General features: G+C 43.0%; 3 protein-coding genes across 4 annotated transcripts; 2 read left to right on the forward strand and 1 right to left on the reverse strand.

Moving 5' to 3' along the window:
- The first annotated feature begins 24,366 nt into the window (after positions 1-24,366).
- On the forward strand, positions 24,367-31,792 carry e2f8 (E2F transcription factor 8). The gene is made up of 13 exons (XM_079284093.1): positions 24,367-24,522; positions 25,636-25,896; positions 25,973-26,126; positions 26,289-26,603; positions 26,698-26,859; positions 28,091-28,228; positions 28,376-28,570; positions 28,648-28,726; positions 28,953-29,463; positions 29,659-29,907; positions 30,020-30,158; positions 30,337-30,674; positions 31,038-31,792. The coding sequence occupies exons 2-13, from the start codon at positions 25,726-25,728 to the stop codon at positions 31,203-31,205; spliced, it is 2,619 nt and encodes an 872-aa protein (XP_079140219.1). The 5' UTR covers positions 24,367-24,522; positions 25,636-25,725; the 3' UTR covers positions 31,206-31,792.
- A 602-nt stretch (positions 31,793-32,394) lies between these two features.
- On the forward strand, positions 32,395-36,806 carry csrp3 (cysteine and glycine-rich protein 3 (cardiac LIM protein)). The gene is made up of 6 exons (XM_079293704.1): positions 32,395-32,483; positions 32,923-33,034; positions 34,007-34,175; positions 34,899-35,034; positions 36,401-36,494; positions 36,674-36,806. Exons 2-6 carry the CDS (start codon positions 32,923-32,925, stop codon positions 36,736-36,738), a joined length of 576 nt encoding a protein of 191 aa, XP_079149830.1. The 5' UTR covers positions 32,395-32,483; the 3' UTR covers positions 36,739-36,806.
- A 1,104-nt stretch (positions 36,807-37,910) lies between these two features.
- On the reverse strand, positions 37,911-47,740 carry zdhhc13 (zDHHC palmitoyltransferase 13). Of its 2 annotated transcripts, none has more exons than XM_079282618.1 (17): positions 47,688-47,740; positions 45,720-45,910; positions 44,788-44,910; positions 44,120-44,197; positions 43,529-43,673; positions 43,360-43,424; positions 42,855-43,017; positions 42,288-42,413; positions 42,072-42,205; positions 41,872-41,974; positions 41,407-41,529; positions 41,254-41,316; positions 41,072-41,165; positions 40,235-40,318; positions 39,977-40,134; positions 39,598-39,695; positions 37,911-38,498 (listed from the first exon to the last, which is right to left on the reverse strand). In XM_079282618.1, the coding sequence occupies exons 1-17, from the start codon at positions 47,709-47,711 to the stop codon at positions 38,360-38,362; spliced, it is 1,911 nt and encodes a 636-aa protein (XP_079138744.1). In that variant the 5' UTR covers positions 47,712-47,740; the 3' UTR covers positions 37,911-38,359. The 2 variants fall into 2 exon arrangements, with proteins under 2 accessions (XP_079138744.1, XP_079138743.1); XM_079282617.1 differs by having other exon boundaries at positions 41,398-41,529.
- Positions 47,741-71,741: the final 24,001 nt, after the last annotated feature.

The following is a 71,741-nucleotide window of genomic DNA, read 5'->3' on the forward strand; positions in this document are numbered from 1 at the left end:
GACGGGATTATACCGATACTACAGGACCACAATTTAGCACATGAATACCCTCTGCTGTTTGCATCCTAGTTCACAAAATGTTATTACACAAATTACTACCAAAAATAAAACGAATGGACCAGAGAGATTGGACTTCCAGGCCTCATTTGTAGCGCCTGTAAAGCCTTCACAATAAAAGCGCTTGTAAAATGAGGCCAGGTTTCTGTGAGGAAGCAGTTACTGGAGTTTGCTCTCCTGACACACTTTTATTAAAACAAGTCAACAAACCAAAGTCCTTGAGAAGTTATTTACTGTCAGCGAACACCTTTTAACCAGACGAGCAGCATCTTGGCAGGTTGATAAGATAAGAGATGCAACGGTCTAATAAGCCTCGGTCAAAGCCCACCAACCAACAGTCATTTATCATGTCGAAGCACAGCTAAAGAAAACGTTTTAATGTGAAAACGGTCAAAACAAGTCGAGCCCCAGTCATTGTAATTGAAGGAAGGTGGATTTATCTTTATTTTGTTACGCTTTAAGAGCATGAAGAACTCCTGGCTATCAGCTGTCGAGATCATCCTCCTCGTACACGTAAATCTTTGCATTTCTATGTTGTTCCAAGTCAAGTCTATGCCACAATCACAAGCTTTACTATCTGTGTAACATGACACACCCTCTGTCATTGGACCATAGATTGTCATAGGGGAGAAAACACATAAAAAAACTGGGAGAAATACAAGCAGAGCAGAGATTGCTCTTCCAGGATGGTGAGACATGAAACAAAGCTGTGAAGTGAGACAAGCTGGTTTGAGTTTCCCAAATAATATGCAGGTTCTGCAGGTTCATGTTATGGCCATCAGTGTTAATGATCTCTGCTTTGTTTTCTGAAAAATTGTGCTTTTCCAAGAGACTTTTACGTTTGGTGATTAGATGTTTCACACCAAAATGCTTCTTGGAAGTCCTACTTGATTTCTTTTTGGAAGTTGATATTTACAGACTTGCACCTAGTGGACTATCAGAAGCTGTAGTCGACGGTGCGTGGCTGGGTTTAGTCCAATCAGATTGCGGCTCATTTGTAAGCAGCCTCTCAGAGCCTATAGGTGGGTCCTGCCTACATTCGTTTACTCTTTGCTGGTGTTATTTGAGACCTTTTTGACAAGAATTGATGATTGTTATTGAATGAAAAAAAATGATTTATCTCCCACCAATCTTCCCACTGATCCGAAGAGTGGCAGTTTGATCCCCAGCTCCAACCACACATATTGAAGTGTCCTTGGTGCCTTTCATGATCTTGCAACACACTGTGAAAGGGTGAAACTAGCGAATGAGACCATAGACTCATGTTTATAATGTTTACTGAGGTAATAAATCAAGTGACATTTTCTCATATACTTCTATACAATCAGACTTATTTTTGCAACCAAAATAATTGCCGCCTGATGGCCATATAATAGTAGTAATAATAGTCGTAGAGAGTGCAAGTTTAAGGCACTTCCACCTTGGTTTCACTTTTCAGACCTGGATGTTGCTGCCTGTGCACAACCAAGAACGACAAAGTACCAACAACACAAAGAAACCGAGACAAAACAGCAGAGCTAGTGACAGACTTACATTATACCACCAATGTTTCCTCTAACTGGTTTCTGAAAGAGCGTGTAAACTGTATCAAGGCTCTGGCGGGGGAAGACTCAGTTAAACAGTCAATGTGCCCTCAGAGTGAACTGTGGAGCTGAACTCTAATCTGTATTCTGCTCACAGCAGCAGCAGAGGCCCAACGCGACACCTCCAACAAACGATTCAACAAATCGTCTCCGCTGCGCATTCATTGTCCAGCTAAAGAGCAGGACTCAAAAGGTAATATCGCAGACCACTTGTATTCACACGTCATCCCATTTCTATTGCTCTACATTTGCGGCTCTGGAGGCGCTGTATTTCAGACTTCAACGGGTTATTTTCCATTCTCCACTATAGGACTGCTATCACGCATCGGTGAGATATGGTCCAGGCTTTATTGCATTTCCATGGGGCTGAGTGTTCCTCGGCTCCGGCGTTGTGTTATCTCAGGCAGCTTATGGCGATCCTTCACTGGGACTTACTCCTCTCATCAATTCTGCCCGTCGCTCCGCTGAACCTCGTGCGTTTGATTGGCTGGCAGTTGGGACCGCCTCATTAGAAAGAAAGCTCCGATTGGCTCGGCTGTGTTCTTCATTCGAGAAGACTTGGACAGCGGGCTGACCCCTGGAAGGTTCAAGAGCACCTTGTGATAAATTAGGTTTTTTCTTCTCTGTCACACCACCCGTTCATATACACATGCGTGCACACAAAGACAGGCAGGCTCATCTTCCAAATCTGAGTTAACCTGCAGTCAAAAGTGCTTACTGTAGTCTGAATTAAGATATGCAAACACCCAAACAGCCTCATTTGCATTCTGGATGAGGCAAAGTCTTAAATTTTTGTCAGGTGCTGTGGAGCCCGAGCTGACTTTGATAAAAAGATCCAAACAGACAGAAACTCAGTGGCTACCTCCATGAATCTCTGCAGCATATAGATCCATCCTGTTGGAACTGCAGTCAGGATGTAAACAAACAAATGTCTCTGTTGTAGTTGAACACCGCACACATGCTGTGTGGAAAATATACTTCGATAGATGACAGGAATTGTATTTTCAGGCGGTGGCAATAGAAAATGACACAATAAAACACAATAAAACAACATAATCTGGGTTTATACTGGAACATAACTACCGGTAATAAAAAATGGTGGGTTTTATTTACACAAAAAGATTTTTGATAAATAAAAATGAGAAATGTGGATATAATGATTAAGTGGGTAAAGGCAAATAACGCAACAGCTAGAACAGTTAATCACATCACTTTACTGTAAATCAGCCTTTAAAACCAGGCAAAGACAACACCAACATCATATTACGATATCCACAATCTGAGACAATATCTAGTGTCATACCACGTTATTGATATTTTGGCCAGTCCTACTAGAAATAAAAATTGAAGCCACCATCATAAACAACCGCCGAACCGCACCGCGATGGGTGAAACCCTCCATTTAAAACAGAGAGATTTCCAAAGGGAGACACAGAGAGTGAGAGTGAGAGAGAGAGAGAGGGAGGGTTAGAGAGAGAGAGAGAGAGAGAGAGAGAGAGAGAGAGATACAGATTGGGGGTTTTACAGGAGTTACCAGCAGCTCTGCAGTTAAAACCACTGAGGCAAAGAGGACGATGCAGAGAAAAGAGCAGGACGGCAGCAGAGTAAAGAGAGGCAGTGTGTCAGAATGAATACTGAAACAGAAAGGAATCATTCATCAATATCAGCAATGCGCCACAGAGAGACACACAAATGAATACAAAAGCGTCTCATAATCTGTGCTTCAACATTTATTTTGTTCCTTTCGGGCCAGAATCATGACTGACAACACATGTAGAGCTTGACTACTGCTTTTAAGCCAAATGCTGATAACCATATTTGAAATAAACAAATGTTATGTTTTTAGATTTCAGATTATATCGCCAGATATGCAAATTCAGGTATTGGTATCGGGAGGGAAGAAATGACATTGGAACATCTCTAAAAATCGAACATTGGCTGATTGTCTCAAATGTGGTTATTATTTGGTCGGATGTTTTACAGTTAAACAACGAGGTCCATTCAAAGTGACAGTGACAGTAAATACACATGTTGATACATGGAGTTCAGCAACTCTACAAAATGACTAAAAACGTACACAACTAACCATACAATAAAATAGAGAAAACTTGAACCTCATAAAACAATAATCAAATATATATATAAAAAATACAGCCTAGAAAACATGCAATTTCCATATCTGCCAACATACACTGATGCCAATACACCTTCCATAAGCCAATATTATTTAATACCAGCTCAGCAATTAACAGTTGGATTCTTAAACTTATGCTCTTATGTATTTTTAATATTAGCTTTCACGATGATCGTGGCAATTCATTTGCTTCCAGTAAGACTGGGAGGAGGAAGAAAAAGAGGAAAATTTGATTTTAATAAGTGGAGCTGTTGCATGTTGCTTTTTCTGTCCAATGCAATGCTGTTACAGACAGCAGGTTTGAACACTCTCACACACACACACACACACACACACACACACACACACACACACACACACACAAATAAACCCACCAGTCACATCTGCATGTTCCGCTGCAGTCGCACTACTTAATCACTTCAAATGCACACACACACACACACACACACACGTCTCCGAACATGCTGCTTTTATGTGTCAGAGCGAGTGCGTCTTATCTCGTGCTCAACACTGCATCAAGGTATTCGGCTCCTCTGCCTCCGAGTCACACACTATCATTCTGTTATCACTGCAGCTACAGGGGGGTCTCTTTAGCAACAACAACAACAAAAAACCTGCACTTTCTCGCTGCTTCAGCCAACTGGCACCACCTCCCGCTCTCCTGCAGCACCTCCTCCCCTCGCCACTCGCTTTTGCCAGCGCCACAGTTCAGCGAGCCAGGGAGGGCTGATGTAAGAGTGTCAGGAGCTGCCTGTCGGTAGCTGAAACAGCTGGAAGGAGAAGCTCAATGGGAGCGAAAACACAGGCGGCGATTTAACCGGCTGAACTTGACGACTCAAACAGCATTAAAACCTGCTGGATGGTGGAAGAGTGAGCAGAAAAAAACGCACAGATAAACATTAGCCTAATCAGGATAACTCGCCCAAACATTCCAATCCGATTTTGGTGTAATCCTTTTTCCCCCAGCGAGGGATATGAGAGAGAGAGAGAGAGAGAGAGAGAGAGAGAGAGAGAGAGAGAGAGAGAGAGAGAGAGAGAGAGAGAGAGAGAGAGAGAGAGAGAGAGGAGAGAGAGAGAGAGAGAGAGAGAGAGAGAGAGAGAGAGAGAGAGAGAGAGAGAAAAGGCTCCCAACAGCCAATAAATGAACATGTTATCATGTGTGTTTTGGATTGATCTTGTTTGACGAAGCAATGCTGCAGACGGCTGCACAACAAAGCAGAGAAGCTGTACACAGGGACATATAAAATGAGTTAGACTGAAGGTGAAGATGGGCTCTTTAGATCGGTGTTTGACAACGTGTTGTCCAACGCATCAAAGCTCGTTTTTTTATTTAATTTAAATTCTTAAATTTTTTAGGAGCAGATACCTTGTCATCATAATGAAGGGATTATAAAGAGCATGTTTGCTAAATAAAATCGTATTCAATCTTATTAAAAGGTAGCACAAAAGTTGGGCAATAGGAAGACACATAACGTGAAACGATGACAACCACCAGAAAGGTTGTCAATGTTAACTATCATTTAATATGCGTTTTAACGTAATAATACGTTGCCATTGAAAGAGCAGAACTGCTTTACAGGGATATTGAATTTACAGGATTCAATCAACATGATGAGGTAGGATTTGAGAGATGAAGGGTTTTCCATCCAAATTACAGAAAAACATATTTTGCCCTCATCGCTCTCGCGTTATTCACTTTTGCTGATAGCTTTTGTTTTTCAGTCCGTCTGTTTCTGAGATTTTTTCGTCAACCAACAAAGAGAGATTTTGTTCGTGGTGGTCACTTTGAAAATGACACTTAAGAAAACATCTTCTAGAAACAATGTTCCTGTTCTTCTGGATAATCCACAAATATTAATTAATATGAACTGGGGCTGCAAACTACATTTCATGAAAATCACAATATGGATTATACTGCAGTTTTCAAATCGCAGGAGGTGCCATGTTTGTCAAAACACCATTTTATATTAAATGTTGTGCTGCAGAGATGTCCTGGCCTACACATCATATTCTGCAGTTCATAATCATAATGATTTTTACATGTTGTTCATTGAAAATGAGAATAATGATGTTTAAATTATTCCCTGTAACATTACAAATCATTTCGCAATTACAATATCAGCCAAAATAATCATAATTAGATATTTTTTCAGCCCTACTATGAGCAGTTTCCATTCAACAGCTTCTCAATTGAATTTTTAGAAAATGTAATCCATGCAGTTGCAACATTTCTTATTCAACGTCTAAAACACAGCGACGGAGAGAACGAGACAAAGATGGCAGTTGTGAGAGACGGTCGGTGAAAAAGAAGTCGGGAGAACAGATTGTTTTTCCACGATCTCTTTCCAGGATCACTGGTTGCCTGCTGCGGTTTAACAGGCAACCGAGGATGCGTCTCCTCATAAGATGAACTATTTCCAACTTTAGTCACCTCAGTGATATAAAAACCCGGCCGAGTCACAGCGCTGCCCGAACCTCAACATAAGTTTTTGATCAAGATACATGGAGATCAAAAAGCTTCTCCTGAGCGAAGCGTCTCCGTGGCATCAGGCACTTAAAGGTCTTGAGGTCGACTCCTATTACAAAGACGGAGAGGCCAGACGTGTGCAGACAGACTGGGAAAAGAAAACTAGACAGGCAGACAGACAGGGAGTCTATTCTCCCCTCTCTTCCTGGATAAATATTTGATCAGCGGAACTCTGATGGGTAGGTATTGATTAGAACCCTTATCCGCACTTTATCGACCCCTACTGACCGTGATCACTGTTTAGATGAACACACACACACACACACACACACACACACACACACACTCCTGTAACCTCTGAATGTCAAATCAGAAACAAAGGTTAAAGGTTTAAATCATTTGGCTTCACTTGAGTGTTTTCTAATGAGATGACAGTACGGTTGTTCCAAGAACAGCACTGTAAACCACTGATAACACAGATAAAGGAAAAGATGCGTTTCTGTGTGTGTGTGTGTGTGTGTGTGTGTGCGTGTGTGTGTGCGCACGCATGCTCTGTGGTGCACATAAGTAGCCACTATCAGGTTACAATGCTTTCCCACTCTTAGGCTATCACACTCCCCTCAGAGTCCTATTAACAGCTAACATTACTGCGACGTCCTTGAACCCTGTATACTTACACAAGCACCTCTTCCAAGCTGCCTCTTCCTTCAATAACGATGGGCAGTACCACCACAACACAGGTGTGGGTGTGTGTGTGTGTGTGTGTGTGTGTGTGTGTGTGTGTGTGTGTGTGTGTGTGTGTGTGTGTGTGTGTGTGTGTGTGTGTGTGTGTGTGTGTGGGGCTTAAAATGGAAAATAATGAGTGTTGTTTGCCACTTTAATCCGATCGTAGCACTATAGTTACATTGTGGTCGCCTGAAAATGTCTAATTCAGCGTTCAGTTCTTAGCGCCATCCTCTCGTGTCACTTCTGGTTCCAAAAAAAAACCAAGATGGTGACGGCCAACAACCAATATGGCGTCATAACCGCAATCCACAAACCAATGAGTGGCATCACAGTGACTACGTCCACTTCTTGTAGTCTATGGGTTTTAAGGCTTATAAGCTGCCAAAACACTGTTTCTTACACTGTGAGACAAGATGTTACAACTCGGCCAGTATAGTGTGTTGAGCCAGGTTTCAAAATAACACCCTTTTGAATGAATGAGGCCAAATGCCCCATCGGCTGCAATGAAAATACTTGTGTTTCACCACCTCACAAATCAGGAATAAAGTGAACACAAAGCAGGAAAGGTAAGAAAACGAGCATGTGACTGGTTTGCTGGGAGTCGTTCCGATTTATCCTTGAATTTATGCGGTAGCCTTTCAGTGAGGATAATCATTATTCTGAGGCTTCTAATTGCCCTTGAACTTGTTCTTTTTCCTCATGATTCATTTAAGAAAGAAAGTGGAGAGAGATGAAAGTGGGGGAACAGAGAAGCAAAGTGCTGATGTAGATTGAACTCGTCTCTGGGGTTAAACCGTGTGGATGGGAGTCAGTGATGCATCTTTTCCCTACAACACCTCAACCGCATATCTTTACAACGTGAATCCAGGCGCCATTGATCCCCACCAAAACCCCTACAAGACCAAATCATTTTCACTAATCCTGGTGTCATGTCTGATCTGTCAAAAACACGAGGCTCCTTCAACACCTCATCAACTCAGCACCTCTTAACAAATGAATGTCAATAACACATCTCAAATAAGGAGAGTTTACAGTTCTTGCAGGTTATTACAACAATTTAATCACGCCAAGGCAGCTGCGCCCGATCCATGCGTGAAGCAATCAGAGGAAAACACATATTTGATTTCATTTGATTTTACTGATTGGCTCTGACAGAGGGTAATGTGTCCGCGTGGGGAAGGTAAAATTAAAGGTAATTGAATTCCCAGGATGCAGTAACGGTCTGTTGTCATTATGGGCAAAGCTGCCTTCAGATGCTCCAGGCAATATTCACTCCTACCACCAAGCTACACAAGAACCTCCAGGCAACCATCGTTCACAGGGTGAGAAGTCATCACGCCTACAGTTTGATTTCTTCAGACCAAACCTCATTAGAAAAGTTTACTTTCAGGCACTTTATATCTGTCCGAGTAGGGCTGAAATGATTCCTCGATAATACTCGAGTAACTCAGTTAATAAATTTCATCGATGCAAATTCTGCCACCTAAGCGTGGGTTTGATCCGTAATCATCGATGCGCAGATTGAGTTGAATAACAAATGTGTTGAAATCGGCAAAAGGAGAACTAGTTAACGTTTTAGCTTTTAGCAGCCGGCGGCCGACATAATAATGGGAATTATGATCTATTTAACTTCCTAACACTATCTCTAAGCAGTTAATAATGCATAATTAAAACTACTTATTTTATTTCCTAATCATTTGAATTGTGTGTTTCATGCAAATAGCCATTTTAGATGGCAATAACAGTAAAAGGATAACAATTTAAATTTTTGACAGTTAACATCGACTTCAGGACGGTTGAAATAATTTTTCAGAACAGTGGTGAAATATGATTGCAATTAAATTAAGCGATGTTTTGATCGTGTCAGATGAAGTAATGATGTATTCTGCCTCCCCTCAAAGCAACAGGTTAATGTAATTAAATGCTGTAAGATTAAATGGCTCTGAATTGTACAACAAAAGCGTGTGGCCCTCCATGAAAGTTCGACCCTCTAAAAAAAACTCAAATCTTAGACTTAAGTGGTTTATTCTCACCTGAAGAGTAGATGTTGAATCACTCCAAAATCAACAAAACTCACAACTCAATAGTTGCATCACGCCTGACGCACAACAGTACACGTCCTCATAATTGCATAACTTTGGCTTTCACCGGTTTACGTTGGCCCTTCTCTCTATGTTTCCACTATCAAGCAAGAGAAGCGCGAACATTCAGGTCATCCTTAATGCTTTGATAGTCAATAAAAGGTCAGTGCTCTACATAGAGTAGCCTTGCAGTTATTATTCAAGAGCACACTTCATTATATTGTCATTGATCGGCAGCAAACAGTTTTCCCTGATTAATTTTCCTCGTAGAAATCAAAAGCTTTTGATGTCTGTATTCTCCCTTGATCTCCCCCGTGCTCCACACATCTTGGAGATGACTGAGGAGAAACCAGGTGCGGGTGATCAAGTGTCCTATTCTAGATCTTTGATTCCAGGCAGGAGGCCACAGTCTGGGCTCGGCAGCTGTGTATACACCGTACCTGGATCAATAACAGCAGAGAGCCTGTATTGATTATGTGTGTAAGTGATACTAGAATGGGGGTTGTTTTGGAAGCGGAGGATGGGAGGTTGGCAGCTTGGATCAGGGGAAAGCCTCGTGGTGACCCTGGTGAGTTGGTGCGTGTTGCTATTCGGCTTCACTATCCTCTCACGTGTCCTGATCTGTCATAGAGGGCCGGATGTCTAAAACGTGTGCACAGAGATGTCGTATTATTCAACGGAGGTTTACCCTTGAATTCCAAGGTTTGCCGTACCCCTCCTCCCCGTGTCCTGGTCTGACCCGTTGCGACAGACTGGCCTCACTTCACCTCAAACAAGACCTTCGACAAATTAGCAACACAAGCTGCACTTTCATCGAGACGGTTTTGACATTCTGGATTATCTGGACTGTGTCAGGAGAGTTCTTATTGATTCTGTGAAGAAGTGTCCTGGTCTCATCCGTCGAGCTGCTGATCAATGCTGGGATGATCCGCATCAAAGATCATCTTACAAAATCTTAACCAGTGGGGGTGGATTCCCTCATGTCACCCTCTCCTGCTTTCACAATCTATGAACATTTTTGCTTGACTCAATACATTTAAGGCCGTTGCATTTTCAGAAACCCAAATGTTTTTGCAGCCAATTTTGGACTTACTTCAGTAAAACTACTGTATCACAAGCAGCTCCCGCCTCTTAACACTTGAAAAATAGTTTCCAGTAAGGCAAGTTTATAGCTTTTGAACGTTGAAATTCTTTGCTATTCGTCTATTACTCTGCATTTTTTTTTGCAATTTTTGCAAATTATAAAAAGAAATACAATTTTGAGTAAAAGCTAGAAGAAGAAAATACAATTCTCCTTCTGGAAAAAAACAGGCCCCATGTTCCCTTAGTACCATTGTTCATCGTCACAGTGCCAATTGTGTTCCCCACAGCCCCGCAGGCAGACTCTCCAGCAATATTTCATTGAGCAACACATGGCACAAATCTCTATTTCGTGTAACAAAGGAGGCTGATATAGAGAGAGCTTGTTCCAGCATCCCTCGCCACAGACTCCTACAATTTCTCTCCAAATGTGTTGGGTTTACACTACGGGTTCAATGATGGAGGTGTGTGCTGAGGTTAAGAGGCTGTGGATTGAGTGTGTGTGTGTGTGTGTGTGTGTGTGTGTGTGTGTGTATTGGGGGGGGGAAAGGATTGGCTGAAGAACCTCCAGCTCCACACTCAGGGCTACAGATTTAAAAAACCAGCACCTTTTTTACCCCTCATCCCTCCTTATCACTCTGAAAATTCCTGGTGTGTAAAATTGAATTCCGACGGTATTTCCCAGGATGAAGATGAGAGGGCAGGGATTGAAGAAAACATAATGTGGAGGAGCTGGAACGACCACTCTTTAACACACTGCTCACACGCACACACATACTGACTGCAGACACACGATAACGGTGTCTTCCTAGAACAAAGGCAGAAGTGGACTCCCATTAAGCCAATGAGGCAAAGAAGAGACCACTTCCAGTATCAACCATGCAGATCTGGTAGAGCTGGTGTTCACGCCGCAGCATTAACAAACGACAACAAGAATCTTATCTTACTCTTTTATTCCAGTCACATACAACCTGAGCCTGGAGCTGTAGCTAACAGGTGCTGCACAAGGATTTTATATTTCTTATGAGCTCGAAGTGAAAAAAAAAAACAGCATATCTAATAATATGAAATATATCCACTGGCAAGAATCCATCAGAATAAGTGCTCTTCGAGGAAAAATAATTAAACATTGAAAGAGGTTGAAGCATTTATGTCTGGACAGCTGTAAAATAAGCTCCCCCCAGATAAAACGCTGGCGCTCAGCTTCAATTATAACTTCATTATTTAATTAAATTAAACCAAATACAAAAGAGTCCTTAATTTGATTCACAGCTACCTGCTGAATTGAGTAACAATTTAAAAAAATGTGCTGTTCTCCATGTGAATATGGATACTGTGGGCCACAGCACAGAGGAAATCCCGTCGCCACAGGAGCGAGCTGAAGCACCTGTTCGTCATCCGAGCACCTCCCCTGAACCAGACTGAACCAGATCCTGCCCACTGACCCCCGGACAGGGATTACAATGTTGTGCGAGTCAGGACAGCCGGGCCATCACGCACCCTGCTGAGTGTGTCACCGACAACACCATTTATCCGGCCTTGTAGACTCGAGCTGTCACACAGAATAACTCGGATATTTTATTGCTTTATATCGTTCAAACGCAGCTGTATATTGTGCTGTTGCCAATACTGCCGTAATGACACAGAACGCGTTCATCACTAGTCGTTGACAGCACGGTGGAAAATGAATGGAGGCTTTAGGCAAAAAAGCCGAAATAGACAAAAAAAAGGAACTGTCCATGTAATTAAAAAGAGGGGGGAATATGCAGCTTGTATGTCTACACTTGCATCTCAGTTGGTTATTTCATGTTTTATTTTATTTTCATGAAATTACATGAGATAACACTTAGTTTATCTTTTATTTTGTTAAATGTATGCAACTGATGCAACTTAGAGAAGGCTGGGCTATTTTTGCTCAAGAAATAACAGTGAATATGGTCTGAATTAGCAGAATATGTCTTTCTATAATTTATATAGACTATTTATATAATTCCAAATCTGTTTGGTACAAATTTGGTGAACTACCAATATGAATAACACAACCCGTAATTGGTCTGAAAAAGACGATAAAATACAGATTGAAGGCAAAAGATGTCGTTGAGGTCCTTCCTGACCCGAAGCTGAGCAGGCGTTTGGTATCTGATGGGTCCATTTCTTATGGGGGTCAGCTAGCCAATCGTATTGCCCCGTAGCTGAAGTCCACACAGCCCCTGCCACCTGTCCTTCAGCCTCACTCAGGGCACGGGGAGAGGGTGACGGCCAGATGGCTCTTGAGGGCCAAGCAGCATCCTGAGTGCAGCATCCTCCCCCAACCTCAGAGCTGCATGCCTGGTCCCACCTCCATCCTCTGACCCCCCCCCCTCCCCTTCCCATCCCCAATCCAAACCCCTGAGTCCCAGCGCTCGTCAGTGCTGCATGACTGGGCAAACACAGTCTTTCACCAAAGTAAATCCCTCTTCTCTCCTCTGCAGCTGCCTGGTTTGTGAGAACAGCTTAACCGGTGCCTAAAAAAGCTCCACTGGCAAAACAGCATTTATGACATTAAGATTTTCACTGTCACAAAGTGCCAGAACCTGCTCCACATGCTGACTCTTTGTTTGGTTAAGTGGAACTCTTTAAAAGAAAATGGGCCACGTCTGCTTCAGCTAAAGAGCACCTGAGCTAAGTCAGATAATGAGCGGCCACTAGATCACTAAAGATGGTAATCACTTATCTGAGTGATCCAGTCGGGGGCTGGCTGGAGAGGAGCAACTGTTAGAAGGGGGATAACGTCTACAATAGGTCCTAAATAATCTCACAAGGCTGCTCATTTGTCATCACACTGTCCTATCTCTCTGATATTACATCCAATTAGTTTCAGACAGCAGCGGTGCAGGGCGGCTGGCGCACGCAATCAATCAAACTCTGTCAATGACAAATCGTCACCCGTCTAGTCGCCCTCCTTCTCTAGGCAACAGGCCAACGAAACAGCGGAGAGACAATTCGGCGGAGGTGATCACCAAGTCTAATGATTGTCTCAACTTGGGGGTCGGAATCCAGCGTCAGCTCTCGCTGAGAGCGAAGAGATGCGTCATTATTCAAATCTGTATAGCAACAAATGACAACCGCAACTGGTCAAAGACGCACAGCAGACAGAGATATGCCCTTGACTGTTTGTTAGCTTGTTTCAGAGAATAGCGTAAGAGGGCACTGACTGCAGCAATTGGAGCACAGATGTTGTACTCCTAATGAACAGATTGGCAGCTCACGGAGGGTATGGACTCAGTGACCTTGCCCATATGTCCAGCTAAATGTCCACTTTTGGAGGAAACACTGTAGAGAAAGAAGTAAATGCAATTTTTCTGTTGCCGTGATTATATTTAGGAGCAAGCTAGTCATTTGATTTACGCATTAACACCTTAACTGTTTCAGCATGAAAAGATTATCTGAGGAAGAAGGATCAACATGTCTGCTAAATATTTCACTGTCTTTAGCTGAAAATGCCTGTTTTGCTTAAACAACTCCTGTCAGAAGTCACCAGATGCACGGACCTGGATGTAGTAAAGTAGAAACAAATGCCTCTGTGCAGCATGTCAAATTTGGTGAAACAAGGTTCTTTAAAAATCCATATAAAGCAGGTAACTAGCAAATATAGTGTTCAGCTGTTCTACTACTGATCTCATACTTCCAGAAACAGAGGTGTTTCCATGTACCTCAAGTCTTTGCAGGTTGTCTGGGCTCAGCCTCAGGAACATGGTGAGGAGCTCCGACAACCCAGAAGGCGATAAAAGTAGAGATGCTGCAACTTTAGGTGGTTCAGCATCCGATCAGAATGCCTCATTCACGCCTCCCTGTGGAGGTATTCTAGGCTCGTCCAATGGGGGAGGGTGGGGGGGGGGGATTACATATCCAATCGGCCATGGGGTTCCTCGGTTGGAACTCGAGGTCGTAGCAAGGGAGAATGGTGACTGGGCTCATATACCTAGGCTGCAAATGTCCTATGTCTTTTCCGAACCACTTTTTGAGGTTCAGGAAAGATGTGGAGATTTCATAAGGACTAAGGAAAAGATAACCACGGTGCATAGAGAATTCCACTGCTTCCACTACTATTTGAAGCGTCTTCCTTTTTAACTTTTCATAACACATAGAAAATGAGTACAATGACTTTGCTGTTTTCAATTTATCCATAGTGTACAATTAAACAGCAACGCCGGATGTTATTGACGGCCGAACGGTGTGTGGCTTTTAATGTTGCTGTTGCAAGGAAGTCAACATTTCTCTAAAACAGATGCCTGTGCGTACGTGATTAAAAGGCACCAACGCAAGTGCAGCGTTGTAATATGCACTACTGTAACGTGCTGCATTGTCTGGTTCTGACTGTAACAGCAATAGCTAAATATCACCAATGCAACAAATATAAAAAAATGTATTCCAGGGTGCACGTTTTGCTGTGAGAAAGACTGATTCAAACCAGAGGTCATTAGTTGGTTGCCAATTTCTCAAAATGGTTTCCAATGGCAACCCGGCAACCTTTACTGTCAAGCCCTGATTTCACTCAGTTAGGAACCTCTCTCAGCAAAAAAGACTGCAACCGTAGCCTACTGCTAACTGACAATGGATGGATGGATGGATGGATGGATGGATGGATGGATGGATGGATGGGGGTGTTGCTGGTGAGCATGTTAGCGTACTTCAAAAAAAACGTAAGAGCATTCTGAAATTTGATAGCTTGCTGTCTTAAGATCATTTTAAAAATCTGATTTTAGATCACAGTCTGGCTGACCATGATAGGGATAATTTTGTCTTTGCAGTTGTGCAGGGTGACTCTACTACTTCAACAAACAAAAAGAAAGAAAGAAACAAACTAAGCTCTCTAACGGGCCTCTCCTGCCGAATGTGAACTCTACCTTGAGGTTCAGGATGAAGTCCATCTCGTGAAAGAAACAAACAAAGCCATGTAGGATCTCCCACTCATCTGTGTCTCTTAGCTAATTATGAGGCCGTTAGAGAATGACTGCAGCAGAGCACTCGGCGGCACACGTATCCACTGTAAACACCTCATTATCAGACAGAACCGCACCCAGCCGTATCGAACTTAATGAGCAGTCACAAATGACTAGGGAAAATAAAGACCTAAATTCCAATGGTTCTGATGGAGCAATTAGTGTCAAATTCCCTTTCATCCTCAATGTACTGAATCAATAATAGATTCCATTACAGAATGCTCTTTGTCACCTTGTGAATGCCCTTCATCATCTCTATCAGACGCTAGTGGAAGGGGTTGAGATCTACTGTCAGACTCTGTATTTAAAAAAAGCATACACTTTATGTACTGAATCCTAGTGCACTGTTTCAGTCAGTGTTCTCCTAATTGCCTGTTTGAGGCACTTTCTCAGCATAACAAAGTCTGTTTAGTGTTACAACACTCTGGATGATAATAAAGATATCGTGAGCGCTGCTTTCTCACCAAATATGTCTTTAGCTTTGAAACATGACTGAGAGAAACACAAGGTTATGGCAACACTGTCCGCTTCAACATGAATGCTGTAAATCTGTACTGTGTCCACAACAACTCGGTGTGAGGTCAGGACATAAATCACACAGCAGTTTAACAACAGAGTTCAATGTGTTTCATTAGTGCGCGTTCAAGAACCAGGCAGGGTTATGCCAACTGTCCCAATACGCTGCTCAGACATTGTTAATCAAAGATCAGCTCACAGCTCCGTTTCTTTAACTGCGCTCCAATAAATCAAGCATGTCTGTCTGGACCTGCAGTTCAGAGGCATTTAAAGTGCTCCGACATAATTTCACTCGAATCTGTGATACAGAGAGGACACAATGCATGAATCTCAAATGATGAATCTAATGTGGTACATAGTGCCATTGTCAGATGAAATACAACTTTTTAGCCACTAAAAGGGAACCTCTTATTTGAGATTTACAACATTACGTTCTTGAGGTTATCCATTACATGACTATAATGTTGGAAGGAGTTACGGTCCTGTCTCTTTGTACTTCTTTAAGATGTCTTAAGACATTACAGATTTGGTTGAGACCTGTTGGAGAGGTCATTTTCTGCCTAAGGATCTTCTCATTCGCTTGTGAATGTGATCAAATTCACAATAATAAATGGTTTGATTTGAGAGTAACCTTTGTAGTGTATTTATGCTTGTGCTGACAATCTGGGGACCCATCGGCTATCGGTCTGTCGACAGATGAGCCTCTCGAGGCTAGGGGATAAATTTCTGGGCTTCCGGTTTAGTCAGCGGATATACGGACCAAGACTTCCTTTTCCGTGCACTACTTGTTTTTTACAGTCCGTTTAGCAATTTAGGATACAAGACTCGGGTTGGAGTTGAGAGACGACGTCTGCAACCAGATTGTTTCACAAGTAGCCAGTTTACAAATTAACTTCAAACCAATAAAAAGCGAGGAGGAGAAGAAGTTCCAATATTGCTTTCATGCCCATATATTCCGCCTCTTTTCTCCACAAAGCCTGCTTGAACGCGATTGGTCAATACTACTTGGACTACAAACGGAAACCACAACGCTTCCAATATCAAAATCTTGTCCCGTTGCCGACAGATTCTACAAATAAATTCAGAATATTTTTATATGCTGATGGGGCTGTCCCAGTGGCGGGCCGTGCATTTTTTACCTGGGCATGCACTGCTCTCCTGCAGCTGAAATACCACCTTATAACCACATTATGGCACCACAGCTATTATTCATTTTTAAGGCTGTAACTATGTATGAGTCGTTTGAATAACACTAGAGCATTTAGAAAATGCAAAAGCCTAAATTCAGGAAAATATAATGTTCTCAGGTGGTCTGGCTGTGGGATCCACCGTCATTCCTTAATGACAAGCCGGGACCCAAAGAGATTATCATAGGATTTTACTTTCACAACTTGAATGTTGAACGTACTGCTCTGCAGTGTCTTTCCTCCTCTCAACACTATCTGTCATGGTGCAGCTCAACTCAGTCAGAATGCCCATATTTGATTGGCTGAGCTGCATCACGTGATGTGATTCACTACCCATCAGCCTCTGCTGGCTGTTAAGTTTCGTTTCACGATAGTCACGTGCTTGCCCACTGACCAATCACAGCACACTCTGCACCTCGCGGCAAAGCTACACATGGACACTGAGCGGCATGTAATGCTGACGTCATTATAGGCCGGCGCGCAGGCTCTGATAGTCAAAGAATACGCCCAACATGTCAAACTAAAGATCTGATTGGTTGAACACTATGACAATCAACAATATCATCCCCATTTACTTTAATCTGCACTGGATGCACCTGAGACTCTGCAGGCCTCTGGCTCTGTTCTTACATGGAGACACAGAGGTGAGATCTGATTGGATAAAAGCTCTACTTAAAACAAGCTGCACTGGAAGCAGAGCAACTGAGGAAGACAGTAGCTGTGCAATGAGAAAATAAATTATAATACATGTAGTGTATTTAAGAAAAAGTATTAAATTATAAAATAGATATAGGTTTGTGATTCTGTTTAGGCCAGCAGAGAAGGCCTTGCAGGCCCTGACGGCCCGCCACTGGGTTGTCCAGTATCTGAGACTTCATAGTCAGTCGGCTGCTTTTTATTGGACAATAAAAGATGGAAGACAAAAACATTATTTTATGAAGATATTATGGAAAGCAACAATTGTCCTGTTTTAGGTAGTCAAATATTATTTAGTGCTATTAAAGATTGAAGCTGATACTCCTCACAATGAATTTATATTTGAACCATTCTAAGATGTCCCTCCGTGTGATGTCAAAAGAGGAAGAAGTAATTTCCAATCAGAATAACTTTTCAGGAACCAAATACCAACTTCTGATGCTGTTGCTGCACAGACACTCAGTAGACAATACATACCAGTTGAATACACCCCCACTCCCCACTTATATTGATTTGAGTGTTGGTGGAGGTTTCAAACAGGTTCTGAAAAGGTTACGTCTCATGCAACTCTCATCCTCCCATTACGGCGAAAATCAGGAACATACAGTACAACCTTAATCCTTTCGGGTCTTCAGCTGGACAATTCATGACACTAAAGATCCAATCACATGGAATCCTAGTTCAATGAATACCAAATGATTACAAATAGGCAGGTTTCTGATCGGAGCAAAGTCTGCAGTAGTGCTCCATCAAACACTGAGCCTGCATGCACCACAATACAATACATCCCTGATTCTCCTCTAACGCTCTCTGCTTTCCCACGCAGGTCTATGATTGCGGCTCAATGAACATTAATATATAGAACCGGGCACATGTAAGAGAGTAAATCTAGTTTCTACAAAGGGAACAAAATCCAATTACCTCCGACTGCGACCATCACATATAGGATCTTGAACTCGCGCAGCCTAGGTAACTGTCGGGGGACACTGAACCTTGCTGCACGGATGCCCAGGGTAATTCTCCAACAATGGGAGCCCGTGTGTCCATGTTACTACCTCAGTGCTTTCAATTTATTTAAGTCGTCTGATGTCCATCAAGAGGGAAGGTGCGTATTGGCTCAGTCTGCCACAACCTCTCTTCCCCGGAGACCGCCGAGCGTCTGGCCTCGTCTGGTCTCTGGTTGATGATGCCGCCACGTTTGCGGCTGCAGCCGAGGCTTCAAATGAAATCTAGATGTGACGCTGCTGATAACTCATCGAGCATGCAAAGGGAAAAAGCTCACTGTATGAATGGCATGAGGGTTACACCAGACAGAATTGCTGTAACTCCCTTTGCTGCTGCTTGCGTGTCACTTAGCATCAGAGAGAAGGCTGGGAAACTGGAAAACAGCAGCTGGGACTTTGGTCACATCAATTAATATTCATGTTCTACATAATCCCAGGTGACTAATTTAACACACCTGATCAAATCAATAATTTATGAGGGGGGGGGGGGGAGGAAAGAAAATGAACCAGAACAAATCTGATCCCCGGCTCACCTACAGTAGTAAAGTCTTCACACCACATAAAACAGAACGAGACCAAACTCTAACACACTGTATTAGCTTCAACAGCTGTCCAATCCACAGCTGTCCTTAAGCCCTGACCCTATTAACCCAGGTGAGTTCACCTCAACTAGAGGATTTTAGGATCCCTCCTGTTTTGCCACCTTAGCTGTGATTGCACTGTAAAGCACTAAATGTATGGATCTATACGCAGGGCTTATGCCATTGGCAACCATTTTTTTTAAATTGGCAACCATTTCTTGGAATTTGGCTAACATCAGAGGCAACAACTTTAAAACAAATATGGACGGCAAACAGAAAAACGTGCATCCTCGTCTCTGCAGCTGTATGCGAGAGGGGATTCAGCTGTCGTCTCTGGAAGTGGAGATGATGAACAAGCTGGTGTTGGTGTCACCTGAGGGACCAACAATCCAAGACTTAACTTCAACATTGCTGTCTTCACTTTTTTAAACTAAATATAACAAATAAGTACATATGTAAATGTGTTAAATTGTTATTTGTCAAAATAATGATGTATACCAGATTGGCCCATTGTCATCCATATTGGATCCAGCTATTTGAGTCGGTCCGATATCTGATACCAATATCAGTATCCTGCGTCTGTAGCACAAACGTCATTTTTGAGGGATTTGTGAAGAACACGACAACAGCTGCACTTATTTTGTATACCAGGAAATGAGTGTGGACACATTAATTGTTAAAAATTAAGATTAGAATTCTGTAATTAATCAGATAAAACATGCACACTATCAAATAATTCTGTTTGTTTACTGTGATAAAGTTTTTGATTTTTATGTCACATTTTCATTGTCAATAATTGCGTTTCTTTTAAAAGTTACTGTTGCGCTCTGTATAAGTCAGTTGAATCAGCTTTCACTGCAGGCGGGAAGAAGAAATTCAGTCTGACTCCACATTAAAATGAAGACTGAATCAACACAGACATCTATTTGCCGTGTGCACAGTCTATCACAACTGCACATCCTCAGAGTGAAATGAAAGCGCCATGTTTCTAAATGTATCTGATACAGAGTTGAGAGGGTTTATAAGCCCACGGAGCTGTCAATTACCTTTCAATTGCCTAACCATCTAATCCTTCATCTGAAGTCAAAAAAAAAAAAAAGTGGGAAACTAGAGCTATGAGGTTTGCATACGACAAAAGCACTACATCAAAAGCATTTTTTTGTTTTTTCAATGTGACAAATTGTGTTGATCAATGGATGATCTTTTAGAAAAGATTTCTTACAACATCCACTGGCGCTGAAGAGAAGCCAAATCTGTATGAACCGTTTCATCAAGTTATAGCAATAGTTTTGTTGATGCATTAATATCCAGAATCCACAGTCAACATTAAAACTCTACATTCAGAGATCGTTTGTCCACTCCCTCCACCTCATGCACTCCTCAGCCGTCACACAACACAGAGTAGACAGGTAGATAGATTTCAGAGGATCAGTCGTTGACTCACCCTTTTCTGGTCCTCCAAGCCGTGCTGCACAGCTTTCCTCCTCTGGTGCTGCTGTGGACTCGCCTCTGCTCCTGCCTCCATCTTTCCATAAGTGAGTGAGTACTCAGGCTCTCCCCTCAGCTAAATATCCAGACTCTCTGGGAATGAAGGGAAATACCTGCTCAAAGTATTTAAGTCCCCTTCCCACTTGGTTCCCGGGTTGTGGTGCATGAATTTCAACCCCCCCAAAAAAAAAAAAATGGGAAAAACTGTCTGCCCATCAACTTTGCGTCTTTGAAAAGGTGACACCCAATCTTTGGGAGGATCCGACCTCGGCCACACGCCTCGTCTCAGTCATACCGTCTCTTGGTGGTTCCTCTCTCTTGGTCCCGAGGGGCTGACCTGAAGCGAGCATCAGGGCGGAGAACGGGAACCTGACATAACCAGGATGGTCCTCTCTCCCAAAACCATCATTGCTGCCATGGAGAGGAGGAAGTGATCATCGTGATCCTCTCTTAAATCCCAGATTTAATCTTAAAAAAAAGAGGGCAGGTTTCAGTTTCAGAGGTCAAGTGTGGTATCCTGACAGTGAACAGGTGCTTGTGTGGAGAAATAAAACATTAAAGTAAGCATTAAAGCAAAGGCTGTGGTGTCAAAAAGACACATATTCAGTATCATACATACAGACATCATAAATGCAGCCACTAGATAAACCACATCTGATGAGAGACATATTTTAATTATTTCACAGTTCCTCCTGACTTGCAAAGTATCTCAATGTTTTGAGGTACCATTTGTGTCTATTGCATCTAGGAAACAGTTCATTCGTGGGAGTGAATGTTGAAAACCTGAGTTTACCTCTCTACAAACCGCCAGCTAATTGCTGCAGGTGTGAGCTTTTCACACCAAGAAAACCACTCATTCAAACATAACTGTCTAACTTTTCTTTTGTTGGGCATAAACTTGCAATAGTGCTCTTGTAAACTGGAGCAAACACTTCGGCTGCTTGACGACAAAATAAGCATGAACTGAAGAGTTAGTAGTAACCTGGAACAAATCGCCTGCCGAGGGTTTGAGCTGCTGCAGCATCACTACAGCACAATCTGCGAGCCCTCATAGGCTGCATGACAGACTGGCTGCTGCGTTTCTGAGCTTAATGAATAATAACTGTTTGCCTTAAATTTAAGAACAATAAATGAACCAGACGTTAAAGAGAGGTACCTGCTCATCCAGCACTTCTCTGGTTCTTACCTCTCTGGTGGAGATGGTCCCTGCCTCGTGCCTCTCGCTGTCCGCTCCTCTAGCTGCGAAGCGGAGCAGCCAGGTGCTGCATTCAAGCGCTGTCGGAAATGTTGCCCTGTCACTTTGTCATTTCGCGTTTTACTTTTTGGAGCAAAACGGTTTTCCCAAACGATTTTTTTTTTTTTTTTTTTAACGAATGTGCTTGTGACTTGAAGTTCAAGTGGCTTTTAGGTTTTGTCGATTTTGTTCTGAGGCTGTTACAGTGTTTTGGATTTTGCAAAGCACTTTGTGACCTTGTTTTGCAACATGATGCAAAAGAACAGTTTGTTGTTTTTATTTTAGAAACAAGGAGGGGAGAAAAACTATTTCTCACTGGTGTTTGACAGTATTTAGAGATGGGCCTTGCTTTACAACACATTTTACACTTAGGGAAATACATGCTGGATCTCTTGTGCAAAAGATATATGTATTAACCATCAGTATTCATTGGCCCAATGCAGATGTCTCTACCATAGATGTACATTGACTATTTGTTATATTTTGGATGCATTTTTTGGATCAAATCCCTTTGAATCGCTGGCCTTAAACCCAATTGGAGTGGGTCACCTAATTTACGAGGAGCACCTGAAGGCAGCATCAGGGTCCCACTCGCTCTCTCTCTCTCTCTCGCAACCGTAACATTACGTCACTGTTCTCTCCCAGCATCCTTGAAGTCGGTGGGTGGGTTTCCATGGTGACTCTCGTTAAGCGGGGCTCTACCGCCACCTAGCGTCGAAACTGAGACATGTCCGCTGTCTGCTGGCCTGGAATCAATTAAATGAATCTATCAATCTAACTGTGCCCCTAGCTCTGACTACCGTGTCATCGTGATTATCCGGTTGACAATGTGATCACATTAAGTTTGAATATGCACTGATTAATTTTTGTTCAATCATTTAATTAGACTTTTTTTCCGCATGTAAAAGGAATGGTCTGATTAAGTGTTTAATAGGAAGCAGTCTTTAGCGGCACAAACAGCGCTGTGGTGGTTAATTAAAAATAAAGCAGCACTTAAATTAGAGCTGAAACAATTAGTCGATACACAGAAAATAATTATCTGAAATATATCAATTCATGTTTCCAGCATTAAATGTCATAGATGGGCTGGTTGTCTTGTCTTTTCTGGTAATTCATGATAATAAACTAACTATAACTATATTTGGGTTTTGGACTGTTGGACAGATAAAACCAGACATTTGAAAACACCACCTTGTGCTCTGGGATTATTCGACAAATAACAGATTAGCAGAGCAAACATTTGCTGTGTTGGGCGGGACCCTATGCGGGCCCCCTATGCCTCTAACGCCTACCTCCTACCCTGCATTGTGTATGTAGCCTACTGCCACCTCCATGTGTGCACACAGCTTCATTCTTTGCACAGAGACTCTTAGACCAAACACAAACTGCTGGAATAACCTGGCAGCAGCACCCAATTGGATCTGAATTACTTCAAATTGTACTTTGGTGGGGAAAATTCCCCAAGCAAAATAAAATCAACTACCAAAACAATGACCTGCAGTTCATCTAGGACCTTTGGTACTATAAACTACACAGACTACTTGAAGGAGGTTTCTTCCAGCACATGAGTACTGGTTGTTCTTTAAGGTTAAGTTTTCCAAGAAAAGTGAAATATGTGCTTATTAGCAGTATTTTTCATGATAATGTTGCTGCAAATCAGCCATTTCATCAATAGAGTGCTGCAGGAATGAAACCTGAAACCCGAAAATGAGTTAGTATTTTTATACTTCCTGTCCTCTCTCCCTCAAAAGTCATTGGGGTTTTTTTTTTACCAATGGGTTAAGTAAGGTCTGTGTTCTACATATAAAAAGCATTAGTAAACACCTGTCTCCTGAATTTTGAAGCTATTGCTAACAAGTGACTATTTTAGACTGCCATTTTGAAGCCTTGAGTTGTTTCTAACTAACACGGCCCCTCTCTTCATTAACTATTTAGCTTGCTTGACTACCGCTCCACTGTCTCTCACTCTCTATCTCACTGGCTGGCTCGTTGAACCGGAGAGGAAGGGCGAATTATGAATGCTGTGTGATTACAAACAGAAACTGACAATTCACCGACATATTATACCTCTAAGACCATAAACAAATTATTTCTATTTGAGAAAAGTTTCCTTTCTCTCAGCCTTCTTCAATAACCTTGGTATGGCCTAAAAAAACATGTCATCCCTGCAGCACTCTATGGGGGCACAGCCACTGTTTACCCAGGCCCCTCTAAATGTTTAATCCAGCCATGCTCCCTGCAGGGTTACCATCCCAATATCAAGGGAGATTACAAAACACATTGCATTTGCACACTTGTAGAACATATAAGCCTTTTATCACTGTTGTTTCACATTAAAAATAAATAAAAACTCATCATAGATTTGTCAAATCTACACTGGAGATGTAGGCGACGTGTTATCTGGCCCCGCCTCTCTCCCACAGGAAGGAAGTGGACGTGGGGGATGCGCTCGCTTGACGTCAGCGCGCGTGCTCATACGGGGCGGGACCAGCGCTGGCCGTCAGGATGGTCACCCAAACTTTTCACATCTGTAGTAAAGTTGACCAAAGAGGCTCCTCCTCACTAGCAAGAGAAAAAAAACAAGAACAGTTACGATTTCATTTTAGGGGTTTGCTTGGGATTTTATTCTTATATTAAAATCTTAATTTTATATTTTGGAAGTAACGTGAAGATGGGACGTTTCATCTGAAGCATAGACGTGTTTGGGTAAGTCTGCACGTATCTGTGTGTTTAATCTAGCGAAGGTATGGACGGTTTTTATTTTTTATTTAATCCTTTAATAGATCAAGATGTTTCCTTTAACTGGAGCTTTGGTTTCGGTGTGTCTGTGTTACCGCCTTCACTTGCTGGCCGTTTAACGTACGTTAACGTATCTGACCGCAGTGACGTGTTTTAAAGGAAAGCCGTTGTGAAATTTCTGGATTATCCGGTTTTACTAGGTTTGTTGACGTTAACTTTACTGCTGGCTACGTGACACAAACATTAAATTTAGTGGGGGGGGGTGTACGATTCTCGAACAAGTCACCGTATAAATGCAACACTCTCACTGTAGTAACGAATTCAGACTTTGGCCACAAGCTTATCTTAGTTTAAAGCGAGTCTTCGCTGTTCCGCGCCAAAGATTTCAAAAAACTGTTTACCTGCGCGGGACAGTCCTTCCACTTCCTGTACGCTTGCCTAGCGCGGCGCTCCTATTGGCTACTTCCGAGAAAAAAGGGCGGCACCGCTGCGTCTGTTAGGCCCGGCGATTTGATGGAATGCACGTCAGTTACCGCCAATATGAATCTGGTGTTTTGATACATTTTAAAAGGAACGGCGGGAGTAAAGCTAATTAAACCATCGGTATGTGCTTAGTCTAGTTCATTATTGTCATGTTTCTTATTTTAATGTATCCCACAAATTCATTTCACTAAAGAAGCGGTAAGGATGTCTCTGCCAAAACATGTAAGTAAAATAAAGAGCTTAATAATGTTGTTTATCTTAAAAAAAAAACATAGGTTTAAGATATATTAATGCTAATTAACATGGTGGATAAACTACAACAGCAATTAAAATTCCTTTGTGCGATTTTGTTAGTTGGAAAAAAAGGTTGAATAGATAAGTTAATTGTTGCTTTTTTCACCAATACTGTTCCTAATATTTACTATCATATCTGAATATATATATATATAGCTGTGTTAATGACTCGCTAACGGCAGCTAATATAATCCTAATTAAATTATTATGTTAAGGTGGAAAATTCCCTCACCCGGGTAGGAATGGATGGGCTTCTACATCCTAATTATTGTCTTTTTGTTTTCTTTATTTGTTTCTGACTAGGATGGTTGCTTTGTTGCACCCCAGGTTCCGGTAAATACTCCAAAGAAGTCACCTCGTCCGTGTGCACTGTCAGTGGAGAACCAGCTCGCCATGAGTCCCCTCACTACACCTAAAAAGGGAAGGGAAGTAGGCTCCGTGGACCCCTGGACGCCGACCTCCAACCTTAAAATGCTCATCAGCGCTGCTGGTCCTGACATCAGGAACCGAGAGAAGGAGCTGTGCATGGACAATGACGGGCAGGACAGTCTTGACGCTTCACAGGTACAGAAAAAAAAATCATCAACACTTATAAGTCACGGCGCTCAAAGGAATACATTTAACTGTTCTCATCCCATAGGACACTGAAAATGGAGAAGAGTCAGAGAAAATGATCAGCAGGAAGGAGAAGAGTCTGGGTTTGCTCTGTCATAAGTTCCTCGCTCGCTACCCAGATTACCCAGACCCGGCCCTCAACAACGACATCTGCCTGGATGACGTGGCCACTGAGCTCAGTATGTTTTCTTTGTCACCTATTGGCTGCAGAGGATTAAGTAATAAGATCACAATCAATGCCAGATACATACACTGTTTCTTTTACTATTTGTGATACTAGCTCAGTTATTAACTTGCATCTGTTTTTTGCCTTTTGTGTGTTTTCTCTTCTGTCCGCTCAGGCGTAGAACGCCGGCGCATCTACGACATCATGAACGTGCTGGAGAGCCTGCACATGGTGAGCCGCTCCGCCAAGAACCGCTACACGTGGCACGGGCGGACCAAGCTGGCTCAGACTCTGGCCATTTTGAAGCAGGTGGGCGCGGCGCAAAAGTACGGCCAGCAGATGCTGCACATCCGGCAGCGTCTCCTGGACAAGGAGTTTGACTTCGACGGGGAGGAGAAGGAGAACGAGGAGCTGGTGGAGCTGGAGAGCGGGGAGCAGGGGCAGAAGGAGCTCTTCTTTGTGGAGCTTCCAGGAGTAGAGTTCAAAGCTGGTGAGAAGCCGTTTGTCATATTTTAGGCCAGATTCTTCGGTCCCTGATGTCCATGTTTTGTGGCGCAGTGATCTGATATCTTTTTCCTGTCCAGCCTCTGTTAACAGTCGGAAGGACAAATCTCTGAGGGTGATGAGCCAGAAGTTCGTCATGCTCTTCCTGGTGTCTAATCCTCGCGTGGTCAGTCTAGACGTGGCCGCCAAGATCCTGATCGGAGAGGACCAGAGCGCCGATCAAGACAAGAACAAGTTCAAGAGTGAGTCCAGAGCCTGCTAGATGGAGGGTTGTTTAAAGTCCTAGTAAAACGATGCTGATGTTGGTTTTAGAACTTCCTTGCACTGTAAAGCTATTTAAAACCTTTGAAAAAGTCGATACAAAATACATTTATTACCAGTTTAACAGTATTTAAGTCAGTATTATTATTGCACAATTACTGTAATCCAGTGGTCGCCAACCCGTCGATCTCGGACACTTTCCCTGTCGCTCTCCAAAATAAAATAAAAATAAATTCAGAAACACATTGGGCCTCATTCTCGAACATTTTCTGAAGTGTCTTCTGAAATGTTTTCTTACGGACTTCGTCAGAAAAGATCTCCGCCTGAACATGGGTTCTTACACAGCCGAAGTGTTCTCAGCTGTGCTCCCCCGAATGAGGATTCTTAAATCGCGTGCACCTGGATTTGCCTCTGAACTAGTTCATCTTTATCTCAGTGATAGTGTCCAAATTAGCATCAAATATCACTGGTATGTAAAAACTACACGGACAACAAAATAGATGTAATCAATGTTGATCAAAATCTTATTCCCTTCTGCTCATAATAAAAGAAGTAAACAAGTCAAAAGTTGACACTGTCAGGTCCATTCTCCATCCATTGTGTGCGGCCCCTTTAAGAATTAGGATTTGGGAGCGACGCGGATATGAAAGCTAGTTTATCCGTCTTCCCATTACAAGCAGGAAAATTATTTCTCTTTATTTGAGAAAAGTTCATATTTGTGTTGTCAAATTTCACTGTGACCCTGAAATTCTGTCTCTTGTGTTGTCACATACTGAATGCAAGCAAAACTACAGAGCAAAATAACACTCTTTATGATTGAACCAATCTATGAACTGTCTGAAACAATGGATTTTCGCAGCCCCAAAAAAAAAATTGCAAAAATGCCGCACTCCCCTTAGGGCCACGCCCCCCTTTCTTTGAATCCTAGAAACGCGCTTGGTCTGGACAGTCTTTTTCTCTCAACGCCTCAATAGGTAGATCTTCCCTGTCACCAAGGCAGAGGTCGGGGATCTTGGTCTTAAAAAGGTTGGTGACCACTGCTGTAATCTATACTCAACCGTACCCACACGGCATGTGGGTTTAAAAAAGCTGGGGTGATGTCAAGTTGAAGTTTTAGACGCCGTGTCATGTGTGAATTCTGTCAGAACATGTTCTGCGTCTCTGTATCGGCAGGTGATAATCTTGATGTTTTGTTTCACGTGTGTTTTGCAGCCAAAGTGCGCCGGCTGTATGATATCGCTAATGTGCTGCGCAGCTTGAAGCTCATCGAGAAAGTCCACGTGACAGAAACGAGGGGGAGGAAACCGGCCTTTGAATGGGTCGGCCCCGAAGAATTCCCACAAGTCAAAGGTATCGCAGATCTCTTTCCCACCCCCCATTTACTTATTATTCATATTTTGGTCCATATATTTCCGGTCTTTACTGCCAGTGCTGCTGATGGTATGTTAAATTAGTATCTCCTAGTGTCACAGACTAAACATTTACCTCTTGTTTCAGACTTCTCAACCACGAAGAAAAGTGTTCTGGAGTCCCGTGCGTCTTTAGACAACTGCGCCAAAAAGCTATTTTCCTCGCCGGGGGCCAAACGCAGCTTCACCCGGCACCCCTCCCTCATAAAGCTGGCCAAGAGCATTCAGGACGACCGCCGGAAGATCAATTCTGCCCCCAGCAGTCCTGTCAAGAGTTTCCTCAGTGAGTAAAGGAGTCTCTCAGGACGCGGCGTATGTTTGTGAATAGTGTGACGACACAGTCTTCTCTTTTATCATCAGGCGATTCAAACACTTCCTCCCTAAACAAAATGGCCCAACTTGCTGCTATTTGTAAGATCGAGCTTGACCAGAAGTCACCGTAAGTTTGGATTCATTTGGACTGTTATTCAATTCAACGTTTTGTAAGTTCACTGTGGCTGCCACATAAATAACACCCCATTCAGACACTGATGTGGTTTAAACATTATAGAATTCGTTGATTGGACCTCTATACTTGCAAACTACAGGTTCAGCTCCCAGCAGTTTTGTATTACGATCATTGTAGATCTCTAGATTGTTATATGAGAGTCCTGCTTCTGTTCCAGGGCCGGAGCTGAGGCTCCAAAGCCCGCCGCCGCCGCCGCCGCTGCTGCTACGAGAGAAGAGCCGACCTCGTCTGTTTCGATGGAGCCGCCTCAGGCCCCGTTACTAACTCCGCCCCCGGACACGAGAGTCAGCGCTGCGGTCCACCTCACCCCCAACACGCCGCTGGCAGCCCTGGCCGCGGGCTCCGTCGCCTACCTCCCCGCCCAGTGTTCGCCCCTGATCCCCGTCCTGCTGCAGCAGCAGCTGGGGGGCGTGCCCTACGCCGTGTATTTGCAATCTCCTTCCACGAGGCCGAACCCCCTGGTCCGGCCGCAGCCGACCAGCCTCGCCGTGCGCTCCATGACCTTTGAGGACAAGACCGGGCAGAGCCCCACGGGCCAGTGTGCAGCTAGGAGCATGCCGGCCTTCAGGGCGTTGGACGTCAGCCCCTTGGTGCTCAAACGGTTGCTTTTAGATTCGGCCTTAGACAGCAGCCCCCCAAAAGCCAAGAGGATGGACCCCAACTGTAAGGTAAATAATAAATCTACATTTATACAACATTCTGATCGAGTGTTGCAAGTGGCTGGTCTTTTGCAAAATAACAACATCAACCGGCATGTGGTTATAAAACAGATGCTGAGACAAAATCACGTTAAAAATGTTTGTTAAGCAGTTATTTATTTCTGACATGCAGTACTTCCCCCCCCCCCCCTTGCCCTCCTGTAGGACACGTCTCCAAAACTGTGCGACATCCTGCAGGCCCGTCTGAAGGCTCGTCGCGGCAGTCAGCTCTCGAGCCGGGCCTCGCCCCGAGCCCTCCACCTGGACCCGGAGTTTGTCAACACCCCCGGCGGCGCTGCAGCCCATCAGGCACTAGAGCAGGCCTTAGAGACCTTCCTGGACAGAGAGGACAGCGAGGCCGGATTAACACCCGTCAGAGTCGTTCCGCTCACGCCAGGACACCTCCACACCGAGGTGAACACACAAACGCAATGCTGACTGGGCTTCAGTTACCAGCAGAACGCCTCTTGTTGCGTTTGGCGATTCAACGGCAGTATGTGTGACTTTTATTTTTCTGCCTGTCCAGACTTTAATACCGGCCGGATACCTGATCCCAATCTCCCAGCAGTCCCTCATCAGCTACAACTCAGCAATTCAAGATTCAGGGAGAGAAAGCAACAAGGCCTCAACTCCCACTTACAACATCTACCAAACACCAACCGCAGGTAAAGACGTCATAAATGTTGATTTAAGGTCTCAGAGTGCACCTAGAGTTAGTCTTTTGTTCACACGATTGTGGGAAATTCCTGCATGTGATTGATTTCATTATCAGTTAATTTGTTGGTACTCCTTTAGTCGATCATTCATTTTGTCTCTACACGTGTTTCATGTTGTCATCAACAGGCTCCAGACCTGCCCTCGCCCAGGAGATCACGCCCATCAGCCTTCGTTTCCACAGACCCTCTGCTGCTGCCGGCTCGCCGCACGCCATCCAGCAGGCCCACCGCCTCCACAGCCCCAGTCCTGCCATCCTCAACTTCACCCTGCAGAACCTGGGCCTGATCTCCGGCTCCAGTCCAGGAAACGCTTTCACCGCCCTCCAGACTCCGGAGACTGCCAACACCCTGGCCAGCCCGCTGGCTCTGCAGCAGAGGGGAATGGTCTTCATCAAACCGGTGTCCCCTGTGCCTGTCCAGCAGTCTGTGTCGGGGCAGCCAATGGCCCTGTTCGGTGTACAGCAGGTAAAAAAAACAGTAACTTCCCTGCTTGATAAAGTGATTGACGTTCTTCAACAAACCCGTTGATATATTTTGGTCATTTGTACACTATAAGAAGTCCCGTGAACCAATACAACCCGTTTGTGTTTTTAAAGGGTCGGTTCACACAGACGTCAGTAAAGAACGAGGGCTAGTCAGCGTGTGTAGTCGTGCAGATAGTTTAGATTTCGAGTTATCTGCAGCGGGAAACTTGAAACCTCGCTGTCAGTCGTTTTCATGAGGACTCCGGTGAGGTCTGTGGCGTAACGGGGACACAGAGTTGCTTTTTGATCTGGTTGAACTCGTCCTTTACGATTAAAGACTAACCGGAGATTGTGTGTCGTCCAGCCTCTGATGACCACCCCCACCGGGACGGGGCTCCCCCAGCAGAGCTTCTTTCACACGCCGGTCCCCGTCTCCCCCCTGGCAGCGATGGTCACCACCGGTGGACACCTGGCCACCAAAACTGTTTACGTTCCTCAGAGGAAGCTGGACGTCGCCACTGAGGACTCCTGAGGGAAGCCCTCCGATGACTGTGTACACGATGTGTGTTGTGGGTGGGTGACTGTCTGTTTGGGCATTTCACAGTGTTCATTACCTCTGAACATTTCACCGCCTTCATTCTGGTCACAGCCAGCTCTAAAAGTCTGCAGACTTTGGCCCAGTGGACACATTTCAAACCAAGCTCTCCGGATACTCATGAACACGGTTATGCTCATTGTGATGCTGGTAGAAACTTTTCCCTGGACTACATTTGCATGACTTAACGGAGGAGAATTCATTTTTTTTTTTTTTTCTTTCTTTTAGTTATTTCTGCTAATGTGGGCGATGTGATCACCAATTTCCTTTTCTTCAAATTACCAAGAGTAGTCAAAACTCACACTTAAGTAACATGGACGTTGTCGACCGAAAGGCGGGTTTGATTGGGCGCATTATTGATTGTTCAAGTTAAACCTAATGAGAGGACTTTTGCACAAATGTACATGTTAACTGTTACGCCTGTTAAAAATGGATTGTTGAGAATATGTGAATGTGTGTGTGTGTGATTCTACGGTTTATCAGACGAGTTTAATTTATAAGGAAATCACCTTTGTTTTCTGATGTCCTGCTAAATGTAAAATGCTAATTGAATTTTAATAAATTTTTTCTATGAACATGGTGTGCTGTTGGTCTGTGTTTGGGTTTACATCTCCACAACTATTTGATCAGATTCGGGCGGCAACCTGAAGCCAACACTGAAGTGTCTTAAAACCTGCATTCTCTCTACTGAACAGCAGGGGGCGACTCCTCCGGTTGCAAAAAGATGTCTAAATGATTAGAAGTCCTGCGACTCACCCATGGGTCTTTTGGAATGACTGCCATGTACCAACATGGCCGCCTCCTCTCGGGGTCCACCTGCAGGCCGAACTGTAATATTTGCCTCATGAGCATCACAGAGTCACTGGCTCACCAACGTGTTCACATTCAGATGTGCAGTTGTCCGTTACATGCTTTGAGCTCCCATCATTTACGTCCATAATCCTCTAACGTACCATGAGGACGGCTCAGCTGTCAGTCAGAGTTTTGTTTAGAGTTTCCTGTGTCTGCCTGCGAGTCCAGAACAAATGTTCGGGCCTCTTCCAGCCTGTGATGAAGGGTCAGAGGCCTCTGCTCTGTCACAAGTTATTTTTAGGAGGATATTGTCGTCGACGCGTCACCGGTGGACTGTGGTGATGGCGAGATGGACGGTATATAAGCCGCCCGGGGAGAGTTCACTGCCACGGTAGGACCAGCGCACACAGGCTTGGATTCAAGGTAAGGACTCATTCCTGTTAGTAGCTGAGTGGTTTATTACAGCATGGGTAATGCGGTTGATTTATGATTACTTATTTTAGTTTTATCAGACTTTATTTCGTCCTTTCTGACATGAACCTCAATGCCAGGAGTCGGTTCCATGTGAGGTTTCTGATTTGTAAAATCTGACATTTCCTGTGTTGTTGGTGGCTTTTGTCTCTGTCTTTGGTCTCTGATGTCTCAGTAAAGCCTCGCCTCCTAGAATATCACATACCTCATATATATCACATTGATTTATCATTTATCAAATGAAAATATCAAAACATAATCTGCAGAGAAATCGTTATTTAAATGTAACGTTGCAGCCCTACACTCGACTCTAAAAGACTATTGTAGGTGCGTTTGTTGTCAGACTGAAAACAAAGTCATTTGTTGGAGTTTGCTCTTTTGTTTCTGTAAGATGCCGAACTGGGGAGGAGGCACCAAGTGTGCGGCCTGTGAGAAGACGGTGTACCACGCAGAGGAGATCCAGTGTAACGGGAGGAGCTTCCACAAGACCTGTTTCATCTGCAGTGAGCAGCACACTGGTTCTTTCTTCTGTTTACTGGGGTAGCACAGAGTGTCATGGTGGAGCAGCAGAATGTTGCTGAACAATGTCCCTCCGTGTGTCTGTGAGGCTCGTGTGCTCTTATCCGCTGCCTTGTTGACGCCTTTGGATGCTGTGAACTGAGAGAAGAGCCCAACGACAGCACAGCGGCATCTATCTGTATTCTTTTGTGTCCAGAGTCCAGTTCTTGTGGTTTCATTTTCTTTGTTTTAGTTTTTATCATCACTTTCTTTTGTTCTTTCATTCTTGCTTCCTATTCCCTCTATCGATTCCTTCTTTCTTGCTTTTAAACCCTCTGTTTTTTTGTTGTTGCCACAATTCATCTTTTTTCTTTCTGTCACTTTCTTTCTTTCCTCTTCATACACTTCTTCTCCTCTCCCTCCTTCTCCTGTTGCTGCTCTTTAATGTTCAACCAGCACAAACCACATTCTCTCAGCAGTCTTTCATATTTTCCCTTTTTGTTTTTTTCATCTAACGATGTGTTCTGGTAGTTGAATGGCCGCTCTCTGGCTTTGACTGCCCCAGCAGAGTTTCCTTCTCTTTGACCGGGTGGTCTCATCCGGGGACGCCTCGTATCGGTTTACTGCTCTCTGCTCAAACACAAACCCTCTCCAGCTGGTTGGACGTGAGTCTGTGTGACTGCTCGATTGTTCCAGAGGGAGCCCTGAAAGGCCTCCGCCATGAGCACAACCATCATGCTAAGTGTTCGTCTTTTCTCGAACATTCACCTCGCACTCTCCTCTCTTCCTAATAATAGAAACACAAGACATCTGACTTTGTGTGATGCCACCGTTGACTGATAAAACCAGCCGTGTGGGAGCTATATTTAACCTCCATGACTCCACCATGACACTCCCCAGTCTGGGCAAACTGAATCCATTTCACTCAGACAACAGCTGGTGTAAATGTGCAAAATATTTGTGCTTCTTTCACACAGTGAGCTGCAGAAAAGGGCTGGACAGCACCACGGTTGCGGCGCACGAGTCTGAGATTTACTGCAAGTCCTGCTATGGCAAGAAATATGGGCCAAAAGGCTACGGATACGGGCAAGGAGCTGGAGCTCTGAACTCTGACCCTCCTCGACATGTGGGCCTGCAGCATCACGAGTACGTTAGAGACACAAGTCAACATATTCACAACATATCTTACCCCTATAGCGGTATGGAGCCATGTAGGTAGTTCTATGTGCGGAGGCTTTAAGATCTATAACTCGTGAATTCTGCCGCTCTCCAGTGCGATAGGGGTTCCTTTCTAAACACAGCTGCACAAACACGTCTATAACTTGAGAAATGTTGTTTACCTTCGACATTAAAAAGAAAAAGCAAACCACAACAAGGTGTAAATATAACTAAAGTGTTCCATGATGTGTTACTGCCCTTTGAGAGAGACTTCCACTCTTGACGCGAGTGAAATTTAGGGGGTAACTAAATTGTGAGTGTTCAAAAATAGGCTGGTACAAACATTTGGTGATGCTTTCAGCCACGATGCTTAATAAACATATTCTCATATATCTATTCAGTCTGACTTTTAAGTAGTTTTAGAATTATGGTTTCTATTATTTTAGCTTATTATTAAATATGAATTAATACTGTGTCTTGTTTTTACGCTGTGGTTTTAGTATTTTATTTAGCTCTAATTTTACTTTTTTAATGTTTTGTTTTACCATGATCAATTAAATTCGTGTTGTATTTTATTTTTATTTTTTCTGAACTTCATTTGGTGTGCATTCGTCTCTTCCTCTTTTCTCCATTTTCCATTTGAATTGCAGTTGATTGATTCGTATGAAAGGTGCTGTGTGAATAAAACTTCATTGATTGATGTCATCACAGTGTTGGCTCTAAACCACGACCAGCTTCCACAAACTCCGATGACAAGAAGTCTTCCCCGAAGTTTGGCTGTTCAGACCGCTGCCCTCGCTGCTCCAAAGCCGTCTTCGCAGCTGAGAAGGTGTTGGGAGCAGGGAAGGTAAGGAACACTGTGGTGTTTATTGTACTTTTTATTTCCACGCATTTTAAAATACACCAGCCTTCAATGTGAAGTTGCTGCTTTCCTGCTGCCTCAGCAGACTAATGTTGATTTCAGACCTCTTATCTCTAAATAATCCGGTTTCTTCTGTCTTAAACGATACCACCAAGGCGCTCTTAGAGCCCAAACAAGTAGTGGCAGAGAATGAGGTCCCAAGTGCAGGAACAATCTCTTTAAAGCTTTACCAAAAATACAGCAACGCACTAAACTCTTCCAGGAACTCTGTGGTGAAAAGTCTCTCTGGTCAAACAGACTGAAGCAGAGAAAGGCCTCATATAGTCCCACAGGCCGACGAGCTCATCGAGTGCTGACGACAGGCAGCTGCAGAGACTGTCAGCCAGGAAGTCACATTGTGGTAGAGGAGCAGAGGGATTCATAACAGCTGTGTGCAATCTAATGCCATATTCACATGGTAACAACAACAAAAGAGTTCTGACCCCCAAACGGTTCACAAACAAACATGAAAATACCTAAAAAAACAACACATCTGCCTGACAGACATTCAAAGGCCCAAGAACATAAATCCTTGTGACCTTTCCTGTAAATATGGTCACATGACATCTCACCCCGTATCACAGTTACTTCAATTGAAGCCCAAACGATGGACAAATTCAAGGGTGCGTTTCCGGTTTTCGCTGTGATCTCCGGCTGGTCACGGCTCATCTTCGGATGTCCTCAATGTTCAGTTTACGATATCTGATATGGACATCACAGTGGATTTAGAATTATAACATTTATGCACAAGGAGCAGATTCACTGTGTTTGCAGTGAAACGCTGATTTACAACCGCTTTCCACGGGACACTAAAGTGAACAGAAAAAACAAAAGGATATACATACACACCCATTTACATCCACAAAGTCCAGTGTGTCTACAGCGGTATTGGCCATGATTTAATACCTCTATTAAAAACATATAAATTGTGTTGCATTTTCAATTCCGTTGGTAAACAGTTCAATAGTTTTTGCTCCTTAAACAGAGAAGACTGATTGTCCAAATTAGCCAGTAGAAAATGTAGACGTTATTATTCTGGCTTCTTTCTGCATCATTACACAGCTGGGCCACAAACTGCAGCATCACTCTGATGCACTGTCAAGAGTTTATGATTGCGCATGTTTTTTTCTGGGCCCTCGTTCTGTTTAAATGCTAGATTTAGCTTAATTTGTCTTTATTAATATCTTAGTGTGTGTGTGTGTGTGTGTGTGTGTGTGTGTGTGTGTGTGTGTGTGTGTGTGTGTGTGTGTGTGTGTGTGTGTGTGTGTGTGTGTGTGTGTGTGTGTGTGTGTGTGTGTGTGTGTGTGTGTAGCCTTGGCATAAAACCTGTTTCCGCTGCGCCGTGTGTGGTAAAAGCCTGGAGTCGACCACCGTGACAGACAAGGATGGAGAGCTGTACTGTAAAGGTACACGCGCACACACTGCATATAGACTCCAATACCTTTTGAGGGTCCTGCATTGAAAGTACTTTGAAAGCAAATCATTAACATAGAAATACAGCCCACAGAACACAGATCAGATTTGAAAATCAAAATCAGAAAACGTTTATTTTTACCTCAGCATTGTTTATTTATTTTCTTTGCAGTTTGTTACGCCAAACACTTCGGCCCAAAAGGATTTGGACTGGGGAACGCCGCCATGTTGGAGTAACGACAGGAAACTCTTGTGGTTTTAAACTGTCATTCACTGTGTCACACAGCAGCTTTTAACCTTTCACCTTTACACTGGATGATGTTTGTTGTACATGAAAGACGCCATATTGGGCATCAAAAAGCCTGAGCAGATATAAAAATGATGGTTCATTGCGAGTTCAAAATAAAACTATTATGGTGAAATGTATCTTGAATGGAGTTTATTCATGGGACATGACATTGTTTTCATTAATAAAGGTAAAGAGGAAACAGAGCTTTCACTCACACGCAAACATTTATTTTGAATCATTTTCTTTGTATTACTAATTATAGTTTTGATATCTCGCCCAACCCTGCTTATAAGTCTGCATGAATATGTTACCTCCTGCCGTGAGAAGACAATTAGCAGTGCCTCATCTTGTTCAAGTTAAATTATTAATAGAATCTTATTTGCATTCATAAATAATTATGTGCAACAATTAATTAGTTATCAAGGCAACAAGTGATTAACAAACGGAACAAGTTCATTTCTCCCAAACAGTTATGTGTGAGCAGCCGAGCGGAGCGCGATGGGATTAGACGTGTTTTGTGGAACTAGAAATAAAGCTGCTATCTCACACCATTAAATCAGAAGAGATGAGAACATGGTCACTCCGAAAGATGACTTCATTCTGGGAACTATTATTGTGCCTTTTAAGGCTGCCTCCTCTTAGTCGATCGGGTGGTCTTTTTTTGTCTTAGTAGACAGACAGAAGTCATTTTTTCATGCTGAATGATTTCCAGGAAACTTCCGAGCTTTAGATCTCTGGTGAACACGAGATATAAAGTGCTGCTTTTGCGTGATTCTTTATAGGGAAATCCAGTTTTTACAGATCTGTCCCGCGAATCAACTGATCAATTGGTGGACACAATCGTATCACACACAACAAATCTTTTTTTTAAAGTTTGAACCTGCAGACACTTCGATCACTGCTTTAACAGACTCCCTTTTAATTTGTCTCATTGTTTAAATAAAAATATTGGTTAACAGAGCTTTAAAAAGTAAAAAATAACATGTTTGCTTTACGTGACTTCAAACCGAGGCTCGAAAAAACGACCTGCACAATAATCTGGACGTTTATGAGCCTCACCACAATGATGTAGTGATTTACAGAGTTTCCGTTCCTCCTGTACGGGAGTCCAGACAGTCAGTTCAAAGGACAGGCACAACATTGCTTTATTGAAGAACTATAGTGGTCATCCATTATTAAAACACATGCAACTCTTACAAAAGGCATAAAACCAACTGTTTACGCGTACAAAGATCCTCTTTTATCCCCAGAACAGATGATAAAAAATAGGCTTGATGTGTTCATAAAAAACATCTCAAAACTTCAATTACAATTTAGGCCTTTATAAGTTTGTTAAACTCGCCCCAAAGTAAAACACTTGTGATTTCCGTTCAATGGTCAAGTATAAGGCAGAGCAGTCTGTACAAAGAGCTGAATCAGTCGGTATATCTACACAATGCTTTGTGTTCCGTGGTCTCTCTTCACATGGAGCCAAACCGTTAAAAAAATAAAAAAATAAACTTTGTGCTTTTGGTCCAGAACCACTGTGAGAGTCTGACTTTTGACCCTGAGGGAGGGGCGGCGCGGAGGTCAGACCATGTCGGTGTGTCCGAACATGGGCTGGTCGCGGCCGGGCGGAAACTGCTGCGTCCAGTCGATGACGGCCGGCTTGAAGAGGCCACAACAACGCAGGTGGAAGAAGGACACCAGGTTCCTCACGACGCCCAAACTGCAGAGACGAGACAGAGAGAGGACCATCAGTCAGAGCCCATTGACAGATGCACCTCCACTTTTTGACATAATATGCCCACGAGATGTTGGATGATGGTTGACCAGGTGCCATTTTTGAGATGTTCTCATGAGCGGGAATGAATCGTTTGTGTGTTTGCTTGCCTCAAATTAAGATTTCTTTAGTGGACTAGTCGTTTCGTTTTGTAATGCTTTTTTTCATGCTGAAAGATTAATTTACAAAATAGCGTATGAGCACATCTCTGGTGAAGACAAGATTTAAAGCGGCGATTCTTTGTGGTAAAACTCAGATCTGCCAATTAAATCAGTTCATCTATCAATCGACAAAATCACGTGATAGCTGGTCGAAGAATTTCTGAGATGAATAAATGGAAATAAAACCAGAACTCAACTGAATATACGCTCCCTTAAATGTGTACAGTTTCCTTTTCTCAGGGTTTTGCTAAATCAACCAGGTCCAGCATTATTTGCAAGAGCGTTCCAGTATGTCCGGTCCTCACAAACAGTTCCACTCGAAGATTTTCTTTTATATTTTAGCAATCACTGCACTTTTCTCCACAAGACATTTTCTAATTTCATTCACAACCACAGTTACAGCCTCAGCACATTTCGTGTAAATGCATCGATGCTCGGGAGACTTTCTCTTCTATTCCATCAGTTTAATTCTCAGCAAACCGTTTCTAAGATAAATGGTGGTTAGTTGATTTTAGCATTAAGGTATGTGGAAAAAACAATGAATGTAATCTTAGTGGGGCATCAGTTCAGGTCCTGATTCTATTTCCATAGAGACTTAATATCACGTTTGGCACAGTAGCATCCCTAATAAATCAGGATCAATGTACAAACAGATGTTCATTACTGCACAAGACCTTGACTGAAATCCATAACGCTTCCCCTGCATCATAATTACAACACAACCGTTAACTACAGATATTCATCTTCTGACGTCAAACACTGATCTAAAATTGTTTACCAACTGAAATAAAGCACACGGCATTATACAGCTCCACTTAACAACAACTTTAGTATCAAAAGATTGTGACGCAGTGCACTCAATGACATCACTAATATCAACTCACTTGTATGGATTCTGCCTGAGGGAGCCGGATTGTCGGAGCTTCTTCTGGTGGAGCATCAGGTTCATCCGCTCCGCTGTGGTCAGTCCCAGGAAGGCAATCTGCTCCGCACAAAAGGACAAACATCAGTCGCTGCATGGACACAGAAGACGCTCATTGTGTGTGTACACACTGCAGGTCAGTGGACCGTAAACACACAATGATATTTATTTATAAAGGCATTTATTAGACTACATTAAAATAAGCTTTTCACGGTGTCTATACCTCATGAAGGCAGATAAATCTGAGGTCTCTCTTCTAGTTTTTAAGGCAAAGAACACTGTTCATAGGAAGTCTGAGAGCTGTAGAGAGCTCACTAGCAGACTCCAAGCAGCCCGGTCACCTGGTAGAGCTGCATCAGCAGGATCAAGCCGGACCAGCAGGTGTGATAGAAGGCCAGCAGGAAGACGCACAGCAGCCAGGGAGAGCAGCTGACCAGGGCAGAGACCACGCCCCACACGCCCTGCTCCTCGTAATGCAGCACACAGTGAGTGGACCAGTCTGGAGAAAAGAATGTATACATACACGGCACAGTTGAGTGTATCCGGTGGGAATGTAAAACGGTGTCAGATGTTGTTCCACTGAATGTCAAGTCACTCACATGTGAGGCAACCGTAGAACATCCAGGCTCCCATCAGCATGAGGGAGAGCAGGAACAGGATGAAGTAGTGATGGTTCCTCGCACCTGGAACACAACAAACCTATGAGTCAAAAGACCCAACATTGTGTGCACTTCTGAGGGAGCTGACAATCACAGATATATTAACTGTAACATATTGCATCGTAATAAGCCAAAACGCACATGTAACACGTGCAATAATAACTGGTGGTTAATGAGTTACCGTTCTAAAATAGGTTTTTAATACAGCTTTCTTATTGTGTCAATTTGTTGTAATTTTGAATTCACACTCGCTAATAATCTCTAATATAAACAGTTTATCCATGACATGCTGGGCATGTTTTTACGTGTGTGTTAATGTGTCTTTTGTCCATATTTCCGAAAGACAAATTTACAGTGAAAGAAAAATACTCTCCTTGAAAGAATATTAAACTAGATTTCCTTTCTCATTTCCTACAGAGTTTATAGTCTTAGTTAATTTAGCAGAATCTTAAAAAAACTGATAATAAATCTACAATTGGACAAGAAACTAATTATTATTTTTTATTTCTGTTTTTAAGATTGTGAAACAGCGCCATTTATCTTACGTCCTCAAAAGCAACTGAACTTAAATAAAGATAATCTTCAGACACATACAGTACATACGCCCGGTAGTCTCACCGTTCTGTGTATTTTGATGAAACCTCTCAGTACTAAAAAAAAAAAAAAAAAAACTCATTTTGAGGATTGTTCATGTATGTTCTCTCAAACTAGAGACGCATTTAACTGTATATATCCTGACAGCTGCAGCCAGTGTCTACGTGCTACGACCTGTCGTACCGATGCAGCCGTTGGTCCAGACGGAGTGGTGATCCTGCTTCGCCACGCAGGCGTCACAGTGGAAGCAGTGGTTCGCTCTCATTGGTTTCTTTATCTGTGTAAGGGAATGTAAAGCAGAACAGGTCGTCTGCGTCAGTGGAGCGGCGTCTTAGAAAGTGAACGTTCTGTGTTCAGAAACTCACCATGCAGGAAGTGCAGAATATTCTGGGGTCCAGACAGCCGGCTTCAGCCAACACCAACACATTCTGACGACACAAACAAAACAACACTCAGTTCGTCCGTCCCAGAACGTTTACACGATCGATGTTATTTTTCAGTGTCCCAACTTTTCTTGCCATTTTCTTCTCTTCTTCGGTTGCCTTGACGGAGCCGGGGTCGGTCCTGCAGGTGCGGAGGTAATAGTAGAGCAGAGCGGTGGCATTCAGAGAGAACAAGACCTGAACTGTGGCGCTGGGCCCATGTGGGGGTCAGAGGTTAAGAAACGCTTCCTTCATCAGCTTGATCAACAGGATAAAAACATCAAACATTACTCTTAACTAACATCTCTTCATTTACTTCCTGTCTCTGATAATGGAACTTAAGTGGAGAGTTTCTCACTCTTAATACAGTGTAAAATATTATTAACCAACTTAACATTCACAGGCCTTTCCTTTGCCTCCTTCTGATACATTTTTAACCATTAAAATCTACTGTAGCTCCTCTAAAATGTCCGTCTGACCCTAAATCCTCTCAAGGTAAGAGAAACGCCCACCCTACGACGAAACAAGCGCCGATATGTTTGTTTTCTTCGGAGAAAGGATATCTGGCAGGAACCAGAGGCACCAGGTGACGAGCATCCAGAACACCGAAGCCATGAGAGCTGTAGCGGGTAGGAGAGTCTGGAAGGTTGCGCTGGGGAAGTTCCTGTTGAGACAAACACATTTCTTATTAGAGGACAAACAACATGCGCAACATCTCCTTTTACAGTGGAGAGGAGAGCTCAGTGCACATATGTCCTCACCTCGAGGCCAGATTGACCACACCTATCAAACATGCCAGCAGGATCCCTTTGAGCAACCAGGACTCTGAGTTCAGGTCTACTATGGCGCCCACACTTCCAAAGATGCAAGTGCAGACCAAAAACTGCAGAAAGACCTGGAAAATACAAACAGGTAAGGGTTATGTTTTTATACTTTGACATGAGATGGCACGTGCGTGTCCTTTAGTTTGTGTGTACTCTGTATCTGTTGAAGATCCGCAGGCAGCGCGAGTTGGAGCGAATCCGCTCCTGTTTGACGTGGTTGAGCACGTGGATGAGCAGCGGGCTGTGCACCTGGTGGGCCAAGTCGATGGGCGTGTGACCCTGAGGAAGAAGCATTAAAAACACCATGAAGATGTGCATCGTTGCGGACTTTATTCAACATGCGAGGTGTTTGTAATTGTGCTGCTTTTAAATGGACTGTTCACACTGCGAGTAACTAAACTGCTGCACACAAGAGGTCTTCGAATTCACTGCAAAGCACATTTTCAGTGTTTCAGTGAAGAAACTAGCATTTGAGAATCAGGAGTTGGGTTCAAATAATAGCAGAAGACTAAGAATCCTCATATGTCTTCAACATTTTTCACTCACAACAAAGTGTGGATGCCAGATGGTCACACAAGCCCGGCAACAGCCATTTTTTCTCAGCCTGCTAAACGCCCAAACGTCTTTGGTCATTTAGCGGCGAGAGAAACACGTTTCTGACTCATGGCGTGCGTTGCTCACGGTGTGACAGCAGACTGAAATCTGCTCTACAAGACTTACGTTGATGTTTTCTGCGTCCACGCCGGCCCCGGCCTCCAACAGGATGTGGGCGGAGTCTACATTTCCTGCCAGCACGGCGCAGTGCAGCGGAGTGTTCCTGTTCACTTTGTCCACCGCGCTCACAGAAGCGTTATTCTTGATCAAGAAATTTGTGGGTTCAGGCCTACGACAGAAGAACAACATGTGCCGTTTACTATTCTAACAGACTCAGAACTATTTTATATATTTTTGCAGTTTAATAGACAAACAACATGAAAGAAATATGTGATTCAGGCAGCAAAAGACTGTGTTCTGTGATTATACATGCCGGCTTATTAATACACTCTGCTTTGATGTAAACATGTGGGCGTTCAACATGTGCAGGATACTTTCACATTCAGACCTACAGGACCGCAAATGCTAAAATAATCACAGAGCTGACCTCCATTCACGTTGCCACACCTCACATATGGAGTTGAACCCAGTGGGCTTTAAAGTCTATCTGGAAAAGATTACGATTGATTACCCAATAATCTTCTGGGCCGCTAACATCAGCGATGTCTGTCCGTTGCAGTCAGGTCCATCGACCTCCTGGAGGCAAATGAGAGGATTATCATTCAAAATAAAAAGAGTGATAAAGAGTGATGACCCACAAAGAGGAACAAAGGTGTTACGGGTTGTGCTTGGGGTCACACCTGTCCCTTAGCCATTAGATAAGCTGCTATGGCCATGTGCTGGAAGAGGATGGAGAGGTGGAGAGCGCCGTAACCTTCTCCGTCTGCGACGGTGGGATCTGCTCCGTATCTCATCAGCTGGATCACCATGGGAAGGTGGCCCTGCCTCATCGTCGACAAAACAAACAGATTTTATAGAGGAAGCGCTGACCTGACAAAGTCAACATGTCGCACCTTTGGCAGTTGAGATACAGTTACGTGTTCCTTTTGACTACACACTACTGGAGAACATATTCTCCCCCAGTTCTGACGTCTGATGAATAAGTATCAAAAGCAGAATTAAAAGCTAATTGATATTCATGAGAACTGGGAATGCTGGAACCAAAGCAACGTTGTGATCCGTTTTCTGTTTACATCACTGGTCACACATGGGTCAACGTACATGTGTTTACAAGTCGATTGATATTTATTTGTCTTTAATTTACATTTAAAACCTCGATCAAGCTTCTATTTTTAACATTTTATTCAAACATTTATTTTGACAGATAAATGAAATGTAAATAGTTGAACCAGGATTTAATCAATAGAAAAGCAACAAATTCGTCCAGTCACCTTATGGCCCAGTGGAGAGGAGTCGAGCTCAGGTCTCCTCCGAGCTGGTCGACTATCGACCCTTTAGAAATATAATACCTGTCGGGGAAGATACAGAGAGAACATTAATATCAAAACAAATATCTGTGTCGACCGTTCAGAACATGTTGTTGTATTTCAGTTCAGTTGTCTCTATTTATTTTCTGGTTCGTTTATTTTTGCTCAAAGCGCTGTGCTTCATGTCAGACGCTTCCGACAAAGACAAACATAATACGTGAAGTCCCCGAGGACGAACCGGCTGCCCTGAAGCTGTTTGCGTTCAATATGATGTTCAGCTGAAAGCAACAACACCAATGCGTTTACTTTACTTCGTGAGTGAAGCAACTCTTACTTAAAGTCATGTTACGTTAACCGATTTGTGATATTGACGTAAAAAACAGCCAATATCATACTCAATATATATTTAATATAAAGGATCCGTGTGTCTCAGCAAATAGCATCTTAAGTACCTGAGCATACTGTATAGTACTATGTTTTCCCAGAACTTCCCTAAACTAGTAACTACGACTCAGATCAGACAGAGAAGTATCGTGGGTAACCTGTAGTGGAATGCTTATATGTTTACATGATATTTAAATGATTTTTGTTATTTAAATGTCTATTTAAATGTCTAAATCTGCAGGTCTTACTTGACCAGCTCCGAGCGGTTGTTGATGGCCGCCCAGTGCAGCAGAGTGACGTTCTCCTTGTCCGGCTGCCTGACGTCGTATCCGGCTTCCACCAGCTCCTTACAGCGCTCGAGAATACCAAACCTGAGAGGGTGATGCAGAGAAAACACATTAAAGGTTCGACAAGGAGTTTTTAAAATGGTTATGAAACAGTCTCAAATCAGAATCAACACAACATGAATGTTCCTTGTAGTTGCTTTAATAAGAATAATAATAAGAATAATATAACTACCGGACTGATGCTCTCTCTCTTCTCCTTTCTTTCCACATAAAAGAAAACTGACCTTTGTTCTGCTGCACCTCAACTCGCTTATCAGTTCGCAAAAGCCGCAAGCACTTCAGTTTACTGCAAAGTACTGCTGAGTGCTGATCTCAACTGGAGCACACTGAAAGCTTTGTGCTGCCTTTACTTCAACCGGCTTATTCCTTAAGTGCTTCAAAACTGGACCGAAAGAAACTGACTCATCATCCGTCTGACTGCTGATTAAACACAGAGCTCTGAGAGCCGATGTGCATTCCTTGAATTTCGTTGTGTGACTCCGGTGCAAATACTTGTCAGTGGCAGAAATTCACAGTAAAGAAACTAGATGTGTACTTACGTCTGCGCTCCAGAGTTTTAATATATTTGAATCTTAAATCTTCCGAAAGAATAATCATAATGATGTGTGTTTACCATTATGAAAACACTGTCGTTGAAAAAACATTTTAGATGATATATACATGAACTGTACAGGGGTATTCTTACTGGACATATTCAGAGAAAACAGCAATGAAAACAGAAACTACCATTTGAGGATCTGGAGTTGGGTTTAAATCTAAACTATATCTTGTTATATCTCTTGCATGAATTTGAACTACACGTCAAACTGTCCACCGTCTGTCCCACCACTTACTGTGTTGCCTTCACTATGTCCCAACTGCCGCTGTCATCCATGTGCGACCGTCTCTTCGGCTGCTGACTGATGTCCAGCTCCGGATCTCCGCTTTGGAAAGCCGCCATGAACGGGTGCGCCGCTCGCGGCCCGTGACTGTGAGAATGACCCGAGTGTCCGTGGTTACAGCTGTCGTTCATGTGGCCTTGACCCTGCAACACACACACACACACGGTCAAAAGTGATCTCAAACAATAAAATGGCAGAGAACGATAGCTTTCATCAGACCGTTCCAGTCCGTAGATAACTAAATATACTGTGATAGACAATGTTATCCACTTGCTCCCAACGAGCTGACTGATTTTATATTGTTTTGGATTTGTAAACAGCAGCATGCAATGGTTAGAGGAGACTTATATGGGACTATTATGGGTATACTGTTCTGTTAAATTCGTATGGGGAGTTGAACTTTACCACCTGGCTGCTGGTCTCCATCAAGGTTCAGGTTTATCTTTATTGTACTACTCGAGGAAATGTGTTCTGCAGTGTGGGAGAAAAATGTATGCGTGTCTTGAAATATATTCATGTATATTCACATTCATACTGTGATATTGTTCACATCACTGAGGCAGGGTGTTTGTGCTCTGTCGGCCGCCTCAACCTTGTAACCTTTTGACACGCAGGCAAAGCAAAGTTCACTCTTTGAAGAAACTACTTCACGATTGTGTGTATGGGAAACAGGAAGCCCAGTAAGGGGGGGAGAGAGAAAGGGGACTGTCAGGCTACAACTGGCGGAGTGATCACTGATGACGAGTGTCGGGGAAATTAGGAAATATTGCCGACTGAAACTCTCTCCCAGACGCTCTGTTGTTTCCTTGAGAGTAGGTGAGTGTGCATGGAGGCCTAGGAGCCTGGGTGAAGAGATAGGGGGGGGGGGGGGGGGTTAGCAGATGTACGAGAAGTGCAGGTTTTCTATCTAATGGGTGGTAGTAGTCGATTCTGGGACAACTCGGGTTACTTGTACTCTGTGTGATGCAAATAAACCTGCGTGGAGGGAAGAAAATCCAATCTCTCGTGTGTTCTGTGGGTGTTCGCATTGAGTTTTAACCAAAAGTCATATAGTCAACGAAGCTGATCATCAACATCAAAAATCAACCACTACAGCAGTATTGTATTGTATTATGTTCACATAAAAACACAATACAAAAAGATAACATCAACACAATACATCAGAGCTACAGTTAAAGCTGGGAAATGAAAAGTTATACCAAATGCACAGGTTCAAGAGTGCAAGTTTCCAGCTGTGCATGATGCATCCTCTGGGATAGATGTTGAGTGTTGATGGTCATGTTCTGAAGGATGGCTTACTTAACATATGGCAGAAGCTAACCACTGTCTGGCCATAAACAGTGTAACACATGTGGGTTTGGATGAAGACATGCAGCTAACGACTATCACAAAACAGCCCAAAGTACAGCAGTGAAAGAGCATGACAGTTTCATTATAATAGGATAATATGATAAGCAAGGTAACAACGCAAAGAAATCGGTATAAACACACGCGCTGGCTGTCAACGCATCATGTCATCCAGACAAATCAAACTGACATTTCCTGACGTGGACGTCTGTGCATTAACTCGAAGAAAATAAGCTAAATCTGACTGCTGGGGTTGAGAAGAGATTGGCTTGCTGAGCTACTGTTTAACGTCAGGTAACTAACGTTAGCAGCAGAAGCTAACAACGCCCACTGAAGCTAACAGCACTGACAGTATCGATGGCTATCAGTGAGGATAGGTTATTCCGCGTTACAGCAACTTACCGACAAGCTACGGTGAAACAGAAAGCTAGCTACAAAAGATGCGAACAACCTGCGGAGATATTAGTAACGTTATTGGACAAACTAACGTTACATTAGTCTCCAGCAGGTGAATTAGGTAATAACACAAGTAACGTTAAAGCAACAGCAAAATAAAGACATCAACCGACTCACATTATCGTCTTCTTTCCAGTCCATCTTGTGAAGGAACGAAGAGAAAGTTCCTGTCGCTGGACGGACCAGAATCAACGTGCCACTTAACTTACCACATACCGGTTTGTTTTTTCAAAATAAAAGTCGCGAGGATACGGATACAGGTGAAAGAAAACTGAAAAAAATCTGATGTTGAAAATATAGGAAGCCGAATTATTAATTATTTAGAAGCTATTCTGTTCCTACATACAATCCATAACGTAACTCTTGAATGGAGATTCTAATATGTTCAAATTATATTCTGATGCTTGGATGCATACTTTGATACTATACTATATTATACTGTACTGTATTATACTATGTCATATGAATATGTTATACTGTTTATTGCATTGTATACTATATTATATGTCTATATTATTGCAGACTAACACTATTACTACGTAATATCATATGATATGGTAGTCTGGTGTACCCTGTCTACATACACTACACCTTGCTGACTTTGGTGCTAGTTGCCACATCATACCACGGTCACTTTTGCCTCGAAATTAGCGTTTAAACCCCGAAGTGGTTCCTTAATTTTCAATTAAGCCACAGTCCAGTTGGCACACAGTAAAACTGGAGCTTTTGGGATACCACATTTTATACCACATTTTATTTTGAAGGCAAGGGCGTTAAACAGGAAATCTTTTTTCTGATCATTTTTATTTACGTGATGCATTGTTATTCACTCTTTCTTCCTGGAATTCAACAGTCAATTTCATTGGGATGTTGGTTTACTGACGCCTACAGGCATTTCCTGCTTCTGCCTGCATTATTCAACTGTGCAAATATTTATTTAATGCTTTAGTGTCCCAATTGGAATGGACAGAAAAAAACATAGTTTGATTGTAAGAAACAAAACATGCATATTCAATGAGAAAAACGAGGCATCTTATTATAGAATCATCAGAGATGTTGGATTTTAAACAAACCAGTCTACGAATAAAGGCTGTCTCAAAATGAATGTCCTGTGGGAACATATGCTTTGGTATCATAAGCGAAAATCAAATGCTGTTTCCGTTTAGAAAAGCATAAGTTACTAATGTTTTTATGCTTGCAGAGATGTCCTCTCATACTTGCAACCACAAGCTTAATCTGCTGTGTTGAACTTGAAACTCAGGCATTAGGGTTGTAACTTAATATTCCCCATGAATGTCACGTATATCTGCTGTGTTGTTATTGTGTGAAACAGACTCACCTTGCAGCTGAGATCCATACTTAGACTCAAGTGTGGCAAACAAATACTTAATAAGCAGACATTTAATCCAAACCTCTACTTCAGCATGCTAACCTCAGCCGAAAACACGAAGATGAATAGAAACATGAATATATATATATTTGTTTATCATCGAGAATTGAAAATTAAAAGACAAAAAAAACCCACTTTGTCTGTAAAATAAGTCTAAAAGTGATTGTAATGTCAAATAAACAGAATACAACGTTGGTTGTTTAAATACTCATGGTGCAAAGCTTCAAATTCACTAACTGGCCAATGAACCTTGATTATGCTTTGATTTCAAATCAGAATCCTTGACTAATGTCTGACTAAGGTGTCAAGATGGAGTTATGTGGAACCCCCCCCCCCCCCCCCCCCCCCCCCAAAAAAAAAAAAATGAAAAAAGTCTTTACTTTATGAAGACAAAGGCAGTTCAAATGCTTGTGAAAAAAATGAATGAATGACTAGGACTGCCAGAAATGACTAACTGAAACTCAGTCTGAGCTTCAGTTTGGGAAACTGAAACTTTGAATGGAACAAAATGAAAATGACATTCATCAATATTCATAGTTATGTGTCTTTAAATGCAACTGTTGGTTTGAAGTTACACATGCAGGGAACACTCCAACTTAGGTGAAAGCATATCAGCATATCACTCATTTAGTGTCATCGGTGTCAACCGCTTCAACTCTGCCGAGCCCACTTCCCAATAAATACACAGTGTGTTACAAAATGTGCCGCCTATGTCACGCTGAATTGTGGGTGAAATGCGCATAAATTGATGCAGAAAACAACTAGAAATATTTCCATTTGATTTCGTGGTGCAGTCATAATAACACAACATCTTGGGTTTAAAGATTTAACTCAATAAAGAATCATGGAGCTCAGATTAAATGTCAGAACATACGCCATTCAAGCAAAGCGATTAAATCTTATAGTGGCAAGGATGTCAAACCTATTTCAACACTTTAAAAGTCTTATTTTGCAACATGTTACTGTCCACCTATCTTAGCGATTGCATAATTAAGCCAAATACGCATATTTGAGTCATATTTTTCAATAATTGTAACACAAATTAATATATTGTTTTATTCTGACAAGATAAAATCTAAATACAACTCCTGTGTGATTGTTCACTTTCTGAATAGCCAAACTAATAAACCAACTTCGATCAGGTCTTGCACTTCCAGAAGAACAGCAGTAGATGGCGCCATCGTCCAATCTACTCCTTGATAACTTTATATGTTGTGTTGTCAATGCTCATTACTTTTTTGGATTGTCTCTGCACAGACCTAATCTTTTGCTTTGTTTATTATTCTGCAGGTCACAAATAAATAATGTCCTCAGACTTGCTTGAGACAGATAATCCATCACAGTGAATTGCCCTCACTGTTGCATGGTGATGAAGAACCCGACATGTACTGTACCTTCCTATTTCACCTTCTTACTTCACAAGTTCAGATTTATCCTGAGGGATCAAACTGGCAACCTTATGTTCATTTCCATCAGTTTAAACCCCAAAGATTATACATGTTGGAAAAGACAAACGAAGTAAATCCTGAGTGTTACTCATAGATCAAGCACTTGAGCACTTGTACAAAATACAAAACTGAACACGTGTATGTAACGTTCCTTGTGAGATCAGGCGGCCTGCGGATGTTGTTGCTTGATGACGTCCATTTTAGCTTTTTGAACGGGCAGTTTGTCTCTGTAATGGTTCGATGAGTTTGTGATTGATTGTTAGGTCAATAAAAGTCATCTTTTTTCCTCTCTTCATAAAGTCTCCTGAGACTTGCTCTTGATTGTACTTCATTTGTAATTACAGTACACCGACGCCAAAAAATAAGTGTGTTATTATCCTTGTTTTTTTCTTGTTTCATTGTAATGGGCAAAAAGTCACATTTTGACAGTTATAAAATATTGTCCTGTTGATCTGTGCTACTCTGATTATATTTTTTTTCAGGAAAGTTGATTTAAAATGAGTTTAATCAAGTCAACAGCTTGAGTGCATGTGCCAAGCAGAAGTAATTGAGCTGTCAAGAAGGAAGTCATAACAGTGAAGAGGACTGAGGGTCAAGACAAGTACTGTTTGCACGAGTTGTGAGAGTAGAAGCAAAAACTAAAAGGAATTACAGTATTTCCATGAAAGGAAAATTAAGAATTGTAGCTTGTCATCAACACATATATGGTCTTCATCTTTGGTCGGAGTCCATACTCTTTAACGAGCAGCCGCTGTGGTCATTAAAAACGGAAGGATTAAGGAAGCAGGGCCGTCCAATGAAAACATGTTGAGGATGTGTGTTTCACAGCCGATAGAGCAGCAGAGGGGAGCTGTATGAGCGGACTTTGCTCCCATTAAAGCCTTTGTGGAATCTAATAACGCTTTGGTATTTCTACTGTTTCTGGCATTTTGGAGAATTGTCTGAAACCCTTTCAGAGTCCCTTGAGAAAACCTCTTATTTCACTGCAGCAGGGTCTCACGGTCTGCCCCGCACAGTCCTCGTTGTGCTTCTCCGGTGGGCCTCCAGCAGCGTGGAGTGGGTGTTGACTCCCAGAACTCTTGTGAGACGCGTGGGCTATTCTAAAACAGTTTACAACTGATACTGACAACACTTCACAATGAGCAGAGATGGTTGTAGTACCATGAAAGCATCAGAGTAACCATCACGAGTCACTGTAGTAAAAGACAAATCAACATGTAAGAAAATGTTCCACAAGTTGTTACAGGAAAGGAGAAATGAGGACTACCGTACTCATTTAAATGAGTTGAAGACCTGGTCTTCAATGTGAAAATCCAATCAGCTTCATGTTTAAAGGGCCATTGTTTAGCATTTCATGGGATATATTAGAATAAATAGAAAATTGTGTTCATTTGTGTATAGTCAGCTGAAACTAAGATTGGTTGTGTTTTCGTTCGGTTAGAATAAGCCTTTCGTATCTACAGATCAAGCAGGTCCTCTTCATGGTGTCCGCTGCGTTGCACCGCCATGTTTCTACAGTAGCCCAGAATGGACAAACCAAACACTGGCTCTAGAGAGAGCCTTTCATATTTATAGGTTACCTGAAGGCCACCGTAGTTTTCGGACACGCTTGTTAAACTACGTGAGCCGCAGAGTGCAAAACCGTGATACCGGCAGCCGCCGTCTGACTTCTGTTGCCCCTAACGTGGTGTTATTGCGGTAAAGATCGCCTCAGAGTAAGGCGAGCGCTCTTCCAGTTTTGCACTCGGCGGCTCACGGTACCAACGTCTTTGGAAGGAGAGTACTGAGGAGTTATTCAGTTGGTTATAACATGCAACCTCAGATGCCACCAAATCCAACACACTGGCCCTTTAAGCGATAGTACGTCTGGATTACCACCGTGACTCCATCTATACCAACAAAGCTGAGTTTGGAAATGAAGAGAAGTAAGCTGAAAACACAACACCTGACAAAGCTGCGATGGATAACAGGCTAAATAACGATTGCAGTAATGTTTAGCTGTGGTTTGATCTCAACCGACTCCTGAGAAACATATTGTGACATCACACATTGTGACTTAATTAATTCTTAACATAAAAATACTGATGAGTGCAGGTTTAAGACAAACTTCAATTTTGTTTCCCCTTAAAGACAAAAATCAACTTAATCAGTTTGTAATTTTTCCAGAAGGATCAGTGTTACTTGAGAACACATCTCATCCTGAACCTGACACCAAACTGTTTTATCGTAATGAGAATAAATAAAGCATTAATATGCGGAGCAACCTGCTGTGTTCACACTGAGCGGTGCTCAGACTCTCCAGAGATACGCACAGATATGAAAGTGAGAAGACCCCAGCCGATGGAAGTGAATTATAGTATCGTGTGTGGTGGCCGGTGGGACTGAACAATGGACTTGCTCTCTGCTGGTTGCTTCGTAAAAAACAAAGGAGGAAAAATACGAGACATTATTTTGTTGTTTGAGAATATGAGATGATGGAAGATTGACTGTCCCGAGTTTCCTCGGGATGATTAGCTGAGGTTTATCACATCTTATCTTAAAGGGAAAATCCACTTCACAATAGGTGCTAAAACATCTTTTAGTTGTAAATGAAATGTAGAGAAATAGAGGAAGTTAAGACAGAAACAAATTGTCTCACCGGATTACATATTTCCATGTCTGACTCACTCCTGGAGAGTATAGAAGAGACTTTTGATGGGCGTCTTTAAATTTTAAGGAGAGGATTTTCCTTTAATTGTCACTCACAAAGAGGGAGACTGGTCATACTGAGGAAGTCTGCACACACTTCACACACATCTACAAATACACCTGCTAAATGTTTTACAAATCTGCCAACTAAACACAGAATTAAGACGCAATTACGACCATTACATCCATCAATATCCGCCAGATAATCAGACTAATATGGCATAACCAGATTGAGTCTGCCTCAGTAGAAGCAGTACAGGTACTGTAGTGTGTGTCTCTCTCACCCTGCTCCCCCCTCGCTGCTTGCCCCCCCCCCTCTGGGAGTTCAACGGCTGGGTCACGGTCTGCATTTGAACCCGAGAGAACCAGTGGTATTCAGGGTCAGAGGTCGGCCCCGATCACTGCCGCCTGTAAGAGCGAGGGTCACAAACTAAAACCCTGCTTGACCTCTTTAGCGCGCTGCATGGCAATACTGACAGAGGGCTGCTGGGAGTGTTTGAAATGAGTCTTAAAAGACAGTTACAGACACATGCAGAAGTAAATCAGTGTGAATATGGGGCAGTTATGTCTGTGTGGAGTGGAATATGAAGGCTAGAGTTGATAAATGAAGCCGGGAAAACAGGACACTTGAGAGTGACACTGGGTGAAAGACATTCGGGGTGTCGGTCAGAGATCAGGGCACACAAGAGCTTTGTTTTGCTGTTTCGCTCTCTGAGTTCAGGGACGGAGTCAAGCAGCAACATTACATGAATGGCACGTTGAGATAGGATGTTTAAAGAGAGGTGCCAGTCCCCATACAAACATAGAATGTTGCACTTGACTCTGATACATAACCAGCATTCATGCAGAGGTTATTATGATCCAACGAATGAAAGAAAAGTGCATTATGATATCCAGTTAAACAGGCTCACAGGCGATTATACAGACAGGCAGTTGCACTGGGGCCAGTGGGGTTGGGGGGAAGCTATAGAGAGACTGGGCCCTGGAACAATGTGCACAGAGAATAAACCCTTGCGAGTGATTCACTCCTGGGTTTCAAAGAAAAACTGTTCAATAAATCTGGTAGTTTTACACATATATATATATATATATATATATATATATATATATATATATATATATATATATATATATATATATATGCCCTCAAATACACAAACCCATCTCCATCCAACCAGTTCTCTGTCCCGATGTGTCAAATACCGCAGCTTGGTTCGTACTCCTTGGTGTCTGACACCGACGCACGGAGGCATTGTTCAGCATCTGTATAAACACTAACTCTAACCAGCGTCCCGATTACACGCTCAGATCAAGCGACCTATGAAGAGCAAGACAGTCCACACAGGGTATGTGGGAGGGGAAGTGGAACGGTCAAACAAACGCAGGGCTCTCGTCCAAAAGACGCCAGTTCGTGTCCCGTGCAAGGCTGAAGGTAAACACTGACATTTAGTCACTCCAGTCGTTAGTCACTTGGTAGTCACGTGAGTTGTTTGTCTGTCAAGTACTCGTAAACGTAACCCCGACTAAGTGGTTTTGTTGCCTAAACCTAACTTCCTGTGCAGACAGACGTTTATTTGGAAAAGACGCTGTATGCATGTAACAAGCGTTTATTGAGACGGCGTCACTGTTACTTCCAAAACTGATATCCTCGCTGTGTAAAATACTGTAACATTTAATCCGAGGTTTAAAGTTCATCCTTGACTTTTGAAACAGCAGTTGGGAAAACAAAACTCACCACAAGGTCAATTTCAATCATATCTTATGAAATAGTCTTCATATAAGGAGTCTGATCACTTGCTGTGGAATTGTAGATGTTCAAATGTCCCGTTTTCTTTTCTTGTCCACGCTGGATTGAGCAAACTCCATCTGCTGATGAAGCTCATGTGATATCATCAGAGCAGCTGCTAAATAGACCCGATAGTGAGATTATTTTCTCAACCAATGACTGTTTTTACCTGCTTTCCAAAAAAAATATTTGCATTCTGAAAGATATTTGGTGATGGTGGTGCCATCTGTCAGAAAAAAACAAAAGAAAGCATAATAAACGTGTGAACTCATCTCGGATTTCTTTACTTTTCCTTCCACTAATGAGGTTATTTTTACAAACCTTTTTGTCGGTTTGTCTCTCTGGCAGCAGGATGCCTCAAACATCTGAAATGTTGGCAGGCAGATCGGCCTCCTGCCAGCAAACAAGTGATTTGATGTCGGACCTGTGATTTCTGCCGTGATTATGAAAGTAACATGATGGAAACTTGATTGCAACTCCTGGGAGGACGTCTGCAGATTTTGAGCAATTAATTTCATCTAAAAATGAAAGCGAGAGGTTTGAAGTGTGTGTGGGTGTAGCAGGAAGCTGAAGTTGTGTGGAGGTTTATGCTCTTCAAGGTCTTTCTTTCAATTACATTTGCGATATATATTCAACAACTGTAAATTAAAAAGTATCGCTTGCCGTCAGAAGCGAATCTTGTGTTCTCAAAACTTTTCAGGAACGAGGAGATCAATCTGCTTTGTAAACAGGAAGTCATCCACACTAAAAGCTTTTCACAAACACTCGCCATAGAGCGTCAAAACTCATCTCTGCCTCGCTTTATGAACATCTCACATCTGTGATTACATTTTCGGTTCAGTAAGGGAAATCAATGAGCGTTAATGGCTTTAACCTGGATCCACCTCATCATGTCCTTCATTAAAGAGAGAACGCTCCCCCATTATTCCTCACAGCCAGTGTGTGTCTCTGTGTGTTCGGTTCAATTTGCGTGAGTGTGCATGTGGCTGTGGCTGCGAAAGTGGGCTACCGAGGGGAGGTTGTGTTGGTTTCAGCTTGCCAGTGGACGGCCTCTCTGTAGCAGTGCCAGGGCCGGACGGGAGTGGAGGGAGGAACGGGAGGGGGAGGGGTGAGTTGGCGAGGGACGGACATCAAAACAACAAAGGGCAGCGGGGGTGATAATCCCACCTAATGCCCCCCTGTCTACCCCGTGTCTGCAGTGGCTCTCTGGCGAGTGGCAGATTGAGTGCACTCATGCGAAAGGTTACTTGGGCGCTCAAGTGTTCCTCTCAGGGTCGGGGGGGGGTGGGGGTGGGGGGGGGGGCAGCACAGGCCGCTCTGGGCCCCACATTCGCTCAAGAGCAGCAGCAGCGGCGGCGTTTTTTCTGCCGCTGATTCAGCAGAGCTCGTCCCGCCGCGTCGCCTGTGGTCATCCATTATGTAACATGCCCCGGTGCTGGACAGCAGCCGCTCGCAGACATGGGGCGCTCTCCTGGACGACACTGCAGGGGTGAGTCGGGGGTGAAGCGGTAGTCCAGTTTGCAGAATTATTGACCCCTTAGCGTGAGGCTTTCTCTGTCTCCATGCACATCTCCATTTACCTGCAGCCATCTTACTCTCACATGAACCCTTGAACGCTCTCACTCTTTACGGGGTCCTGGAGACCTCTTTAAAAGGGTGCAAGACGTACAGAGACAGATTCTGGTTGGCTTCAGGTGCAAGTGTTAGGTTTCAGGATTTAGGTCTGGCTCTAAAGCAAATTCATGAAACAACAGGCAGAGTTTGTTCATGTCTGGAGGACTAATCGACCCTCGACAAAAGAAACTACATGTAAGATGACGTACTGCACAATGATTTGTCTGTGAATGACCTTTGTGGTAGACAAAAGTAATATGTATTTGTGGAGGCAAAGGCAATAGAATGTAAAACACGGGATATGTCCTTATTATTTATGATTGCACAGCCGGCGTACGAAGTGAGCTCGAGGGCTTTAAACGCCTTCTGTGAGATAAAGGAGTGTTTAGCTGAGAGATCTGAGTGAAGGGTTGGCAACGGTCTTCACTGGACGCCATTCAAAGTTGTGTTTAATCTGTTCGCGTGAACTCCGTGTCCGCGGCCATCTGCTCACAGCCACAAACGCGGCGCACCGATTGCAGTTCAGTGAATTATTTACATTTCTCACATCAATACCATGTTATTTCCTGGAATACACAAACACGGAAGCATTATTTTGGGCACTAAAGAAAAAACTGGGCCAACGCTTTTCATTTGAAAACACAAGCTTTTGTGAATAAGAGCCTTCATCTTCCTTCTGTTCATTGCCGTTGTATTCAAATGACGTGATAAATGTGTTTGATGTCATTTAGAAGGAGGCACCGTTGAGGTACCTGTTAGGTTAAGGTTCAACTTTAAAGACATTTACAGGTAAAAGTGTGGGCTTGTTATGCTTGTATTTACTCTTATAACATGTCATGAGCGTTCATAAATATTGAAACGAATTCAACAGTTTTATCACATGAGCCTCTATTTGTCCGATTACATCTCTCAATCAAAAGGGAAGCCATGTTAACCAATTCCACAATGAGGCACAAATAAAGTGCGTTTATAAACAGGTGGTACAGCTACTGTCAGGAACTTTCATTTTGTGTTGTTTTTGGCGGTCCCTGTGGACGAAAGTGTTAGTACAAGAGTCCCTTTGGACAACCTCAATTTGCTCCAGCAGGGTTTGACAGTCTGTCTGCTCAGTCCTGGTCCTGGGGGGGGGCTGCAGTTTTTCCCTCCTCCAGGAGAAGTGAGTGACCTTGTGTGATGAGGTGTGAAGCAGGGCGGAATCAGGGGAGCTGTAGATTCTCACTCCGGCCACGACTCTCGTGACTTTGGGTCGTAACTCCAGAAAACAGAGCAGCGAGAACATTGAGCCCGTGTCCTTGATCGGTAGCTCATCCCCACCTAGCGAGGCGCGCCAACCGGCACGCCGTGGCACTTTATGGCGGATCGAAGCTGCTCAAGTTTAATGTGTTTGTGGCTGTCGCAGCTCTGATAAAGGGCGCAATACATAACACAGGAGTAATAGAGGGGGACAAGCCAATCAATAGCCAGAGAGGCCGCTTGACCCGCGCTTTAAAATGACAAATTTCCAGCCTTGCGTCACTGAGAGTGTCTCTCGCCAACAACGGCCTGCAGGGATGTGTGCAAAAATAACCAGAGTGGACGCGGTGTCTGTCAGTGGGAAGAGGGCCGCTCTCCCTGGCATGCCTTACAGCTGGCTTGTGTGTGTGTGTGTGTGTGTGTGTGTGTGTGTGTGTGTGTGTGTGTGTAAAATCTACATTTCAGGTTCAGTCTCAAAAAGGCGAAACTGGCAGTAAAAGTCTTGTAAGTAGAGACTGGGGCTTCACCTGTGAAAAGAGCCTTTTGTGGAAGCAGGCTCCTGCTTCCTGGCAGATAAAGCACATCTGCTTTACTGGGAGATAACACCATGCATACACTCACACAGCTGCTCGCACTCACACATTCACTTTCCTCTTTACCTTTCCCTGCCTCCCCGCCTCTCCTCTTCATTCGTATTTCTATTTCTGTAATTCCCTCTTGCTATAAAGTGCTCCCCTCCGTCCTGGCTGCATATTTTCTTCGGTGTTTGCTCGGGTTTTTACTTTTCTCTCCTTCTCTGCCTCATCTCCAGTATTTCTTTTTTCGACCTGGCCCGAGCACCAGCTGCTCCACACCGACGTTGTCTGTTCTATAATGTGTGTGTTGTCTCTCGTGAAGTGGCCTGTCCTGGAGATTACCCTGCCCTCTGTCAGGGTGCAGCCTCTAGGATTAGACTGCTAACCCCATGGGTCGAGTGTGTGTGTGTGTGTGTGTGTGTGTGTGTGTGTGTGTGTGTGTGTGTGTTTGCCTAAGGGCGTCCAGATGAATGCCACAGATGAGGCTTCCTGCTGTTGTTCAACTCGCTGAGTGAAATATGATTATTTCTGAACCCCAAGTTTCTTTTTGCAATCAACAACTAAAAAAACGTTATCAAACTTGGAAAATTAAAGCACATTGAAATTAAGAACAACTTGAAATAATACATGATTTAATACACTGCACCCACTTTCATCTGGCTTTTGTCTTCAGTGGGAAAGGTTACAATCGCCATTCATTCCTGGGACAGATGACTCTGCAGCAGTCACAGGTAACAGCTCGACAGAAACTAAATAAAAATCATTAAATCTTTCCTGGTTTGTCTTTCCTCTGTTCTAACAATCACCAGCTCTGGTTTTGGCGTTTACAGGAATGACTAAAAGATTTTTTTGAAAGTAACTACTCTAAAAAAAGAAAAACACCAAAACTATCAGGGATGTTGATCGTGACACACGAGAAAAAAAACAACCCCAAAACAGAAAGTTATTATCGTCTGCCGACAATTTCTACCGTGTTTTCCCGTGTTTAAAAAATCTTCATACAAGCTCTTATTTTGGTAGAAATAAGTTAGCCTATATGTGTGTTTTAACGTCGCTGGAAGAAGAGTGTGTGTGTGTGTGTTAGCTAAACTGAGAACAATGTTAGCTGAACAAACCCTTTTGTCATAAAACTGTTTTTATTTCTTCCATGTAATGTGTACGGCTGCATCAACACTGTAGAGCTCTCAACAGTAACAGCAGCTTAATATTTGTATCTGGCAAGCTAAGCTAATGCTACTTAGATGTGAATACAGTGGTTTTCCTTGCAGAAATAAGTTCTCAAATTGTAAAAAAAAAAAAAGCATCAGCAAATCCATCAAATTCTTGAATGATGGCAGCAGAAAAAAAAATGATGTGTCCTTGAGACATTTGTGCAACCTCATGTAATTTTATGCTTGCAGGGTGAAGAGTCTCACAACTGAGATGATTTCTTTCATCCCTGCACCCGCCGCTCTGTCATCTTTTAAGCAATACTGCAGCGCAACAATAAATAAAAGACAGAACGGGGCAAAAAATGTCACCAAAAACAATCCCTCTTCGAGAATACCCACATGAGTTATCATCACTGAGCCGTGTGTAGAATTTTATCATCTAGGAATCAGGTAAACCATATTGGTCTCTGGTCTCCTTCTAATGCAAGACAGGCAGAGACAACAAGCACAACATGGCAGCCATAATCAATCCTCCAGAGCTGCAGCACATTTACCATGGAGTGCATTTTCTAAGAAATATCCTGAAGTGTCACAGACTTCCTCCTGATGTTATTAAGCAGCAGCTCTCCCACAAAAACCCTCGTGTTACACCGTCTTGTAGTTCAAAGAGCAGATTCGCATTTCAATACCGTAAGGACTTGGACTTTGGAAACTATTTTCGGAAAGAGGAATAAAAAGCTGTTTATTATATAATTCGTGAGTTGAATATTCAGTTTTTTCTGCTTGCAAACATCTGAGGATCAGTGCAGGAAGATCATATCGAGTGTACAGTTTGAGCCATTTTGACCCTCTAAAAATATAGACATAAGGATTCAAAGATTGTTCTGTTATGATCTTACAAACAGAATTCATGATTTGTTTTCTTAAGTGTTTGGAATATAGCTCGACCTTTTCTGCTCATCACATAATGTCAGTACTTTCCATATTCTCCTCCAAGAGCATGAATATTCTATGCTTGCAAGTGAACCCGGGTTTCTAGGTTATTGATGAAATCATCTTAGGGCATTTTTTTTTTTTTTTGAGGACAGAATTATTTACGTTTTTCAAACACTGCATAAATAAAGCAAAGCAGAAGCAGCAAAAAGCAAGAGATTTCACTGAAATGTGAAAAGTGCTTTAGCTGAGGAGAAAAGTACAGGGGACACACAGGGACATGTCAGACAGAATAAAAGCAGCATCAGAGCGCAACATTGATTTGACAAACAAGCTGGAGCCGGGGTCATTGATTAGAAAATCCACTATTAATGACTTTGCTCAGCACAGTACACAGTGTTATTGCTGCGGAATTACAAGAGGAATCAAATCAGGCAAGAGCAAACACAGTTTGGTTTGAGTGGCTTTCAATGTCAATAAATGCATTCATATAAACAGTGAAATAGGAGTCCAATCGTTTGGTCACAGCATCAGTTTCATGTTTGCGAATAAAATAGGCGCATCACTGAGGAGAATCACGGGTGCAATGCTTCATACCGAGCCCTGAATGTAAATACATGTGAGCAAATGCAGATGCTGCCGGCTTCCTGGTGTGTGAAGTTGTGATGGGAGATAGAGAGAGGGCGAAGTGTGAAGGTGGTATTGGTGGGGGGGGGGGGGGGGGGGGGGCGGGGGTAATGGGGGCCGGTTGGAGAAGCTCATTCATCAAGTCATTACGGGAGGTGGCTCCTGTGGTATTTCAGCCTGTCCATCAGAGGAGGAGGAGGATGGGGAGAGATTCCCAGAGGAGGACCGGGGTTCGGCCGTCCTTCCTCCATCTTTCTCCCCCGCCACTCGCTTTGCTCCCCCCCCCCCCCCCCCCCCCCCCTGGACGTCCCTGCCCTTCTTCTCCTCTGACAGCTCACCTTCTGACTGCTATTACTCCCCCTTCTTCCTCTCCTCCATCACACTGTCTTCCTCTTTATCTGCCCCCTCTATTACATCTTCCATCTCTCTCTCTCACACACACTCCCCATCCTCCCTCCACATTCTCAGTACTTCCCTCGCTCTCTTCCTTTTTTACATTTCTCCCGGGAGGCTGCCCTTGACACTCAGATGTCCCTCGCATGCCAAAAATTACTATTGACATTTCAATTCAGTGGTCCCCCCCCCCCCCCCCTCGTCACTGCTCTCTGCTGATGCCTTATAGCAGGAGGACATTTACATGTCAATGGGCCAGACAAAAGAGAGGCAGAGTGTGCCCGCTCCCGTGTCCTTAACACAGTGACTGTAACACTGCATTTGTGGGCTTCTGCGGTGATGAAGAAGCTTTGTGTGCTGCATATCTTGATTATTAAAAAGGATTATTAACATACAAAGAGTTTAACTGGCCAACATGCCACATCACTTTGCCAAGGATGAAGTACAATCTGTGTTTTTTAATGAATACTCACTGTAGCATTGCAAAATGTGTTATGTCAGTTAATTAGCAAAACCTCAATGATGTATCCGACCATTTCTTTAACTTTCCAACTTTCCAACTAACAACTGGATATTCCCACCGACTTCACGCAGCAATTGGCCAGCTGCTGAGGGGAAGAGAGCTCTGAGATCATATTTATATTTTAGACTTTGTAGCAACAGTGAGTGGTTTTTTTTCACTCTATAATTGTTTCCACCCAGTTTTGGTAACAGAACCAGGGAGATTGTCTTCAGTCTCTCGTTGAGCAAAGCGTTTACAGACTGACTTGTGAGTCTACTTTGGGTTGGTTATGCATTTTGTGTTAACAGGTGGGAAGTCAGTGAGGGATCATGATCGTCCGTGTCGCCACACTGGTGATTTCTACCGGTTGGTCGGGGACACTCCCACGGCCGCCATGTTTCTCTACGGCCCTCCACAAGACGAGAGACTGCAGCGACAAGGATCACAGTGTTGACGGAAAAAAAACATTTCAAATTGGAGATAAAAGAAATTACATTGAGTTACATTCACAGCATGGACAATAAAAGAAGAATAAACATAAAGCTGAATAAACTACGTCTAAATCCAGCCTACCTGGGGGGCACCATATGGGTGATGTGGAGCAAGACTGGGATTAAAGATATTGATTGCTGGTTGAGGTGGGGGTGGTGAGCTGTTCCTGCAGCTTAAACATGAGAGGTTGTTGTGCTTCTGGCCTCATGATGTGTGACCTCAATTGGTTCCATAGTGTCTTTCTTTGCCTTAGAAATAACCTGAAATGGGCTGCGTTCAAGCATGCAAGAGCGTGTGTTTGCATGTAGTATATTTCCCTCACAAGAGGGTTTTTCAGACATGCATCTTCATTTTTTAAGCCCCGTAACGTATCGCCAACCTCATTCCCCAGGCGCCGGGGCTCTTGCCTTCCAGAGATTATCGTAAAGGAGATGCATTGCATATGTAAATGTCCTGTTTGGGAGAGAGAGCTGGCTGCTGCTCAAGTGAGGGAAAAAAGAAAAGAAAAACGCCCCTTAGCATTGATCTGCCCTTCTGCATTTAGTCTGGGTTAAGTGTTCAGCTTCCATTTGGACCAAATTCATGCAGGGGTTTGTATAATTATGCCAGAGTCAATCCCCATTACTCCATAGCACTATCGAGCAGCTGCTTACTTTAATAAAAGCACATGTCCAATTTAGAGAGAAGAGCTGCTGCGTATATATTCTTGTGTGTCTGTGTTTGCCAGTGTGCGTGCATATTCCTGTGTTTGCACATAATTTGAATCAATAGGCACAGGAAGGAGGCATTAAAGCGACTAACCAGTTGCAGGCGGCAGAAGCAGCAAGCAGACCTCATGCACCAAACGTTCTGTCAACTCCACAATCCTTTCAATCAGTGCAACAAACAACTCTTTCAACATTTGTCTCTTTCTCCCCCAGGACACGAATCCTTTTCTCTGTCTGCTTACTGGAGACCATCAATCTGTAGCCTCTCCCTGTTGCCCTTCTTTCATCATTTCAGGTTTTTTTTTTTTCTTCCCAATGAGAGCTTTCAAGCCTGACCTTTGTGCCCTTGGAAAGGACCGCTGCGGGTAACAAAGACCGCCAGCCAATCAGAGATCGAGCTGAGTGGCCTCGGGTATGTGATCCACATTCTTAATGACATAGCAAAGCCTGAAATGGATTTTTTTGGGGTAGCTTGTGATCAGAGGAGGCTGGTCCGTGGAGGCGGAGGAGGCTACCCCTCTATTTCTGAGAGGCAAGAGGGGGATCAAAATGTAAAAAGAATAATTGATTGAAATAAAGCAATACCAAATTAGTATTATTCCTAACATTTTCAAAATGTCCTCTCTTCTTTGGAAAAAAATGATATTTCTGAATTTTTTTGATTAAAATGCTTCAACGGCGACACCTGCAGGACAGGCAACAAACAACGTGGTGGGGGGGCAAATGAGGACGGAGTCCTGCTGCACAAGACAAGTACAATGATGCTCCAAAGGAGGACGTCCTCCATAACCAACCAGAATACAATATGACAACGCATTGTTCCACTGATGAATTCCAAATTTCACCAAATTTCACCAACAATTGTACGTGCGAGAACGTGACGAGCAGTTTGACACAAAATGGCGGCAAAGCGAATGATATATTCATACAGTGGAATGTTACAAATAAATGATATCGTGCAAATCTTTTCAACAAAAAGCAATTTTCTTTTTTTTCGGATTGACGTTACCCTTTTTTCTTTTATAATCAAGCAGCTAGGCATATGCGTTAGCCAAAGCAACAGTTAGCTTATTGTAGCAGCCCTGAAGGGCTGTAAGCTAACAGCGAGTATGGATTTGTATTTGAGGCCGCGGCAGGACGCCGCCAGGGAGCGGCTGGAGGGCTCTGCTGCTGCAGCCTCCTCACATGTAAATATCCCTCATAACTGACTTTGAAATCCATTTTATTTTGTAAACCACAACATCGTCACCTTCTGGTAGATATTACAAATGGCTACTTATGTTTGGACTTAGTGTCTTTTTATTTTGGGTAGCAGCTTGCTAAACGCCTTTGCACATGCTTTCCACCATTTTTTTTAAAGTCAACAGCAAACTTGAGTTGGCGAGCTGCTTCCCCCCTGTCTTTGTGCTAAGCTAAGCTAGCTGGCTCCTGGATATTATTGTGGTGTCAATCGTCTCAAAAAAGCAAATGACCTGGATGGTTGCAAGGCAGCAGGGGAAGGACGCACATAGAGAAAGTCCAGGCGGACTGGAACGGTTCATGGATTTATAGAATAAATGAAGGTACAGGTAGCTAGAAAGCCACAAAACATCGTCAATCTGGCAGGAGATGAGTGGAAATAGGCTGGTTTTATACTGCAGGGCTGATGAGAGAAAGTGGAAACAGGTGAGCTCACCACGAGTCAGGTGATTTGGACAGGTGGGAAAGTGTGAGGACAGACTGAGTAAAATGAAAACACCTGAGACAGACATTGTGACACACTTGCAATGATTGAAATAAGGCTCAGATGCTGATTTGCTGGAGTTATTATTTTTTTTTATCCAATCTCTTCTATATATTTAGTAATGTAATAATTTAATATCCCTGTTTTACATTTAGCGGGTGGCAAATGTTTGACCTAGTTGTGCCTATGAGCGGTTAGCTGGCCTTCAGTTGTTCATATGCAACTTTCTCAAAGTAACCAAGCTGCGTTTCTCTGCACTCGTTCTTTAAGTATAAATACTTAGAATGAGGAAGAAAAGGTTTTTGATGATCATAACTGCTCTTCTGAAAGGATTTTAATGTCCAGATCCGCTCTCTGGGTTTATGGGTTTTTCGTATAAAGCCGAGGAATTCTGAATTTCATGTGTGCATATATACTCAGGAGACTCTGCAGAGCAATAGTGTCTGTCTCTGTGAGCGTCTTTGTGATTATACTGATCCAGTGGAACAGAGAGACACTACTGCCGACTAGAGTGAGAGAATTTGAATGTTTCATACGTTGATATAGGCCAGGAAGTGTATCCGTGTGTCAGGGAGATCTTCGTGGACGCGTCCTTCCTCCCCGTCTGCCTCTGGAGACAAAACTGCAACCAATGAAATCCCATCGAAGGTAAAGTGCAGAGCTGCTTGTCCCAGCTTTTCATCAGAGGTTTGCTGTCGCCCTGAGAGGTTTAGACTGCAGATTAAGTAAAATGAAGATAAATAGAGCCCATGTCTTACAGGTGAACGGTATTTGTCATTATGAAGTCGACGTAATAAATCAATACCATCTGTCATCTATGTGATGTTATCAAGTTAGCTTTTGGAGTTTATCCTTTCCTCGCCAGGAGAGGGAACTTTATCTCTCTAAAGTCAGATTATTGCCACCAAAACCAGCTTTTTGATGGACCAATTATTGGTTGTACACATAAATATGAGGGGTGTAATTGTCTTGAAAGTATTGATTTGAATGTGAAAGGTAGGCCAAGTAGAAAGAGAGCAATTATCTCAGGGATGTGGAAAATCCTGTGTCAGAACAGCAAACTGTAATTTGTTACATGCAATAGGTTTTGTTTGACATCAAAACAATCGGTCATCTGTCCAATCAGAGGCGGAGCTGTGCTCAGCAAAAAAACATCCTTCAGATTGTTATCTGAGAATGTGCTGGAAAAAAAGGAGGAAACACAAGTCAAAATCACATTTTTAGGAGGTCGAATTGAATGCAGATGCAGCAAAAACCCCAACAGAAAGGAGCTCCTCAACCTCTAAATCAGGAGCAACAAGAGCAAATACTTTACCTCCTCTTAACCATTCTTTATTTTTAACAACCTGATCCCCTTTGTTTCATCAGGTTAGCTGGCTAAGGCTAATTAGTGAGTTGCATAGCAACAAGAACAATGATGAATGCTCCTTTTGAGCTCTTGGTCTCTCTGTTGCCAGTAAACCTGACGTAGAGCTTTGTGAATGAGGCTCTGTCTCCTCATAACCCGTGGCTTCATGAAATGATAAATGTTGTCTCAATTCATATAGATCAACTCTGCTCCTGAATCTCTCCTCATCTATTGTATTCCTGACATCCTCTGCAGCGCCATAATTACTGGAGATTTAATTAGTCAGAGAACAAAGGCAGCTTGACCTTCTCTGCCGGTTCAGGAGAGTTGTGTACATCATACAGACGGTAAGCAGATGCTTAATATTTCCCCCCCAGCTTGTGTTTTCCCTCAAATAAACTAACAAGCTTCAAGATTCAGTGTGTAGGATTTAGTGGCATCTAGTGGTGAGGTTGCAGATTGCAACCAACTGAATACCCCTTCGCTCACCATGCGAGCCGGAGAACTACGGTGGCCTTCAAGTGACGTAAACATGTGAAGTGTCCTCTCTAGAGCCAGTGTTTGGTTTGTCTGTTCTGGGCTACTGTAGAAACTTTCTTTAGTGGTGTCTTTCTTCTGTTTTTAAAATGTGAACATTCATATTTTTGGTCGAAGTACGTGTGTTGTAGCGTCAAAATGGTATTTTCCCCGAACCATTCTGAAAACGTATCTCGCATGGATGTAGGTTTCTGTAAACAGCATATAAACATCCTTATAGTCAGTGGTAAATACAGTCATTTAGATTGTTGTCGGCTCCCAGTTTGGAGAAGCACATGAGTGTTAGCACGGAACCAATATGCTTCTGCGTGGGTACCACGTCAGTTCGCATCCCAAAAGTCACACAGTAACACAAACTGATCGAGGCAGCGAGGTAAAGTTCCTGTTTTTGTGAACGGAGTCTGGTGGTTTAAAAGAGAGCACAGCTAATGGCATCAGAGCTCCAACGAAAAGGGTTGTCTGACGGCAAGGGGAAGCAGTGAAAATAGCTAACGTTGACTCAGCTAGTGCTAGCGATCACGTTATTCATAACCTTGTATTGGTCAGCTTACTTTGATAACTTATGTCACTGCTTTTTGCTTATGGCTGAGTGGGCGTTTCCCTTTGAAAAACCCGTCAAAGAAAGCAAAGGGGCCCGGTCTTTAATTCTATACTAAACACACAGATCAGAAACCTGAATGCAACACTTACATCTGAGTTACGTACCATGTTTACGCCAGGAGAAGCAGGTTTGTTGGTCGGTTATGTTTCAGAGGAGACGCGGATATCCTCGCTATCTCCCTCGCGCTCACAAAGCAGTAATTACGCAAAAGGTCATTCAATTGAAAGGAGGCCGTGCACCTACATGCCTCGTCACAAAAAAATATATAATCGTGGATAATTAAATGATTCAATCCCGGACTCGAGGCCACAGCACCGGGGAGGGGAGACGCTCCGGGTGAGAGCCAACCTTCTGCTGAATACTCTGATCAGCACCTGAGAGACACAACACACACACAAAAAAAGCAATTAATAGACGTTTCAGACTTGTGCTCAGAAAACTGTGCCGTTAATTTGATGCCACCGACGTCATGTGGCACATTCAGAAAGCTGCTGGTACATGCTTCTCATAGACTTCTATACAACCAGTCTTCTTTTGGCCACCAGAGGAGTCGCCCACTGCTGGCCAGTTAAGAGAAGGAAAGTTTAAGACACTTCAGCATTGGCTTCACTTTTCAGCGGCTGCATATGTTCAGCGCCTGCATGAGAGGAAATACATTTCCATACTAGCAGGTGGCAGTAGTCTGTGTTCGTCATTGGAAATAAAAAAAAAACAGAAGCTCCTCGGACTGCAGATATACAAGCTGTTATTACAATACACGAAGCAGCCGTCCATTCTCACACCACTCTCACTCACCACTTAGATGGCCACGTTGTTGTGAAAATACTTGAAAAATGTGACTTTACTCATTTGCTTGCTCTCCTCACTTCTGTTTCTCTTCTTGTGCTCTGATTGGCTGAAGCTGAACAGCCAATCAGAGGGATTCCTCTCACCCACGGGCTTTAAGTGAATCCAAATTGTGTGCAGAGGACACGGTTAAGTCTGTTGATATTGTTGCATGCATCTTTTTACGGCATTTACACAGTGAAGTAAAGAGCTACTCGAAAAAACCTGCCTCGTTCGCCTCACGGAGACTTCACTGTCACTGGTCAGAGGTCTTGAAATTCACTGTGCGTGGTGGGAAAAGGAGAGCGGCTAGATAAACAACTGTGACACAGAGGTTATCATACTCAATTAAGCCTCCATCGCCGAGATAGAAGCAGATCTTTTGTCACGTGAAGGCAGAGCGGCCGAGGGCGAGGCGGCATCTCATGTGGAGTAGCTGCTGTTAACTCCCAGGGCAAACACAATTGACACTGTGTGCCAACTATAACAGCTGTAGTGCGTCTGAGTGAACCTGAGAGCACATATATGTGTGTGTGTGTGTGTGTGTGTGTGTGTGTGTGCGTGTGTGTGTGTGTGTGTGTGTGTGTGTGTGTGTGTGTGTGTGTGTGTGTGTGTGTGTGCGTGCGTGCCAGGGGTTTGCGTTTGAGTAAAAGAAGAAACACTGGCACCAACTGACTGTTTCACAGGATTAAAGGAAAAATGCTCCTCAGATACTCTTACGCTGCTGGGTCTCATCAATTTTTGATTTTATTTGCAGCTAAGAAATGCCGTGTGGTGCCAGAAATGAAGTTGTGTTTACCTTGCTTGTGTGCGATTGCTGTGTTGCTCCAGATTTAATAATTGGTTGTTGGTTTTTTTGGTTTAACCAGTTATGATTATCGGGTTTGTTAAAATGGCCTTGGAAGTTTTACCTTTGTTGTGTTTTTCTTGTTTCCCAACATGGCTCTGAAATTCAGGAATAACTCAATAACTCAGCAAGGAGAAGTCTGAAGATGTACATTTTTCACATCTTTCATTTCAATTCCTACTTTTTTGGTCCAGTCAATTCGCCTCTTTGTTTTTTTTTACTTTTAGTGGTTCTCTACATTTCCCATAATGCTGGTGTTGATTTAAACTACAGACATAGACTAGAATAACATAACATTAAGTACAAATGAAGAATAATTAAATGGAAATACTCAAGTTAATAACAAATAACGTTTTTTGGCATCCTCGGGCTCTGGCTGCACCCTCCCAGACGTAATGCTCCCCCATATGGCAGACAGCGTCTCCTGCTGAGAGACTCCTTCACTCCTATTAAAACACAGAGTGTAATAAAGGGCTCAATTGAATTAATCAGCTGGAAGACATTAATGAAGTATTGCCCTCTGCACCGCGCTGCTGTTCACGGTGTCTGCCTGCCTGTTTACGTTTGGAGTCGTATCGACCTGCTGCTCATTTTTCTTGGAAGGTTTTTTTCGTTGACTGTTGAGAATCTGCTGCTTTTCATTAAACTCACGTGAAAGCTGCAGCGGATTTCTGTACGATGAGCCAACAGCGACGGCACTCAAAACTTCCTATATGAATAAAAACAGACACTTTCAATGCAAATGTGTTGAATCATTGTGAAACGTGAAGCATCTGTTGAGCATGAAAGTTCATCGTCGACCGTGGGTCAAGTGCTTTGACAAAACGTTCTTCGCTCAAGGTCCACTTATACATTTTTTCCTGAGCTTTTTCCGAACATGCGATGCAGTTGAAAGCTCTTGTAAAAGCTCGTAAGTGGACCTTGATTTTGTAGAACCAGGATTCCTTATGTGTGCTGTCCGGGAGCCAAAAAAGCTCCGGTAAATCATTTAAAAAATGCTTTCAAGCCCACGTGGCCTGAGAATTTCCTTAATTAATTATTAGTGGAGCATTAACTCTTTGACTTTTTCAGTGACACTAATTTTGCATCACTACTTTTCTTTAAAGCACTATATTTAAAAGAACAACTACATTTTTGTAACGTAACCCATATAGAAGATAAGTGGAGAGGACCGTCCTACACGAAGCAGAACATCTTGTCAACGTGGTGGAGGATCGAGAGAAGGGAGTGCAACAAGGCTGAGGGGGGTATGAGGGGCGAATAATGAGAACCCTACCCCAAATTAAGACCATTTTCCTTTCGTTTGCTGTTTCTAACTCACAGAGTCAGACAGAAAATTGAGGTGTCCGGTATTTGAAAATATGAATCAAGTTGTTTGACAGGCAATTGGTTATTTGACTGATCAAAGTCATGTCAAAAACATGAACATCAGTCAGACATCTGTCCTATCAGCTTACGTCAGATGTATGACCCAAGAAAGAGCAGTTGAGATGGGCGACGAAAGATCCCAGACACTTGCATTTTCTGAATTCTCACATCGTAGACGGGGAATTTATAGATAGTGTTGATGCTTTTCAAAGTCAAATCTTTTAATGCTGTAACAGAAGTGAGTGCGAGGCTGCAGGGGAATGCAGGTTGTCCAGGCAGTTCTCTTATTCACGAATGACAATGAAAACATAATAAAAGACTTAATACTCATAATAAAACAATTAGCTTTTGTAGATTGTATCGCAGTCCCAAACGTAAGAAGTGGATTATCCTTCACCGGAATTGCTTGTCTTTCTGAAATGCTCGGCAGAAGTTGGATCACTATAATGAGGAACCACAGTTTCCACATAACCTGTCACTCGATTGGGATGCTCTCGGCTATATTCTGGTTGGCGAGGGCCGTGAATGTAACATTGAGCGCATTATAGCATTAAAAGTGCATTAAAACTGATTTCATCAGGCTCTGAAAAGTCTTCACAAAGAACATAAACAGTGGCATTCTCAACTCCCATGAGTTGCAATGCTTTTGTATGTTCCCAAAGGTGATGGGAATGACAGGAAAGGTGTAGTGGCCGGATGTGGCAGTCAGGTGACTTGGACAGGTGGAACAGTCTGAGGGCGTCTGGTGGACAAGTAGACAAACGGCACTGAACGGGGCAGAATGTGACATATGGTATGAACTCAGTGGTATTTCTCTTTCAATGTTAATGATTCAGTCGTGATGAGTTTTCACTAAAACATATTTTCTTATATTTATAACACCACCTATTGTTTCAGTACTATATTCAGATGTAAAATAACAATTTGTTGGACAATTTTTGAAGAATTTGGAATAATAAAATGTGAAAAAATCTTAAGGTTTCCATTTAATTGTCTGTTCAAAACAAATACACATATTAGTGGTGCCCAGTATTTTAAAATGTGTTGATGTGGAGGAAAAGCTACACTGATGTATTCAATTGTGAGGGATTTTGATTGTCCGTTTGAGTTCTTGATTAGTGAATAATGGAACACCTGTAATTACGGTAATTTTCTAAACTCCACACAGACTAATCAATGAGTAGCGGCAAGAAGAGGGGGAGGCAGGAGAGAGACAATCAGGAAGGAGGTAAATCATATACCATTAGACAAATGCAGCTTTTGTCTCCGCGGTGATGTAAAGAGGCAGCCAAGGTAGTAATCATCTCCCGTCATTCAGCCGATCCACTTGTGATAATCACGTATTGTTAGCGGGGGGTTGGAGGGTCAGTTCTCCTCCAGTTC

Source organism: Melanostigma gelatinosum, assembly GCF_949748355.1.
Source record: "Melanostigma gelatinosum genome assembly, chromosome: 2".
NCBI lineage: Eukaryota > Metazoa > Chordata > Actinopteri > Perciformes > Zoarcidae > Melanostigma > Melanostigma gelatinosum.

Coding starts and splice junctions, on each gene's coding strand:
- e2f8 (XM_079284093.1), top strand. CDS start 25,726: ATGAGTCCCCTCACTACACCTAAAAAGGGAAGGGAAGTAGGCTCCGTG. Junction 28,727..28,952: donor GAGCTTGACCAGAAGTCACC/GTAAGTTTGGAT, acceptor CTTCTGTTCCAG/GGCCGGAGCTGAGGCTCCAA. Junction 29,464..29,658: donor GGATGGACCCCAACTGTAAG/GTAAATAATAAA, acceptor GCCCTCCTGTAG/GACACGTCTCCAAAACTGTG.
- zdhhc13 (XM_079282617.1), bottom strand. CDS start 47,711: ATGGACTGGAAAGAAGACGATAAT. Junction 41,317..41,397: donor AGAAGAAAATGGCAAGAAAA/GTTGGGACACTG, acceptor TTGTGTCGTCAG/AATGTGTTGGTGTTGGCTGA. Junction 40,135..40,234: donor GTTCTACGGTTGCCTCACAT/GTGAGTGACTTG, acceptor TCTTTTCTCCAG/ACTGGTCCACTCACTGTGTG.
- csrp3 (XM_079293704.1), top strand. CDS start 32,923: ATGCCGAACTGGGGAGGAGGCACCAAGTGTGCGGCCTGTGAGAAGACG. Junction 34,176..34,898: donor GTGGGCCTGCAGCATCACGA/GTACGTTAGAGA, acceptor ATGTCATCACAG/TGTTGGCTCTAAACCACGAC. Junction 36,495..36,673: donor TGGAGAGCTGTACTGTAAAG/GTACACGCGCAC, acceptor TTTTCTTTGCAG/TTTGTTACGCCAAACACTTC.